This window comes from Mercurialis annua, linkage group LG3 (genome assembly GCF_937616625.2).
Source record: "Mercurialis annua linkage group LG3, ddMerAnnu1.2, whole genome shotgun sequence".
In the NCBI taxonomy this organism is placed as follows: domain Eukaryota; kingdom Viridiplantae; phylum Streptophyta; class Magnoliopsida; order Malpighiales; family Euphorbiaceae; genus Mercurialis; species Mercurialis annua.
The window spans coordinates 29,154,115-29,226,203 of record NC_065572.1 but is presented as its reverse complement, the minus strand read 5'-3'; the positions used below and the strand labels follow the sequence as shown (position 1 = coordinate 29,226,203).

Genomic DNA, 72,089 nt, shown 5'->3' with positions numbered 1-72,089 from the left:
CGATTTTGATAGCAAAAACTAAGAATAAGCAAGAAAGCTTACCGAAATCCAACAATGAAGAGAATGATTTGGACGTGAAATCAGTGAATCTTGGAGAAGAATGTGACGGCTAGGGTTTTTATGAGTGTAAGAATAATTTTAGGTTTATAAACGAGTATATATAAAAGGAATGAAAGGAAGACGTAGCAGTACGCAACACTGAAGGAATAAACAAATGTTGGTTCGTACAAGCTGAAATCACCTGGGCCATGACCAATCCCATGGGCCAATCCCATGGCGCATGGCCGAGCTCAACCCAAGTGAAAAGAATAACATTGAACCAACCCAAACAAAACACAACTCGAACCACGAAACCGCAAACGATCCCAGAAATTACCGGAACCTCGTCAGATTTTTTTTTTTAAAAAAACGGGGTATTACATTCTTCATAACTTATTAAAATTCGTCCTCGAATTTAAAACAAAATCAAATAAAATAAAATCAGAAACAGCGCGTACCAAAAAAATAAAAAACCACTCCTAACACATAAATCAAGAGTTAACGAATCGCAAGTAGATTTAAAAAGAAATAATTACGCACAGCTTGCTTACTTCAAGCAAAAACCACACATGATTACTCTAACGTCTGCTTAACATAAACGATAATGTCCCTCCTAAGTGAATTAAAATGAGGTAATATAAATTCTCCCACACAAAATTCAACTGAATCACTTAAGATAAACAAAAACGAACCTCGAACTTCATATCTGAAACTGATTCGTAATAAGCTATCATAAATCACATATATGCACAAATTTCTGATCCTAACAACTTGGTGCTCCAACTATTACTCAATCAACGCAATGTGAATAAACAATAAATTTTCAATTGAGAGTCACAATTACTTTGTACTAGAGCGGCTTCTAAAACTAGCTTAAATCTTATCGATTATAAAAACCTCAATATCACAATACAAGATTAAGCCCTAAGCTAAACTATATATCTTACAATTTCAGACTCTATCGTCTCAACAGGAAACCGAAAACACAAGCTGATAAAATCTTGTTTTACAATACCTAGTTCCTTCCACTTATAACAAGATCCACATAAAAATAATTTATAACAAAACTCATTCGAATTCAGATAATATTTCAGTTCTAAGACAAACACAACAAAGAATCATCCGATCCAAAACAAAAACTCATATTGTTATTCTCAAGAAATGTGAACTTAACTTATAGTAAAAGAATTTCTATATTAGTCATAAACAATCTCAATCAAAATGATTCCTTCAATCATTTAGAAACATAACGCTACAACTAAACTGCTTATCGACTACATCTCACTTATATTACACAACTTAAAAAAAAAATTCCCCCACACAAAGGTTTAAACTATTGACCCAAACATTACAGTAATATCATTAATCGAAAAAATCGATCAACTGATCCTGATTGTCGAAACCTATTAACCGCGATCCTATATTCTCAAATCAACTAACTCATATATCCAAATCAATCTCAACTCTCAAAATTATTCCATCAATTTACTATTGCCTCGTATCCAATGAGAGATTACTGTGACCAATTTATCCCAACCGGATTGTTAGTTATGCTCAAAACCCAACCCACGAGGGTATAAAATCTTTCAATACCCAAATCACACGAGGGTATAAAATCTTTCAATACCCAAAATATTTTATATTCAAAAAAAATCCGCTTCTCTTTAAAAGACTAAACGTCTTACACCTCCTTTTATATTCAAAATCGAAATGCCTTTACCATTGAAAAACCATCAGTTTCGTATACCCCTGAAATTTTCAAAATATTTGCATTTTGAATCTGCAAATTTCTCCTAACTTTTAAATACGTTTGAAAACTGTTCAACTGATAAAATTTATGGTATCTTTAAACCAAACTTGTTAAAACAAATTTATCCCTTTCTCGAAAATACACAAACTGTGGCAAAATCCTCCGTATTCATAATACACATTGATGTTTCAAAATATTAAAATTTTATTGTCACTTACAAATTTTAATTTGTAAATAAAATCACATTTTGAAAAAATCGTTGAGTTAGCAAATTTTTTTACTATTCCTTTTGTAATATCCCGTATTTTTAAATTATTTTTTTTAAGAATTAAATTTTAATTTTGTATATTCGTCAAGCTTTAGGCAATTTTTATTATTATTATTATATATTTTTATTAAATTTTTATTTTGGTCGTTCGTTGATTCGATTCATATTTGGCTTGTATTATTAAATCTAAAAAAAAGAAGATAATTGAATATTTTAAATCCATGCAAAAACAAAATTCCATGCATTCCTTTTCTTATCCACGTTAAAGTGGAGGTTGGTTCATTAAATGTAAAAGCCATGCATTTCTTTTTTATCACATGAAAATAGAAGCATGGCCCATTATCTTTTAAATGAATAGCCCACACTTTTGATGGTGCTTCAATATGAAGCAGACCCTTTGCATAGCAGTACACATTCCTACGTTTTCCTTTCATACTCTTGCGTTTCTTTTATTTTCCTAAACCTAATAATTTCCTTCAACTTAAAACACAAAACGATCACAGCCGCCATACCTCCTTAGCAAAAAAAAAATCTGAACTCATTCAATCATCTCAATCCGGTAAGCTTCAAACCTCTCCTTTTCGTTATTCGTTCCGTTATCGTTTTGTTACGTTTTTAATTCGCATCCCTCATGTTATAGCGGATTTCAGAGTTTCATTGCTACGTTACATCAGTAGTCAACATCCATCATAATCTCTACGTTTCATAACCGATTAAGGTACGTAGAAATCCTTTCGTTCATTGCCGTTCTGTTTCGCCGTATCAAATACATGTTGCTGCCGACTCTTTTTAAATTGCTTCTGCAATTTACTTGCAAATCAAGTATTGAATGTTGTAGTTAAACTTTGGCTTAAGTTTGTGATTTTTTCGTATCGCCGTTGTTGGATTTTTCTTGTCGTCGTGTCTTGAGTTTGTGGCTGCCGTAGTTGATTTCTTGCTTGACATGATTTCTGTAACTTGTTCTTGAGTAGTATATCTTGTTAGTTAAGTGATGATCCTAAATTGTTTGTGATTATAGAGGAATTAAGACTAAGTTTAATATTGGTTTTAGTTCATGAAAAGTTGCGGCAATAGTGATGGCGGGGGATGGCTTCTGTTTGAATTAGAGGAGATGACAAATAGGCTATATAAGTCCCTAAAGTGTTTGTTTAGTTTGAATTAATTCCTTAAGTTGTTGCAACTATAGTTGTGGTGCTTGATAATAACTTTTGTTCTTATTTCATATTATAACTTGTAACTTGAAAACATATATTATTTTATAATCCAAATTAATATAATTACTCGGGTAATTATAGTTAAATTTGTTTTATACGTCAATTTGGCTAATTTACAATTTAGCCTCTAAAAGTTTCTGAAAACTTATTTAAGTTAAGTTGTATCTTTTGGATCATTGTTTTGATTTATAACTTGTTAATTGAGATTAGATATTTAATTTCGATTGAAATGTCAATTTTGGCTAATTTGCAATTTAGTCTCTAAAAGTTTATAAACTTAAAAGGGTTAAGTTTAAATTGTAACTTGGGTTACTTGAATTATAAGATATTAAATCCTATTTTAATATAGATAATTATTTTATCAAGTATTTAAATTATAAACTCGGGTTTATAAATTTAATAAAATTTTAGTTTGGGTTAGACTATGGTCGCCCAACAAGTGGGAAGAAGCTTGGTAGTTTGAATAACTCGGCTGACTCACTGATATGGATTTTAACTTGGGTTAATTTAAATTATTTTACGAATCTATTTAAATATGTTTATATGATTTGTACCCTATAACTGGGGTTATATTTAGAATGCATTTAATATAAGTGTTTATTAAATGTGGCTTGATATTGTGTTGTACTAGTCCTATGTGGTGTCTAGTACTCTTTCGAGTTAGGTTCTGATTTTAATTATAATTTTAATATTTTATTTAGACTCGTCGACTGTTCGTACTTCAGAGGCGAACCAGAGTTAGGTGCTTGTCAGGATCACGTGGATTTAGCAAGCAGTGAGTTTATATCTCTATTTACCTCTTTATTAAGCAAATATTATATTTTGTATATGTATATGTAAACAGCTTTTGAACTGTTTTCGGCATTGTGGATTTGATTTGGAACGTGCTACTCGATGGGCATCATCGGGACTGCGTGCGCACCGGTAATGATTATGGTATTGAGGTAGGTTTGAGATACGTCTCACCTTAGTGAGGGCACCGGTGGAAGATACGTCTCATGGGCTCACTATTTATTAAGTTATAGTCGGGGATCGGTTATTGAGATACGTCTCACCGACACGACAATGGATTTAGAATTGTGGTTTAGGGTTTCATTGATAATCCATAATGAAAATGTTTTATTAAACGTTTTAAAGGTTTTTAACTTAATAAATGTAAATGGTTATATAAACTCTACTCAGTAAATCTGACCCCGTTGTTTTCCCAAATTTTCCAGGTTTATGATTTGAGCTTTGGTCGATCTCCGTTTCTTCATTTCCGGAGGTTTTTATTTTATTTTCAGAAATAAAGAGTCGAACTGTTTTAAACTCTTAGACCGCAGTAGTAGTATAGATTAATTATGATTAGTCTTTTATTATATTTTCAGACTATTGATTGTTAGTGATTACTTTATCGTTTTTGGCATGATTACAGTATTTATGGTATTTATATTATATTGCCATACTGTTGGAGTTATAATTTCAGATAAGTATGCTTTGAATATATATTTCTTATTGTACTGCTAGACTAGGCTGAAGTCTCGGTTGCCCCCGAGCATGTGGTTTTATGCAGGTACATTGTTGTGTATGATATTTATCTGTATTCCGCAAGGCTTGCTACGGGTTTTGGTACGACCATACCCATACCCTAGCGCCGGTCACGATTCATGAAAATGGGTCGTGACAAACTTGGTATCAGAGCTTTGGTTTCAAACCAAGGCCTTTAAATTGTTAAGTGTTTAATTGTTTGGCATGTTAAGTGACTAAACTGTCCTAGGAACTACTGCGGAATTAGGATTCGAGTCTTGTCTTTGAAACGTCATCTTTTGTTTTCAAAACTTTCTGCCTACTCCTATAGGAATGTCGTGAGTCAGTCGTGTGAATTTATTTGCTTTATTGTTTACTATATTGTTATTTTCACTTGGGTGAATAAATTTTTATCATTGTTGATTTCTCGGGAAATCTTAATTGGTGCTTGTTTTGTTTCATGCTTGGGTATGAAATTTGCTGTGTTATTTAAAATTTTCTTCTTCATTCTTAGGAATGAATACTCGTACTCGTGCTGCGGCTCAGCGAAATGCTGAGGCTGATGACGCGATCTCTATGGAGGTGGATCAGAATGAACCAGAGGTTCATGCTGGTAGAGGACTAGCAGGCAGAGGCCCAGCTGGTCGGGGTCGAGCTGGTCGAGGTCGTGGTGGCCGAGGCCAAGCTGGCAGAGGTAGAGGCAGAGGCATAGGACGCGGTGCTGCAGGGGGTGCTCAAGCACCAGGTGCGGCACAACCTGAGTTGGAGGACTTTGACTTCAACACATTTTTGGCTGGAGTTGCTGCTTTACAACTCAACCAAGTTCAGCTGCAGGCGGGACAAGTCGCCATGCAGAATCAGTATGCAGTGTTGGGCCAGATTGTTCAGCAGCAGCAACCACAGGCTGGTGGTGCAGCAGTTGGTGGTGTCGGAACCACTGACAGAGATTTGGTTTTGGCTTACATGAGGTTGAAACCAACAGAGTTTGACGGTTCTGGAGACGCACTGGACTTTCTCGAGGAGGTTGAGCAGAATGCTCGGCGACTACAGGCTACTGAGCGTCAGACCGTCGTTCTTGTCGAGATGTCAATGAAGGGTTCAGCTGGGGACTGGTTTCGTAGCTCTGTTCATGCTGACATGGCTACAATCTCTTGGGCTCAGTTTGTGGCGAGATTCAGAGCCTTCTTCTTGCCGTTTTCAGTGACAGAGGGTCACAGAGACAGGTTGCTTACGCTGACTAGGGATGATAGGTCGGTATCCGAGTATACGACAGAGTTCGTGAGGTTGGGTCGGTTCGCGCCAGACTTGCAGACAGATCAGGAAAGGGTGAACAATAGATACGTAAAAGGCTTAGGGCGCGATTTTGCGAGTTTGCTGACCGAGACACGCAGAGATTTTACAGACGTAGTAGACAGTGCTCGGCGTATGGAGAGCTCGTTACTGCAGTTTGGGGATATTTCTGGTCCTTTTCAGACCAAGAAGTCTTCTGGCCCTGGACAGCAGAGTGGTGGTGGTAGCTACCAATCGGCACCTTCTCAGTACAAGAACAGGAAGAGGGGTGTCAAGAAGAGTTATCAGCCGTACACCTACAGTTCAGGCAACAGCGGTAGCAGCCGCAGTTTTGGGCGCGGTAACAGCGGAGGTGCTAGTTTTCCTTTCTGTCAGAACTGCAGACGTCGACATCCAGGCGAGTGTCGTTTAGCACCAGGGGGTTGTTTTACTTGTGGCCAGCCGGGTCACTTCGCAAGAGAGTGTCAGGCATCTGGGCAGCAGATGTCTGCAGCTAGCGTTGCTCAGCCATCCTATCAGAGTCAGAGACCAGCGTTCTCTACACCAGCAGGGTTTTCTCAACCTGCTGCTTCTTTTGGTGGCCAGCGGGGCCGAGGTTCTGGAGGGCGTGGTTTTGGAGGCCGTGGCAACGGCGGTAGAGGTTTTAGCAGCTATGGTACCGGGCAGAGCTCTCAGCAGCAGAGTCAGGGTCAGGCCAGAGTTTTCGCCTTGACTCCTCAGGATGCTCATGCATCTAACGCAGTGGTGCAAGGTACTCTTCAGATCTCTTTCGTAGATGCACTTGTTTTATTTGATGCGGGTGCAACCCATTCTTTTGTGTCTACGTCTTTTGCTGCTAAGTTGGGTGTAACACCAACAAGTCTGAGTGAACCTTTATCTGTTTCTACTCCTTTGTCTGACTGTGTGGTTGTGGACGTTGTGTATCCATCGTGTTCCGTGGTGATCCATGGAAGAGATTTACGTGCTGACTTAGTTGTGTTGGATGTACTTTCATTTGACGTGATTTTGGGGATGGATTGGCTGGCGCGCCATTATGCTTCGATCGACTGTCGAGGGAAGTCGGTTGAGTTTCGGATTCCAGGTGATCTACCCTTTTCTTTTCAAGGGGAAAAGGCGGAGACACCGAAGAATCTGATTTCTGCGATCAAGGCAAAGCGGATGATGAGTAAGGGTTGTCAAGCTTTCTTAGCTGTGGTTAGAGACATGGATGCTGAGGTGGGCAGTATGAACACTGTCCCTATAGTGAATGAGTTCACTGATGTTTTTCCAGAGGAGTTGCCTGGATTACCACCTGATCGGGATATCGAGTTCTGCATTGACGTTGTTCCTGGAACTGGTCCTATTTCGATACCGCCGTATCGGATGGCTCCTGCTGAGCTGAAGGAGTTGAAGGAGCAGTTACAAGAATTGTTGGACAGTGGCTTCATCAGACCGAGTACTTCTCCGTGGGGTGCTCCAGTTCTGTTTGTTAAGAAGAAGGATGGTTCCTTTCGACTTTGTATCGACTACAGACAGTTGAATAAGGCTACCATCAAGAATAGATATCCTCTTACTCGCATCGACGACTTGTTTGATCAGTTGCAGGGTGCGAAGTGCTTTTCCAAGATTGACTTGAGATCCGGGTATCATCAACTTCGGATTCGGGACGTCGATGTGCCTAAGACTGCTTTCAGAACGCGTTATGGGCATTTTGAGTTTCTAGTCATGTCGTTTGGGTTGACTAACGCACCAGCAGCGTTTATGGACATGATGAATCGGGTCTTCAAGCCGTTTTTAGATCAATTTGTTATCGTCTTCATTGATGAAATCCTGATTTATTCTCGGAATGAGGAGGAGCATGCTTATCACTTGAGAACTATACTACAGACCTTGCGAGAGCATCAGTTGTATGCTAAGTTCTCAAAGTGCGAGTTTTGGCTGGAACAGGTTACCTTCTTAGGACACGTGGTGTCGAAGGATGGGATCAAGGTTGATCCGAAGAAGATTGAGGCGGTCATGGATTGGCAGAGGCCGAGGTCAGTTACCGAGATCAGGAGTTTTCTTGGGTTAGCCGGCTACTACCGTCGGTTCGTGCAGGATTTCTCTCGGATATCTGCACCTTTGACTAAGCTGACACAGAAGGGTGTTAAGTTTGAGTGGACCGATAAGTGTGAGGCAAGTTTCGAGAAGCTGAAGGAGATTCTGACTACAGCTCCTGTTTTGGCGTTACCTTCTGGCATTGAGGGTTTTACTGTGTACTGCGATGCTTCTCGGATTGGCTTGGGTTGCGTGTTGATGCAACATGGCCAGGTGATCGCCTATGCTTCTCGTCAGCTGAAGAAGCATGAGGTTAATTACCCTACACATGACTTGGAGTTAGCTGCTGTGGTTTTTGCTCTGAAGATCTGGAGGCACTACGTGTACGGTGCGACCTGTGAGATTTTCACTGATCACAAGAGTCTGAAGTACATATTTGATCAGCGTGAGTTGAATCTGAGACAGAGGAGGTGGCTAGAGTTGCTAAAAGACTACGACTGTACTATTCAGTACCATCCTGGAAAGGCTAATGTGGTAGCCGATGCGTTGAGTCGCAAGTCTTCGGGCAGTTTGGCTCATATTTCTGTGGTTGGACGTAGACCCATGGTTAGGGAGTGGCATGGTTTGATAGCTTCGGGCTACGGTTTTCAGGTTTCTCAGAATGGTGGTCTGTTAGCACAACTGCAGGTGCAGCCGGTTTTGATTGATAGGATTAAAGCTTTACAAGCTGAGGATCCACAATTGAAATGGATTATGAATGAGATCCATCTGGATGGGAATTCCGAGTTTGTTTTTGTTGACGGAGTTCTCAGGTTTGGTTCTAGACTGTGCGTTCCGGATTCAGATGGTTTGAGAGACCAGATTCTGGAGGAAGCGCATAGGTCAGCTTACAGTGTTCATCCGGGATCTACCAAGATGTACCATGACCTCAAGGGTACGTATTGGTGGAGCGGAATGAAGAAAGATGTTGCAGAGTACGTTTCCAAGTGTCTGACTTGCCAGCAGGTGAAGCTGGAACATCAGAGACCTTTTGGTTATCTGCAGCCACTACCTATTCCAGAGTGGAAGTGGGAGCGGATTGCCATGGACTTTGTTGTTGGTTTACCACGTACTCGAAAAGGTTACGATTCCATCTGGGTGATAGTTGACCGTATGACCAAGTCAGCTCATTTCCTTCCGATCAAGGTTTCGTATCCTGTTTTGAAGTTGGCTCAGTTGTACATCGACAGGATTGTCAGTTTGCATGGTGTACCGGTTTCGATTGTTTCTGACAGAGGTTCTGTCTTCACTTCGAGGTTCTGGAAAGCGTTACAGGAGTCCTTGGGTTCTCGATTGGACTTCAGTACATCTTTTCATCCTCAGACTGACGGTCAGTCTGAGAGGACTATTCAGACATTGGAGGATATGCTCAGGATGTGCATTCTTGATTTTCAGGGTAGCTGGGATAGTCATTTGCCGTTGATTGAGTTTTCCGACAACAACAGTTACCATGCGAGCATTGAGATGGCACCTTATGAGGCTCTGTACGGACGCAAGTGTCGATCTCCTATCTGCTGGGAAGAGGTCGGCGAGCAGAAGTTGTCTGGTGCTGAGATTATTCAGATTACCTCAGAGAAGGTACCGTTGATAAAACGGAGGTTGGAGACAGCTTTTAGTCGGCATAAGAGTTATGCTGATTCGAAGAGGAAGGACATCGAGTTTCAGGTGGGAGACTTTGTGTTTCTTCGGGTTTCGCCTATGAAAGGCGTGGTTCGTTTTGGTGTCAAGGGAAAGTTGGCACCGAGGTACATTGGTCCCTATGAGATTTCAGAGAGGATTGGAGCTGTGGCTTATCGTCTGGTTCTGCCGGCAGACATGTCGTTAGTGCATCCTGTATTTCATGTTTCTATGCTGAGGAAGTGCATCTCAGATCCTTCACATGTGATTGTGCCTCAGAGCGTTGAGATTGACCAAGAGTTGTCCTATGAGGAACAACCAGTTGAGGTTGTTGATACGCATGTGCGTAAGTTGCGGAACAAGGAGATTCCGATGGTCAAAGTTCTATGGCGGAATCATTCTGTTGAGGAGTGCACTTGGGAGACGGAGTCCGATATGCGGAAACGTTATCCTTTCCTCTTTCCTTGAGGTACGTGTATCTTTGATTATGCGCTATCGTTGTTAGATTTTGTATGCCTTACGTGTAGTTATGCTTTGAGTTTTACGTTCTAAATTCGAGGACGAATTTTTAATAAGTTGGGGAGAATGTAATATCCCGTATTTTTAAATTATTTTTTTTAAGAATTAAATTTTAATTTTGTATATTCGTCAAGCTTTAGGCAATTTTTATTATTATTATTATATATTTTTATTAAATTTTTATTTTAGTCGTTCGTTGATTCGATTCATATTTGGCTTGTATTATTAAATCTAAAAAAAAGAAGATAAATGAATATTTTAAATCCATGCAAAAACAAAATTCCATGCATTCCTTTTCTTATCCACGTTAAAGTGGAGGTTGGTTCATTAAATGTGAAAGCCATGCATTTCTTTTTTATCACTTGAAAATAGAAGCATGGCCCATTATCTTTTAAATGAATAGCCCACACTTTTGATGGTGCTTCAATATGAAGCAGACCCTTTGCATAGCAGTACACATTCCTACGTTTTCCTTTCATACTCTTGCGTTTCTTTTATTTTCCTAAACCTAATAATTTCCTTCAACTTAAAACACAAAACGATCACAGCCACCATACCTCCTTAGCAAAAAAAAAAATCTGAACTCATTCAATCATCATAATCCGGTAAGCTTCAAACCTCTCCTTTTCGTTATTCGTTCCGTTATCGTTTTGTTACGTTTTTAATTCGCATCCCTCATGTTATAGCGGATTTCAGAGTTTCATTGCTACGTTACATCAGTAGTCAACATCCATCATAATCTCTACGTTTCATAACCGATTAAGGTACGTAGAAATCCTTTCGTTCATTGCCGTTCTGTTTCGCCGTATCAAATACATGTTGCTGCCGACTCTTTTTAAATTGCTTCTGCCATTTACTTGCAAATCAAGTATTGAATGTTGTAGTTAAACTTTGGCTTAAGTTTGTGATTTTTTCGTATCGCCGTTGTTGGATTTTTCTTGTCGTCGTGTCTTGAGTTTGTGGCTGCCGTAGTTGATTTCTTGCTTGACATGATTTCTGTAACTTGTTCTTGAGTAGTATATCTTGTTAGTTAAGTGATGATCCTAAATTGTTTGTGATTATAGAGGAATTAAGACTAAGTTTAATATTGGTTTTAGTTCATGAAAAGTTGCAGCAATAGTGATGGCGGGGGATGGCTTCTGTTTGAATTAGAGGAGATGACAAATAGGCTATGTAAGTCCCTAAAGTGTTTGTTTAGTTTGAATTAATTCCTTAAGTTGTTGCAACTATAGTTGTGGTGCTTGATAATAACTTTTGTTCTTATTTCATATTATAACTTGTAACTTGAAAACATATATTATTTTATAATCCAAATTAATATAATTACTCGGGTAATTATAGTTAAATTTGTTTTATAGGTCAATTTGGCTAATTTACAATTTAGCCTCTAAAAGTTTCTGAAAACTTATTTAAGTTAAGTTGTATCTTTTGGATCATTGATTTGATTTATAATTTGTTAATTGAGATTAGATATTTAATTTCGATTGAAATGTCAATTTTGGCTAATTTGCAATTTAGTCTCTAAAAGTTTATAAACTTAAAAGGGTTAAGTTTAAATTGTAACTTGGTTTACTTGAATTATAAGATATTAAATCCTATTTTAATATAGATAATTATTTTATCAAGTATTTAAATTATAAACTCGGGTTTATAAATTTAATAAAGTTTTAGTTCGGGTTAGACTATGGTCGCCCAACAAGTGGGAAGAAGCTTGGTAGTTTTAATAACTCGGCTGACTCACTGATATGGATTTTAACTTGGGTTAATTTAAATTATTTTACGAATCTATTTAAATATGTTTATATAATTTTTACCCTATAACTGGGGTTATATTTAGAATGCATTTAATATAAGTGTTTATTAAATGTGGCTTGATATTGTGTTGTACTAGTCCTATGTGGTGTCTAGTACTCTTTAGAGTTAGGTTCTAATTTTAATTATAATTTTAATATTTTATTTAGACCCGTCGACTGTTCGTATTTCAGAGGCGAACCAGAGTTAGGTGCTTGTCAGGATCACGTGGATTTAGCAAGCAGTGAGTTTATATCTCTATTTACCTCTTTATTAAGCAAATATTATATTTTGTATATGTATATGTATAAACAGCTTTTGAACTGTTTTCGGCATTGTGGATTTGATTTGGAACGTGCTACTCGATGGGCATCATCGGGACTGCGTGCGCACCGGTAATGATTATGGTATTGAGGTAGGTTTGAGATACGTCTCACCTTAGTGAGGGCACCGGTGGAAGATACGTCTCCTGGGCTCACTATTTATTAAGTGATAGTCGGGGATCGGTTATTGAGATACGTCTCACCGACACGATAATGGATTTAGAATTGTGGTTTAGGGTTTCATTGATAATCCATAATGAAAATGTTTTATTAAACGTTTTAAAGGTTTTTAACTTAATAAATGTAAATGGTTATATAAACTCTACTCAGTAAATCTGACCCCGTTGTTTTCCCAAATTTTCCAGGTTTATGATTTGAGCTTTGGTCGATCTCCGTTTCTTCATTTCCGGAGGTTTTTATTTTATTTTCAGAAATAAAGAGTCGAACTGTTTTAAACTCTTAGACCGCAGTAGTAGCATAGATTATTTATGATTAGTCTTTTATTATATTTTCAGACTATTGATGTTAGTGATTACTTTATCGTTTTTGGCATGATTACAGTATTTATGGTATTTATATTATATTGCCATACTGTTGGAGTTATAATTTCAGATAAGTATGCTTTGAATATATATTGCTTATTGTACTGCTAGACTAGGCTGAAGTCTCGGTTGCCCCCGAGCATGTGGTTTTATGCAGGTACATTGTTGTGTATGATATTTATCTGTATTCCGCAAGGCTTGCTACGGGTTTTGGTACGACCATACCCATACCCTAGCGCCGGTCACGATTCATGAAAATGGGTCGTGACACCTTTTGAATCCAATTTGATAAAATTTCTTCCTTTCCTCAGAAGTGTAAAATTAGCAAAGCAAACCTCTTGTTTATGAAAATACGTTTATAACATTATACCAAAATACTCGGACAATTTCGAATACGAAAAGATAAAGTCTCTTATAAAAACAGAAATATAGTGTATACACACACATGGAGCATAACCAACATCCTTAATCAGCAAATCCGTAAATCACATATCTAAAATTATCACGAAAATTTTCTAATCTGAGCCTAACCATACACCGCACTTGACACAACTATATCTCGATTGCAACCTCAAATATATCCTTACTTTTATAAAACACAAGATTTCGACAAAACAGACTAATCCATTACAACTTAATCGTCCAAAATCCATCACCATCATCACAGAGTATTTGTCTAGCTACCTTTCGGTAACAGTTTCAAAATCATTTGAAATCCGACAACATTATAACTACGTTTATCACAACGTGACTCGCGAGCTCTTTTCAAAACATCTTTCTCAACACACTTTATCGATAAGATCCATTTTACATAATTGTGCGCCAGGGTGATGACATCTCTCATTCCCAAAGAGTTGTATCCAACCCTAATCATTTCTATGCACGTGATGTATGTACTATTATGCATGTATCAATTATTAATTGATCTTTTATTTAGTGAACACACTTTGTCCTCAATGCAATCCTATCCGTGATATTATAAATGCATGTTCATGATATGTCTGGGCACAATTACGTGTTGAATTTGTTTTAAATATTTTAACAAATCAACCTTTGAAATCCATTTCCTAACAAAACATTTGCTAGACTTTACACTATGTGAGATGTGCACTCGATAACCTCAAAATTTTCCTCAAATTACGTTTTTTCAATCTACCAACATTCAATGCTATATAACAAGTCATCCTAATGACTTCGTTACAACTCTACCATAGAAGAAATCCAACTAACCTCAACACAAACTGAAACTTATGCCCCATGCAAATAACTTATCATATACGTTCTTACGAAACTTACAGCAAGCTCCCGCATCGCATCATCATACTTGATGAAAGAATCAGTGTATTAATACACCGATCTATCTTTTCAGTTAGAATTTTCAATATCCTTTTCAGGATAATAAGAAACCATCAAACATTCCAATGAAACACTTCTTTCGTCTTCCTCGTTATCGAAACCCAAGGATTTCGACCCACGACCCATACATCAAGGTAAACCAACCTTGACCAGGTGAATAAATTATCTCACGTGCTACTCCACACGAAGAGACAAGATATACAATCAACTTAGTTTAACAGACGTGCAAATTATACGACGCAAATCAAAACCAAAAATATAATAATTTCTACAAATCATAAAGCACGTAAGTATGACAATAAACAAAATTTTAACCCAAACATACTTTAAAAAAACAAATAAAATCAGGACATGCTAAAACAAGCCTTAATTTTCGTATTAAATTCCGCTTGTAATAATATCATCTTTTAAGACTACGCTTCAAAATTTATTTTAAATCTTAAAGTCAAATACGAAAACTTCCAAAAAAAAAACAAAAAATAGTTGAGCCCCACGGTTAAACAAAATCACTATCTGTAAAAGTCTCTTCTTATTAATCAATTTCTTTAAAATGGATACCCAAGTATCTCAAACTATAAAATCATCGAGGTAGCCGACTCATTACAACTACCAAGCTCAACTCCTAAATTTGGGTGACCCAAGTCAAACACAAAACAATCATTCATAAAACGTATTCAAAATATTTGTAAATCCAGGAAAATATTTTAATAAAATCTCCATCCTTTCAAATTTGAGAGATCAATTTAACCCAACCGCTAAACGGTAATTTAAAACTCAAGTGAGAAATCTTTGATTCATACATCCATTCTATAAACCCCAAAATTAAAAATACAGGAAAATTCTTTTTACTAGCAACTTAAACAAAATCAAAATTTTAAAGAATTAAAAACCAAAATTCTCTTCCGATTCTGTGTCAAAACGCAAATCGAATAAAAACAATTTCCTCAAAGAATATCCTTAAAACAGCATGTGGTCAAACAATGTATAACACAAAACACGTTTTAAAGTTTAACCCAAATTTTTTTTACTAGAAAACAGGACTAACGCCCAACATCCGATCATATTTAAAATCAACCGTCGAGGCCCAAGTCAAGATGTACTTCATTAATAAGGTAAAACAATCCAACGCATCATGTAAAATAACCATAACCAACCATATACTCAAAATTATTTTAGGCATAACGCCAAAGTTAATCAAACAACATCATACCCAAAAATGAATTTAGAAAACATCATCAACAAAAGATTTTCCGAGAAATCAGAAGCAATTAAAATCACCCAAGTGAAATAACCTCAATATGATAAAACACAGCAAGTAACATCCAAGTGAAATTAATTGTCAGACATAAATACTAAATAGAGACTGACACACATCACCTATAGGATGTAGGCTGAAAGTTTAAAAATAAAAGATGACGTTTTAAAAGGCAAGACACGAATCCTAATTCTGCGGTAGTTCCTAAGACACGACATACTTATCATGCCAAAAAAACACAACAAATAACATGCATAAGGCCTTGGTTTGAAACCAAAGCTCTGATACCAAGTTTGTCATGACCCATTTTTATGAATCGCGACCGACGCTAGGGTATGGGTACGGTTGTACCAAAACCCGTAGCTAGCCTTGCGGATAATCGACAAATACTTAAACCTGTAAGAAATCCAATGCTCGGGAGAAACCGAGACTTTGCCTAGTTCTAGCAGTTCATAATATACAACATTTATTTTAAAGTGCTCAGCCAACTCCGAGTCTTAAACATGGCACAAATACGTATTAACCCAAGTTAATATAAGAATACCAAACAACAATTAAATCCATTGAATAAATCTAGCAACAAGTACTAAGACAATAAGACTTCTAGTTACTACTGCGGTCTAAGAATAAAATCAGTTTAATAACTCTATTAAAATATAAAGTAAAACCTCCGAAGAAATAAAGAATCGGAGAGCGGCTGATTTGCTCAAATCATAACCCTAAAAAAATTGGGAAAACAACGGGGTCAGATATACTGAGATGAGCTCATACCACTATGTACATTTATCAAGTGGAAAACCTTTAAAACCCTTTTAAAATATTTAATATAAACATTACGTATAATAGTTGGAGCCCACAATATTCTAACTTGTATACTTTATTCCTAAGGCTTGGTCCTGAGAGCTGAGCGACACCCAGTTACCACTGACCATACTTAATCCATAACTAGAGTCCCGAGAGCTAAGCTACACCGAGTTACTCTACTGGGTCCCGAGAGCTAGGCTACCACTGAGTTACGCCCACATATCACATACCTTATCTAGATCAATACCGGTGCACACGCAGTCCTAATAATTTCCATTAGATAGCATGTTCCAACTAAGAGCCATAATGGAAAAACAGTTCGAAATATACGTATAGTATATTTATATATCAAAATAACAATTTACTTAATAAAGCGGTAAATAGTAAGTACAAACTCACTGCTTGCTAGACTCGTTTCGCCTCAAAAGCACGAACAGTCGACGAGTCTAAACACAAATAGATAATAAATTAAAAATGGATCCTAACTCTAAAGAGTACTAGACACCACATAGGACTAGCACAAACAACACGTCAGGGTAATACAATCCAGAGCAACACAAAATACCCAAGAAGTAATAATGCCCAATTAATACAAGTATATTGAGTTCTCGCTTTAAAATTCATTTCATAAAATATTATTTAAATAAATATTAAATTATAATTAACTCAAATTCCAAAACAGTGGGTTAACCGAGTTATCGATAGCTACCAAGTTAACCTCACATGTCGGGCGACCCAAGTCACCCGACCCAAATATTTTATCAAACTATAAACTAGAGTTTATAATCCCAAAAATAACTTGATAAAATCCATATATAATATCCAATTATAAAACATAGTTTATAATTATTAAACAACCTTGATAAAAAATAGTTTAAAGTCAAAACGGAACTCAATAGCTTAAAGTTCAAGTAACCCAAGTTACAAATCAAAACTTAATTAAATAAGTTTAAATAAAGCGTTTAAGGGCTAAATTGTAACTTAGCCAATTTGGCACCACAAGCCAAGATTTAAAACAATTATATAATTATCAATTATTCCATAACTGTACGTGAGATTTTCATCTCATACGGCTCCTCCCTTAATGTGCATAATGAGAATAATACAATATAGATAATAAAATAATTATTGTTTTCGGATTATAATACTCAAACAATTTTAATTAGAATCGAAATTAATATTATCTTTAGATTTTTTTTTAAAAAATATTGTCGATTAGAAATTTAAAAATTAAAATGATAGACGAACGTTCAGTTTCAAATCAGTAATAATCGAATAACCTTTTTGATTAAATCATAATGATAAACAAAGCAATAACAATTGCACACCCAGGACAACCACAATCACTTTTTGCCATAAGCACATAATTTTTAATAGCCAAAACATAAATAATATAACCATTCACGTGAAATCAAACAACCAAAATAATAAATTTAAACCAACAGTGGCCAACATTATTTTCCACCAAGTGATCAATTTCAGAATAACTATCTCAACTCACACAGTAACAAAGAATGGTCACCAGGCTTTTGAAAATGAATTTAAGCCGCCAACAACAATTGAAGAAGAACAAACAGAGAATTGAAGCCAAGAAAATTTAAAATCACAATGACCGCCAACTATCAAACAAGAAACCAGCAAGAGCTGCAACTGACAGCAGCAACACTTAGTTAATCATTAAACAACACATGAACATCAATAAGAACAATGACAATGAACAAGATTAAGGAAAACAGAGCATGACATCTAACGATTGAACAAAACATTAACGATGATCATAGCCCAATGACAACATGAGATTAATGTAATACCCCAAAATATTTAAGTATTTTATTGGACCATGTGTCCAGTTCTGATTCGCCAGAGTGGCGATATCGGGAATAATTTCCAAGAAATCAAAGTAATTATGCGGAATTTAATATCATATTCCAATTCTAAAGTTGGAATTTGAATTGAAAGGAAAAATATCAAGAAAAGTCCCAAACTAGAGTTCAGGGACTAAAGTGGTAATTTAACCAATCAAGTCCCGAAAAAGGTAATTATTTCGCCAAGGTCCGCGAAATATTTTATAGTAATAGTGGTAAAAGTTTCGGGTCAATCGGAGACCTTTTAAAATTTGGACGCGGATGCATTTTGGGCTAAATGGCAACTTTTGAAAAGTTCAAGGACCAAAATGCAAATTAGCCAATTAAATATCGAGGATAGTAATTAAAAAATTAGTGACGGAAAATAATAATATTGAGTTAGTATTATTTATTTGGATATAAATAATACGTATAAGATGGATAATTAATCATTTGGTTAAAAGAGTAAGTTTAAAAGAGAAATGGTTTAAGTTAAAGAGTTAAAGGACTAAAATGGCCAATTAGCCAAATATATGTATATGATTTGAAGGAGCTGGAACCATCCAGAGAGGAGAATGAAAGAAATGTTACAGAGCGAGAGAAATTCGACGATCGATTACGATCCGTCGCCGTTTCGCCGTTTCTCGTCCAAATCGCGAGTTCTTTATATCGATTCGTTCGGAATTTGATTCTCTATCAACTAAGGGCATCAAACTAAGGTAAAATTGAAGTTTGATTTCGGAATTTGATAGATTTAGGGCTGTTTTGGTTTGAAACGAATAAAACGAACCGTAATCACGTCGGTTTTGACGTTTTTGATGATTATTGAGTTGAATATTGTATTATATTGATATAGAAACATGTTGGGATGAGTTAGGAATGTTGGGAGCATGACGAGATGAGGTTTGAGGCTGTTTGAAGGTGTCGCACGACGTGCAACAATGTCTCACGACGTGCGACATAACCTCGTGACGCGAGCGGACTTGCGATTGGCATAATTTCTTCGTTCGGACTCGGAATTGAGCGATTCTCACGGCCACGGAACGAGGAAAGGATCCTCTATTATTTTGCAGCATCAAATCCATGTAAGAGTTTTGTTTTGATGGTGAAATTTGCTGAGTTAGTGGCTGTTTCGTTTGAAAAGTTACGTTTGAATCGTTCGGATATAAATCGAGTTGCTCCTGATACGTTTGAGGTGTAAAATGATAAGTTAAGTGTTTATATGAGTTAGATGCAACTTGGTATGAGTTTTGGATGATTTGGGGCCTCAGAAATGGTCCAGAGCACGTCGGAAACATCGTACCCGAAGTGGGCACGACGTGCACCACCAGAAGTGCACGACGTGCACCACAAGGGTGCACGACGTGCACCACAAGGGTGCACGACGTGCACCACCAGGGGTGCACGACGTGCACAAGGAAGGGAACGAAGTGTCCTTCATGAAAAATGAGGGGCACGACGTGTCAAGCTAGCACGACGTGCCCTACCTCGATCGTGACCTCCGGGGGACTTCCGGGAGCGAAAATTGGCTTCCGATGACATGATACGGGTGTAGAACTCTGACTAATGTCTTAAAATGAATATTAATAAGACATTATAGCAATGAACATTAGCATGATGAGTAATCAAGATATGAATAGAGATCTATAGAGAAAGATACGTTTAGAGCACGACGTTCGTGCTTTTGTCGTGTTAGGTATCTAGTGCAGTTTTTAAGAATAGGATTCTCTAAGTATATGTTTTGATGATATAATCCTATGATAGATGTGACGGACTATTGAGCTACGAGTATGACGAACCAAGAAGCTCGACGAGGATTGACGGACCAGTCTCCTAGAGCTTACATTCGGATATAAGGAATAGCGGTCACTGTGAGTTGCATCTTACTTTCGCGTATTATTTATAAAAGCTAATTTCATATATGATAAGTATTTATGTGAAATACATCGCATTTATATGATTTGTTTGTATGAGATGTTGTCATGTTCGATTGCTTTGATGTATCAACTTTGTGGTAATGTCTCGAGTCTGTATGAGATATGAGAGAATAGTTCGTGCGATTCGAATTAAACACATCGGTTGGCTTCGCTATCGATGTCAGACGTATGAGATACATCGGTTGGCTTTGCTATCGATGTCAGGCGTATGAGATACATCGGTTGGCTTCGCTATCGATGTCAGGCATATAGGATACATCGGTTGGCTTTGCTATCGATGTCAGACATGTAGGATACATCGGTTGGCTTTGCTATCGATGTCAGGTGGATGAGGTTAAGTATGATAGTTATTAAATGAAAAATCATAAATTATATTTTGAGTATGCGATGTTATAATTTTAATAATACCATTAGTAACTTGCAAACTCACTCAGTATTTTCCCAAATACTGACCCCTCACTCTAATGTTTGCAGGTATTAGAAGTCGGATCAGACAAGCCACCTCCATTGTGTCAGAAGTCATTGGACTTGCACAAGTATGAGTTCCTAGAGATGCAGTAGTCAGTAGTTGTCAGTATTAGATAGACGCTTTAACTTCAAATGGTATTTTAAATGTAAACTCTGATATAATATTTTAATAACTATAATTATATTATTTAAAAGAGTTTTCCGAAAATATTTTATAAACAATATTATACTTTTAAATGCCAAAAATTTAAAACTGTTTTAGGCTTGCTACGGGTTTCGGAGCTACCACTCCCATTCCCTAGCGCCGGTCTCAGCTCAATAATTTGGGTCGTGACAATAAAAGCCTAAACATAACAAGAATCATGCTTTAAAACACAACCAAGAATTCGGCAGCAACAAACCAAACAAAACAGCCAAGAACAATCAAAAACGATAAAACGACGGCGCGGATAATAGAGAGATTAACGTACCAAATTACGATTTTGAAGTGTAGAATCGAAGAAGACGATGTCTACTACAACTGAGATAAAACGGATCTCTAAACGATGCTAAAATGAAGGAGAACGAATCAACGAACGAAAGTGTCGATTTTGATAGCAAAAACTGAGAATAAGCAAGAAAGCTTCCCGAAATCCAACAATGAAGAGAATGATTTGGACGTGAAAGCAGTGAATCTTGGAGAAGAATGTGACGGCTAGGGTTTTTATGAGTGTAAGAATAATATTAGGTTTATAAACGAGTATATATAAGCAAAGAAAGGAAGAAGTTGCAGTACGCAAAACAGAAGGAATAAACAAATGTTGGTTCGTAGAAGCTGAAATCGTCTGGGACATGACCAATCCCATGGGCCAATCCCATTGCTCATGGACCAGCTCAACCCAAGAGAAAAGAATAACATTGAACCAACCCAAACAAAACACAATCTAAACCACGAATCCGAAAACGATCCCAAAAATTACCGGAAACTCATCGGAATTTTTTTTTTAAAAAAACGGGTGCTAGAATAACGTTTTAAAGATTTGTCATAAATCGCTAAAAATGTTAAACATTTGGTTTTGTTTCGTAACATTTGTAAACGTTTGGTTTAAATCGCTAAAAAGGTGAAACGTTTGGATTTGTTTCGTAACGTTTGTAAACGTTTGGCTTAAATTGCTCAAAAGGTGAAACGCTTGGATTTGTTTTGTAACTTTTGTAAACCTTTGGTTTAAATTGCTAAAAAGGTGAAACGCTTGGATTCGTTTCGTAACGTTTGTAAACGTTTGGTTTAAATCGCTAAAAATGTGAAACGTTTGGTTCTGTTCCGTATCGTTTGGCTTAAATCTCTAAAAATATGAAACTTTTGGATTTGTTTCATAACGTTATAAACGGTTTTGTTTCGTAATGTTTTTAAACGTTTGGCTTAAATCTCTAAAAAGGGGAAACGCTTGGATTTGTTTGGTAACGTTTGTAAACGTTTGGTTTAAATCGCTTAAAAGGTGAAACGTTTGGATTTGTATTGTAATGTTTGTAAACAAACGTTTGGCTTAAATCGATAAAAAGGTGAAACATTTGGATTTGTTTTGTAATGTTTGTAAACGTTTGGCTTAAATCGCTAAAAAGGTGAAACGTTTGGATTTGTTTCGTAACGTTTGTAAATGTTTGGCTTAAATCGCTTAAAAATTGAAACGTTTGGATTTGTTTCGTAATGTTTGTAAACGTTTGGCTTACATTGCTAAAAAGGTGAAACGCTTGGATTTTTTTCGTAACGTTTGTAAACGTTTGGCTTAAATTGGTAAAAAGGTGAAACGCTTGGATTTGTTTCGTAACTTTTGTAAACGTTTGGCTTTGTTTCGTATTGTTTGTCAACGTTTGGCTTAAATTGCTAAAAATGTGAAACGTTTGGTTTTGTTTCATAATGTTTTAATGTCACGACCCAATTTCACAAATCGCGACCGGCGCTAGGGTATGGGTATGGTCGTACCAAAACCCATAGCAAGCCTCGTGGATAACCTTAAATACAATTAAACCTGCAAGAAAACCACTTCTCGGGGGCAACCGAGACTCCAACCTAAGTCTAGCAGTTTATATAATACTTAAATAATAACTTAAATATCTGAACTGCTCGGCTAGAATCCGAGACTCAAAGAATGCCTTATATAAATCAAATCCAATGTATAACATGCCAACCACGATAATAAATAGTCGGACCACTCCGATAAACGAAAGTATAAGATAATCATAAATGACCGACTAATCCTACTGCGGTTTAAGAGTATAAAATAGTTGACTGGCTTATTAAACAAAAGAACCTCCGAAGGAATCAAGAAAATCGGAGATCGACCAACTCTCTCAAATCATTAGCCTGGAAAAATTTGGAAAACAACGTGGTCAGATATACTGAGATGAGTTCTGTCACGACCCATTTTCATGAATCGTGACCGGCGCTAGGGTATGGGTATGGTTGTACCAAAACTCGTAGCTAGCCTTGCGGATAACCAACTTAAACAATTATAACAATGTACCTGCAGAAAACCACATGCTCTGGGGCAAGTCTAGGGGTGTAACTGAGTCAATCTCGCTCGCGAGCTACTCGAAACCCGACTCGATAAAGCTGACTCGTACTCGAATTTTTAAGGCTCGTTTAATAAACGAGTCAATCTCAATCTCAGTGATACTCGACTCGAAAGCTCGCGAGTAAGCTCGTTTATATATTTCTATGCTAATTTGATATGATATTATTTAATTTTGAACCTTAAATATCTAATTCATATATATTTCATTAAGAAATATGCATAAAATAGGTAATATAAATTTATTTATATATAAAAATAAATATAGTATTTAAATTTTTATTAAATTTTTATTTTTTATTAAAATTTATTAAATAATAATAAGACTCGATTAAACTCGTTAAGCTCGCGAGCTTTCGATAAACTCGATAAATACTCGATAAATTAACTCGAAACTCGACTCGAAATTAAACGAGTCAATCTCAATCTTCTCAGTACTCGACTAAGCTCGACTCGGTTACACCCCTAGGGTCAACCGAGACTTCAACATAGTCTAGAAGTACAATAAGCAACATATATTCAAAGTATGCTATCTCAACTTATAACTCCAACAATGTGGGAATATAATATAAATATCATAAACATTGTAATCATGCCAAAAGCGATAAAGTAATTACCAACAAACAACTGTCTAAAAATATAGTATAAGGCTAAAACATAAATAATCTGATACTACTACTGCGGTCTAAGAGTTTAAAACAGTTCGACTCTCTTATTCTGAAAATAAAATAAAAACCTCCGGGAATGAAGAAACGGAGATCGACCAAAGCTCAAATCATAAACCTGGAAAATTTAGGAAAACAACGTGGTCAGATTTACTGAGTAGAGCTTATATAACCATTTACATTTATTAAGTTGAAAACCGTTAAAAACGTTTAATAAAACATTTTCATTATGGATTATCAATGAAACCCTAAACCACAATTCTAAATCCATTGTCGTGTCGTAAGACGGATCTCAATAACCGATCCCCGACTATCACTTAATAAATAGTGAGCCCAGGAGACGTATCTTCCACCGGTGCCCTCACTAAGCTGAGACGTATCTCAAACCTACCTCAATACCATAATCATTACCGGTGCGCACGCAGTCCCCATGATGCCCATCGAGTAGCACGTTCCAAATCAAATCCACAATGCCGAAAACAGTTCAAAAGCTGCTTATACATATATATATATATATATATATATATATATATATATATATACATACAAAATAATACGTTTGCTTAATAAAGAGGTAAATAGAGATATAAACTCACTGCTTGCTAAATCCACGTGATCCTGACAAGCACCTAACTCTGGTTCGCCTCTGAAGTACGAACAGTCGACGGGTCTAAATAAAATATTAAAATCATAATTAAAATCAGACCCTAACTCTAAAGAGTACTAGACACCACATAGGACTAGCACAACGCAAAACCAAGTCACATTTAATAAACACTTATATTAAATGCATTCCAAATATAACCCAAGTTATAAAGTACAAATCATATAAACATATTTAAAATGGTACATAAAATAATTTAATAAATCCGAGTTAAAATCCATATTAGTGAGTCAGCCGAGTTATTAAAATCTAACAAGTTTCTTCCCACTTGTTGGGCGACCACAGTCTAACCCAAACCAAAACTTTATTAAATTTATAAACCCGAGTTTATAATTTAGATACTTGATAAATAATTATCTATATTAAAATAGAATTTAATATTTTATAATTCAAGTAACCCAAGTTACAACCAAAACTTAATTATTTTAAGTTATAAAAGTCTAGGGACTAAACTGTACTTTAGCCAACTAGGGACTAAACTGTACTTTAACCAAATTGATATCCGAAATCAAATTAATTGCTTTTGTTTATAATTAAAACCAACCATAAAGTTATTAATCAAAAATCCACTTAATTAAGTTATAAAATAAGTTCAGGGGCTAATTTGTAAATTAGCCAATTTTATGCCAATTTGATATTCTTATTTAAATAAAATTACCCGAGTAATTATATTAGCTAAATTTATCAATAGCTATCGTTTTTGACTTAAAAATTATAATCAAATCTGTATTCAAGTTGTTATCAAACAAAAGTAACTTGAGGGACTTATTAGCTTCAAACAAAAATCAATGGTGATCAAAGTTGCCTTTATACCATCTTCTCCAAATTTGAATCTGTAACTCACCCGCCCCCATTATACTTCCAAATCATGAAGTAGTTGTATCAAAACCATAACAAAACATAACAAACAAGCCAACCAATTACCAAGCTCATGATTCTTAACAACTTAACTAACAAATTCATATCATCGAATCAAGAACGGAACCAACGATTCAACACAACAAGCAACAACTGACATCTATTTAAGGATTAGAAACGGTGAGGTAAAACTCTAGACGGAAACTTAAACTATTATCGTTTAATCATTCCAAAGGATTTGTAACAATTAAAACAGTAACATCAAAGCCAAAAAGGAAGGAAACATTCGGCAGAATTGAATTTAATAAGAAACAGAACTTAGTTTGCGTACCAATGCGATGAAACGGCGGCGATTGAAACGAGATCGGCGGCACACCGTTTGGCGAAAACAAGGATGTGAGTTGTAGATACGAGAGTCTAGAATCTCTGAGATTAAACGGAATTGATTTCGATCTATAAACGAATGAGAACGATCAACAATTCGGAGATGCCGTTACTAAGCCTAAACTGAAATCAAGTATAATGAAAGAAACTAAGCACGAACACTTACCGGATTGGAATGGAGGGATGAACGATGATTGAAGATGAAGTTCAGATGTTAAGGTGAGGAATGGCGGCTAAGTTTGTGTAATAGAGAATGAAATTTAGGTTAGGAAAAGAAGAAACGTAGCAGGTTACGTTTTTAAAAGAGAAAGGAACTGTTGAGTTTCATAAGCTGCAATATAGCTTATTCATATAACATGGAAGTGTCGGCCTTTCATCAATACAAGAATGGGCCACGTTAAAGAAGAAAACAATGCATGGGTATTCATTTCATGCATGGCACATTTTTTTTTATTTTTTTTTAAATTTAATAATACACACTAAACACGAATCAGACCACAATCTAATCAACGAGCGACTAAAATAAAATAAAATAAAATATAATAATAATAATAAATTACTTAAGATTTGATGGAAATGAAAAAAATTAAAATTAAAATTCAAAACGAAAATAATTCAAAAATACGGGATATTACATTCTCCCCAACTTATTAGAAATTCGCCCTCGAATTTAAAATGCAAATATCAAAACTTAACGGCACAACACGCACAGAAACAATCAATTAGAACACATATGCAACGATACACGTACCTCAAGGAAAGAGGAAAGGATAACGTTTCCGCATGTCGGACTCCGTCTCCCAAGTGCACTCCTCAACAGAATGATTCCGCCACAGAACTTTGACCATCGGAATCTCCTTATTCCGTAACCTACGCACTTACGTATCAACAATCTCCACTGGCTGTTCCTCATAGGACAACTCCTGGTCAATCTCAACGCTCTGGGGCACAATCACATGTGAAGGATCTGAGATGCACTTCCTCAGCATAGAAACATGAAAAACAGGATGCACTAACGACATGTCTAGCGGCAGAACCAGACGATAAGCCACACCTCCAATCCTCTCTAAAATCTCATAGGGACCAATGAACCTCGGTGCCAACTTTCCCTTGACACCAAAACGAACCACGCCTTTCATAGGCGAAACCCAAATAAACACAAAGTCTCCCACCTGAAACTCGATGTCTTTCCTCTTCGGATCAGCATAACTATTATGCCGACTAAAAGCTGTCTCCAACCTCCGTTTTATCAACGGTACCTTCTCTGAGGTAATCTGAATAATCTCAGTACCGGACAACTTCCGCTCGCCGACCTCTTCCCAGCAGATAGGAGATCGACACTTGCGTCCGTACAGAGCCTCATAAGGTGCCATCTCAATGCTCGCATGGTAACTGTTGTTGTAGGAAAACTCAATCAACGGCAAATGAGTATCCCAGCTACCCTGAAAATCAAGAATGCACATCCTGAGCATATCCTCCAACGTCTGAATAGTCCTCTCACACTGACCGTCAGTCTGAGAATGAAAAGCTATACTGAAGTCCAATCGAGAACCCAAGGACTCCTGTAACGCTTTCCAGAACCTCGAAGTGAAGACCGACCCTCTGTCAGAAACAATCGAAACCGGTACACCATGCAAACTGACAATCCTGTCGATGTACAACTGAGCCAACTTCGAAGCAGGATACGAAACCTTGATCGGAAGTAAATGAGCTGACTTGGTCATACGGTCAACTATCACCTAGATGGAATCGTACCCTTGTCGAGTACGTGGTAAACCAACAACAAAGTCCATGGCAATCCGCTCCCACTTCCACTCTGGAATAGGTAGTGGCTGCAGATAGCCAAAAGGTCTCTGATGTTCCAGCTTCACCTGCTGGCAAGTCAGACACTTGGAAACGTACTCTGCAACATCTTTCTTCATTCCGCTCCACCAATACGTACCCTTGAGGTCATGGTACATCTTGGTAGATTCCGGATGAATACTGTAAGCTGACCTATGCGCTTCCACCAGAATCTGGTCTCTCAAACCATCTGAATCCGGAACGCACAGTCTAGCACCAAACCTGAGAACTCCGTCGAAAAAAACAAACTCGGAATTCCCATCCAGATGGATCTCATCCATAATCCGTTTCAATTGTGGATCCTCAGCTTGCAAAGCTTTAATCCTATCAATCAAAACCAGATGCACCTGCAGTTGTGCCAACAGACCACCATTCTAAGAAACCTGAAAACCGTAGCCCGAAGCTATCAAACCATGCCACTCCCTAACCATAGGTCTACGTCCAACCTCAGAAATATGAGCCAAACTGCCCGAAGACTTGCGACTCAACGCATCGGCTACCACATTAGCCTTTCCAAGATGGTACTGAATAGTATAGTCGTAGTCTTTCAGCAACTCTAGCCACCTCCTCTGTCTCAGATTCAACTCACGCTGATCAAAGATTTACTTCAGACTCTTGTGATCAGTGAAGATCTCGCAAGTCGCACCGTACAAGTAGTGCCTCCAGATCTTCAGAGCAAAAACCACAGCAGCTAATTCCAAGTCATGAGTAGGGTAATTCACCTCATGCTTCTTCAGCTGACGAGAAGCATAGGTGATCACCTGTCCATGTTGCATCAACACGCAACCTAAGCCAATCCGAGAAGCATCGCAGTACACAGTAAACCTCAATGCCAGAAGGCAACGCCAAAACAGGAGCTGTAGTTAGAATATCTTCAGCTTCTCGAAACTTGTCTCACACTTGTCGGTCCACTCAAACTTAACACCCTTCTGTGTCAGCTTAGTCAAAGGTGCAGACATTCGAGAGAAATCCTGCACGAACCGACGGTAGTAGCCAGCTAACCCAAGAAAACTCCTGATCTCGGTAACTGACCTCGGCCTCTGCCAATCCATGACCGCCTCAATCTTCTTCGGATCAACCTTGATCCCATCCTTCGACACCACGTGTCCTAAGAAGGTAACCTGTTCCAGCCAAAACTCGCACTTTGAGAACTTAGCATACAACTGATGCTCTCGCAAGGTCTGTAATATAGTCTTCAAGTGATAAGCATGCTCCTCCTCACTCTGAGAATAAATCAGAATATCATCAATGAAGACGATAACAAACTGATCTAAAAACGGCTTGAAAACCCGATTCATCATGTCCATAAACGCAGCTGGTGCGTTAGTCAACCCAAACGACATGACCAGAAACTCGAAATGCCCATAACGCGTTCTGAAAGCAGTCTTAGGCACATCGACATCCCGAATTCGAAGTTGATGATACCCGGATCTCAAGTCAATCTTGGAAAAGCACCTTGCACCCTGCAACTGATCAAACAAGTCGTCGATGCGAGGAAGAGGGTATTTGTTCTTGATGGTAGCCTTATTCAACTGCCTGTAGTCGATACAAAGCCGAAAGGAACCATCCTTCTTCTTAACAAACAGAACTGGAGCACCCCACGGAGAAGTACTCGGTCTGATGAAGCCACTGTCCAGAAGTTCTTGTAACTGCTCCTTTAACTCCTTCAGCTCAGCAGGAGCCATCCGATACGGCGGTATCGAAATAGGACCAGTTCCAGGAACAACGTCAATGCAGAACTTGATATCCCGATCAGGTGGTAATCCAGGAAACTCCTCTGGAAAAACGTCAGTGAACTCATTCACTATAGGGACAGTGTTTATACTGCCCACCTCAGCATCCATGTCTCGAACCACAGCTAAGAAAGCTTGACAACCCTTACTCATCATCCGCTTTGCCTTGATCGCAGAAATCAGATTCTTCGGTGTCTCCGCCTTTTCCCCTTGAAAAGAAAAGGGTAGATCGCCTGGAATCCGAAACTCAACCGACTTCCCTCGACAGTCGATCGAAGCATAATGGCGTGCCAGCCAATCCATCCCCAAAATCACGTCAAAAGAAAGTACATCCAAAACAACTAAATCAGCACGTAAGTCTCTTCCATGGATAACCACGGAACACGATGGATACACAACGTCCACCACCACACAGTCAGACAAGGGAGTAGAAACAGATAAAGGTTCACACAGATTTGTTGGTGTTACACCCAACTTAGCAGCAAAACACGTAGACACAAAAGAATGGGTTGCACCCGCATCAAATAAAACAAGAGCATCTATGAAAGAAATCTGAAGAGTACCTTGCACCACTGCGTTAGATGCATGAGCATCCTGAGGAGTCAAGGCGAAAACTCTGGCCTGACCCTGACTCTGCTGCTGTGAACTCTGTCCGGTACCATAGCTGCTAGAAACTCTACCGCCGTTGCCACGGCCTCCAAAACCACGCCCTCTAGAACCTCGGCCCCGCTGGCCACCAAAAGAAGCAGCAGGTTGAGAAAACCCTGCTGGTGTAGAGAACGCTGGTCTCTGACTCTGATAAGATGGCTGAGAGACACTAGCTGCCGACATCTGCTGCCCAGATTCCTGACACTCTCTAGCAAAGTGACCCGGCTGGCCACAAGTAAAACAGCCTCTTGGTGCTAAACGACACTCGCCCGGATATCGACGACTGCAGTTCTGGCAGAAAGGAAAACTAGCACCTCCGCTGTTACTGCGCCCAAAACTACGGCTGCTACCGCTGTTGCCTGAACTGTAGGTGTACGGCTGATAACTCTTCTTGACACCCCTCTTCTTGTTCTTGTACTGAGAAGGTGCCGATTGGTAGTTACTACCACCACTCTGCTGTCCAGGGCCAGAAGACTTCTTGGTCTGAGAAGGACTAGAAATATCCCCAAACTGCAATAACGAGCTCTCCATACGCCGAGCACTGTCTACTACGTCTGTAAAATCTCTGCGTGTCTCGGTCAGCAAACTCACAAAATCGCGCCCTAAACCTTTTACGTATCTGTTGTTCGCCCTTTCCTGATCTGTCTGCAAGTCCGGCGCGAACCGACCCAACCTCACGAACTCTGTCGTGTACTCGGATACTGACCTATCATCCCTAATGAGTGAAAGCAACCTGTCTCTATGACCCTCTGTCACTGAAAACGGCAAGAAGAAGGCTCTGAATCTCACCACAAACTGAGCCCAGGAGATGGTAGCCATGTCAGCATGAATAGAGCTACGAAACCAGTCCCCAGCTGAACCCTTCATTGACATCTCGACTAGAACGACGGTCTGATGCAAAGTAGCCTGTAGTCGCCGAGCATTCTGCTCAACCTGCTCGAGAAAGTCCAGTGCGTCTCCAGAACCGTCAAACTCTGTTGGCTTCAGCCTCATGTAAGCCAAAACCAAATCTCTGTCAGTGGTTCCGACACCACCAGCCTGTGGTTGCTGCTGCTGAACAATCTGACCCAACACTGCATGCTGATCTTGCATGGCGACTTGTCCCGCCTGCAGCTGAACTTGGTTGAGTTGTAAAGCAGCAACTCCAGCCAAAAATGTGTTGAAGTCAAAGTCCTCCAACTCAGGTTGTGCCCCACCTGGTGCTTGAGCACCTCCTGCAGCACCGCGTCCAATGCCTCTGCCTCTACCTCTGCCAGCTTGACCTCGGCCAGCTTGACCTCAGCCACCTCGACCTCGACCAGCTCGACCCCGACCAGCTGGACCTCTGCCTGCTAGTCCTCTACCAGCATGAACCTCTGGTTCATTCTGATCCACCTCTATAGAGATCGCGTCGTCAGCCTCAGCATTTTGCTGAGCCGCAGCACGAGTACGAGTATTCATTCCTAAGAATAAAACAAGAACAATTTAAATAACACATCAAATTTCATACCCAAGCATGAAATAGAACAAACACCAATTAAGATTTCCCGAGAAATCAACAGCAAAATAATTTATTCACCCAAGTGAAAACAACCATATAATAAGCAATAAGCAATTAAATTCACACGACTGAGTCACGACATTCCTATAGGAGTAGGCAGAAAGTTTTGAAAACAAAAGATGACGTTTCAAGGACAAGACTCGAATCCTAATTCCGCAGTAGTTCCTAGGGCAAATCAACCACTTAACATGCTAAACAAATAAACAATTAACATTTAAAACGCCTTGGTTTGAAACCAGGCTCTGATACCAACTTTGTCACGACCCATTTTCATGAATCGTGACCGGCGCTAGGGTATGGGTATGATTGCACCAAAACCCGTAGCTAGCCTTGCGGATAACCAACTTAAACAGTTATAACAATGTACCTGTAGAAAACCACATGCTCGGGGGCAACCGAGACTTCAACCTAGTCTAACAGTACAATAAGCAACATATATTCAAAGTATGCTATCTCAACTTACAACTCCAACAATGTGGGAATATAATATAAATATCATAAACATTGTAATCATGCCAAAAGCGATAAAGTAATTACCAACAAACAACTGTCTAAAAATATAGTATAAGGCTAAAACATAAATAATCTGATACTACTACTGCGGTCTAAGAGTTTAAAACAGTTCGACTCTCTTATTCTGAAAATAAAATAAAAACCTCCGGGAATGAAGAATCGGAGATCGACCAAAGCTCAATTCATAAACCTGGAAAATTTGGGAAAACAACGGGGTCAGATTTACTAAGTAGAGTTTATATAACCATTTACATTTATTAAGTTGAAAACCTTTAAAAACGTTTAATAAAACATTTTACAAACCTTACGAAACAAAGCCAAACATTTCGCCCTTTTAGTGATTTAAGCCAAACGTTTACAAACGTTACGGAACAAATCCAAGCGTTTCATATTTTTAGTGATTTAAGCCAAACATTTACAAACGTTACGAAACAAAACCAAACGTTTCACCTTTTTGTTTTGTAACGTTTGTCAACGTTTGGCTTAAATTGTTTGGATTTGTTTCATAACATTTTAAACGTTTGGCTTAAATCGCTAAAATGGGGAAATGTTTGGATTTGTTTATAACGTTTGTAAACGTTTGGCTTAAATTGCTAAAAAGGTAAAACATTTCGATTTGTTTCGTAGCGTTTGTAAACGTTTGGCTTCAATCACTAAAAAGGTGAAACGTTTGGATTTGTTTCGTAACGTTTACAAACGAATGGCTTCAATCACTAAAAAGGTGAAAAGTTTGGATTTGTTTCGTAACGTTTGTAAACCATTTGGCTTAAATTGCTAAAAAGGTGAAACATTTGGTTTTCTTTCGTAACGTTTGTAAACGTTCGGCTTCAATCACAAAAAAGGTGAAATATTTAGTTTTGTTTCGTAACGTTTGTAAACGTTTGGCTTGGATTTGTTTCGTAACTTTCGTAAACGTTTGGCTTCCATCGCTAAAAAGGTGAAATGTTTGGATTTGTTTCGTAACATTTGTAAACGTTTGACTTAAATCGATAAAAAGGGGAAATGTTTGGATTTGTTTCGTAACATTTGTAAACGTTGGCTTAAATCGCCTAAAATTTGAAACGTTTGGATTTGTTTCATAATATTTGTAAACGTTTGGCTTACATTGCTAAAAAGGTGAAACACTTGGATTTGTTTCGTAACGTTTGTAAACGTTTGACTTAAATTGCTAAAAAGGTGAAACGTTGGGATTTGTTTCGTAACGTTTGTAAATGTCTGGCTTAAATTGCTAAAAAGGGGAAACATTTGGATTTGTTTACTTACGTTTGTAAACGTTTGACTTAAATCGCTAAAAAGGTGAAATATTTGGTTATTTTCGTAACATTTGTAAACGTTCGGCTTAAATCGCTAAAAATGTGAAACTTTTGGTTTTGTTTCATAACCTTTGTAAATGTTTGGCTAAAATAGCTAAAAAGGTGAAACGTTTGGATTTGTTTCATAAAGTTTATAAATGTTTTGTTTAAATTGCTAAAAAGGTGAAACGCTTGGATTTATTTCGTAATGTTTGTAAATGTTTGGCTTTATTTTGTAACATTTGTAAACGTTTAGCTTAATCACTAAAAAAGTAAAACGTTTGGTTTTGTTTCATAACGTTTTAAACATTTGGATTTGTTTTTTAACGTTTGTAAACGTTTGGCTTAAATCGCTAAAAAGGTGAAACATTTGTTTTTGTTTCATAGCCTTTGTAAACGTTCGGCTTATATAACTAAAAAGGTGAAACGTTTGGATTTGTTTCGTAACGTTTTAAACGTTTGGCTTAAATCGCTAAAATGGGGAAACATTTGCATTTTTTTTCATAACGCTTGGATTTGTTTCGTAAAGTTTTAAACGTTTAGCTTAAATCGCTCGGTTTATAAACGTTTACGAAACAAATCCAAATGTTTCCCCATTTTAGCGATAGAAGCCAAACGTTTACAAACGTTACCAAAAAAATCCAAGCGTTTCACCTTTTTAGCGATTTAAGCCAAAACGTTTACAACCGTTACAAAACAAAACAAAACATTTCACATTTAAATAAACATTTAAACCAAACATTTAAAAAGGTGAAACGTTTGGATTTGCTTCGTAACGCTTGTGAACGTTTGGCTTTGATCGCTAAAATTGTGAAACGTTTGGTTTTGTTTCGTAACATTTGTAAAAGTTTGGCTTAAATCGCTAAAACGGTGAAACATTCGAATTGGTTTCGTAACGTTTGTAAACGTTTCACATTTTTAGCTATTTAAGCCAAACGTTAACAAATGTAACGAAACAAAACCAAACGTTTCACCTTTTTAGCGATTTAAGCCATGTTTACAAACCTTATGAAAAAAATCCAAACATTTGGCTTAAATTTCTAAATGGTGAAACGCTTGGATTTGTTTCGTAGTGTTTGTAGACGTCTGGCTTAAATTTCTAAAAAGGTGAAACGTTTGGTTTTGTTTCGTAAATTTGAAAACATTTGGCTTAATTCGGTAAAAAGGTGGCTTAAATCGCTAAAAAGGCAAAATGTTTGGATTTGTTTCGTAATGTTTGTAAAGGTTTGGCTTAAATCGCTAAAAATGGGAAACGTTTGGTTTTGTTCCGTAACGTTTGTAAAAGTTTGGCTTAAATTGTTAAAAAGGTGAAACGCTTGAATTTGTTTCGTAATATTTGTAAACGTTTGGCTTAAATTGCTAAAAAGGTTGATTAAATTGCTAAAAAGGTGAAACGTTTGGATTTGTTTCGTAATGTTTGTTTGTTTGGCTTAAATCTGTCAAAAGGGGAAACGTTTGGATTTGTTTCGTAAGGTTTGTAAACGTTTGGATTAAATCGCTAAAAATGTGAAACATTTGGATTTGATTTGTAACGTTTGTAAATGTTTTGCTGAAATAGCTAAAAAGGGGAAACGTTTGGATTTGTTTCGTAACGTTTGTAAATGTTTGGCATAAATAGCAATAAAGGTGAAACGTTTGGGTTTGTTTGTAACTTTGTAAAAGTTTGGCTTAAATTGCTAAAATGGGAAAACATTTGGATTTGTTTCGTAACATTTGTAAACATTTTGCTTAAATCGCTAAAATGGGGAAAGGCTTGAATTTGTTTAGTAACGTTTGTAAATGTTTGGCTTATATCGCTAAAATAGGGAAACGTTTGGATTTGTTTCGTATCGTTTGTAAACGTTTGGCTAAAATCGCTAAAATGTGAAACATTTGATTTTGTTCCGTAACATTTGTAAATGTTTGCCTTAAACCGCTAAAAAGGTGAAACGTTTGGATTTGTTTCATAACGTATGTAAACGTTTGGCTTAAATTGCTAAAAAGGTGAAACGCTTGGATTTGTTTCATAACATTTTTACACGTTTGGCTTAAATCGCAAAAATGGGGCAACGGTTGGATTTGTTTCTTGACGTTTGTAAACGTTTGGCTTAAATCGCTAAAAAGGTGAAACGTTTGGATTCATTTCGTAACGTTTGTAAAAGTTTTGGTCAAATCGCAAAACGTTTGGATTTGCTTCGTTACGTTTGAAAATGTTTGGCTTAAATTGCTAAAAAGGTGAAACGTTTGGATTTATTTCGTAAAATTTGTAAATGTTTGGCTTAAATCGCTAAAAAGGTGAAACGCTTTGATTTGTTTTGTAACTTTTGTAAACGTTTAGCTTAAATCGCTAAAAAGGGGAAACGTTTGGAATCGTTTCTTAGCGTTTATAAACGTTTGGCTTAAATCGCTAAAAAGGTGAAACGTTTGGTTTTGTTTCGTAATGTTTGTAAACGTTTGGCTTAATTTTCTAAAAAGGTGAAACGCGTGGATTTGTTTCGTAACGTTTTAAACATTTGGCTTAAATCGCTAAAATGGGGAAACATTTGGATTTATTTTGTAGCGTTTATAAACGTTTGGCTTAAATTGCTATAAAGGTGAAACGATTGGTTTTGTTTAGCAACGTTTGTAAACGTTTGGCTTAAATCGCTAAAAAGGTGAAACGTTTGGATTTGTTTCGTAACGTTTATAAACGTTTGGTTTAGTTTCGTAACGTTCGTAAACGTTTGGCTTAAATCGCTAAAAAGGTTCAACGTTTGGATTTGTTTCGTATGGTTTGTAAACGTTTGGCTTAAATTTCTAAAAAGGTGAAACGCTTGGATTTGTTTCGTAATGTTTGTAAAAGTTTGACTTCAATCGCTAAAAAGGTGAAACGTTTGGATTTGTTTCGTAACGTTTGTAAATATATGGCTTAAATCGCTAAAAATGGGAAACATTTGGATTTGTTTCGTAAAGTTTGTAAACATTTGGCATAAATTTCTAAAAAGGTGAAACGTTTGGATTTGATTCGCAACGTTTGGTTTAAATTGCAAAAAAGGTGAAACGTTTGGTTTTGTTTCATAACGTTTGTAAACGTTCAGCTTCAATCGATAGAAAGGTGAAACGTTTGGATTTATTTCGTAACGTTTGTAAACGTTTGCCTTAAATTGCTAATAAAGGAGAAACATTTGGATTTGTTTTGTAACGTTTTAAACGTTTGGTTTAAATCAGTAAAAAGGTGAAACATTTGGATTTGTTACGTAACGTTTTAAACGTTTGGATTAAATTGCTAATAAGGTAAAACGTTTGGATTTGTTTCGTAACGTTTGCAAACGTTTGGCTTAAATGGCTAAAAAGGTGAAACGCTTGTATTTGTTTCGTAACGTTTACAAATGTTTAGCTTAAATCTCTAAAAAGGGGAAACGTTTCACTTTTTTAGCAATTTAACCCAAACGTTTACAAACGTTCTGAAACAAATCCAAGCGTTTCACCTTTTTAGCAATTTAAGCCAAACGTTTACAAACGTTACGGAACAAAACCAAACGATTCACATTTTAAGCGATTTAAGCCAAACGTTTACAAACATTACGAAACAAATCAAAACGTTTCATGTTTTTCGCAATTTAGGCCAAACGTTTACAAATGTTACGAAAAAAATCCAAGCTTTTCACCTTTTTAGCAATTTAAGCAAAACGTTTACAAACATTACAGAACAGAACCAAACGTATCACATTTTTAGCGATTTAAGCCAACGTTTACAAACGTTATGAAACTAACCCAAACGTTTCACCTTTTTAGCAATTTAAGCCAAATGTTTACAAACGTTACGAAAGAAATCCAAGTATTTCACATTTTTAGTAATTTAAGCCAGACGTTTACAAACTTTACGGAACAAAACCAAATGTTTCACATTTTAGTGATTTAAGCCAAACGTTTGGATTTATTTCGTAACGTTTATAAACGTTTGGCTAAAATCGCTAAAAAAGTGAAACATTTAGATTTGTTTTGTAACATTTTAAACGTTTGGTTTTGTTTCATAACGTTTGTAAACGTTTGACTTTAATCGCCAAAAAGGTGAAACGTTTGGATTTGTTTCGTAACGTTTGTAAATGTATCACTTAAATCGCTAAAAATGGGAATCATTTGGATTTGTTTTGTAAAGTTTGTAAACGTTTGGCATATATTTCTAAAAAGGTGAAACGTTTGGATTTGTTTCGCAACGTTTGTAAACGTTGGCTTAAATCGCTAAAAATGTGATATATTTGGTTTTGTTCCGCAACGTTTGTAAACGTTTGGCTTAAATTGCTAAAAAGGTGAAACATTTGGTTTTGTTTCATAACGTTTGTAAACGTTTGGGTTCAATCGATAGAAAGGGGAAACATTTGGATTTGTTTCGTAACGTTTGTAAACGTTTGGCTTAAATCGCTAAAAAAGGTGAAACATTTGGAGTTGCTTAGTAACGTTTTAAACGTTTGGTTTAAATCGCAAAAAAGGTGAAACGTTTGGATTTGTTACGTAACGTTTTAAACGTTTGGATTAAATCGCAAATAAGGTAAAACGTTTAGATTTGATTCGTAACGTTTGTAAACGTTTGACTTAAATGGCTAAAAAGGTGAAACGCATGGATTTGTTTCGTAACGTTTACAAATGTTTGGCTTCAATCGTTTAAAAAGGGGAAACGTTTCACCTTTTTAGCAAATTAAGCCAAACGTTTACAAACGTTCTGAAACAAATCCAAGCGTTTCACCTTTTTAGCAATATAAGCCAAACGTTTACAAATCGTTATGGAACAAAACCAAACTTTTCACATTTTAGCGTTTTAAGCCAAACGTTTACAAACGTTACGAAATAAATCCACACGTTTCACCTTTTTAGCAATTTAAGCCAAACGTTTACAAACGCTACGAAAGAGATCCAAGCGTTTCATATTTTTAGCAATTTAAGCCAAATGTTTACAAACGTTACGGAACAAAACCAAACATATCACATTTTTGGCGATTTAAGCCAACGTTTACAAACGTTACGAAACAAATCCAAACGTTTCACCTTTTTAGCACTTAAAGCCAAACATTTACAAACGTTACAAAATAAATCCAAGCGTTTCACCTTTTTAGCAATTTAAGCCAAACGTTTACAAACGTTACGAAACAAAACCAAACATTTCACATTTTTATCGATTTAAGCCAATCGTTTACAAAGGTTACGAAACAAATCCAAACGTTTCACCTTTTTAGCAATTTAAGGCAAACATTTACAAACGTTACAAAACAAATCCAAACGTTTCACCTTTATACCAATTTAAGCCAAACGTTTACAAACGTTACGAAACAAACGTTTGGCTTAAATCGCTAAAATGTGAAACGTTTGGTTTTGTTTCGTAACGTTTGTAAACGTTTGGCTTAAATTGCTAAAAAGGTGAAACACTTGGATTTCTTTCGTAACGTTTTAAACGTTTAGTTTAAATAGCTAAAATGGGGAAACATTTGGATATGTTTTGTAATGTTTATAAACATTCGGCTAAATCTCTAAAAAGGTGAAACATTTGGTTTTGTTTCGTAACATTTGTAAACGTTTGGCTAAAATCGCTAAAAATGGAAAACGTTTGGTTTTGTTCCATAACGTTTGTAAACGTTTGGCTTAAATTTCGTAGCGTTCGTAAACGTTTGGCTTCAATCACTAAAAAGGTGAAACGTTTGGATTTGTCTCGTAATGTTTGTAAACGTGGGTTAAATCGCTAAAAAAAGTGAAATGTTTGGATTTGTTTTGTAACGTTTTAAACGTTTTGTTTTGTTTCGCAACGTTTGTAAACGTTTGACTTCAATAGATAAAAAGGTGAAACCTTTGGATTTTTTTCATAACGATTGTAAACGTTTGGCTTATATCGTTAAAAAGGTAAAACGTTTGGAATTGTTTCTTATCGTTTGTAAACGTTTGGGTTAAATTGCTAAAAAGGTGAAACGTTTTAATTTGTTTCGTAATGTTTGTAAACGTTTCACTTCAATCGAAAAAAAGGTGAAACGTTTTGTTTTGTTTCAAAACGTTTGTAAACGTTTGGCTTAAATCGCCAAAAATTGTGAAACATTTGGATTTGTTTTAAAACATTTGAGAACGTTCGGCTTAAATTTCTAATAAGGTGAAATGCTTGGATTTGTTTTGTAACGTTTGTACACGTTTGGCTTAAGTCGCTAAAATGGGGAAACGTTTGGATTTGTTTCGAAACGTTTGTAAACGTTTGGCATAAATCGTTCAAAAAGTGAAACATTTTGGATTTGTTTCGTAACATTTATAAGCGTTTTGCGTTTTCGCAAAAAAGGTTAAACGTTTGTATTTATTTCGTAAAGTTTGTAAACGTTTGGCTTAAATTGCTAAAAAGGTGAAACGTTTGGATTTGTTTCGTAACGTTTGTAAACGTTTGCTTTAAATTGCTAAAAAGGTGAAACGTTTGGATTTGTTTTGTAACGTTTTAAACGTTTGGTTTTATTTTGCAACGTTTTAAACGTTTGGTTTTGTTTCGTAACGTTTGTAAAGGTTTGTCTTAAATCGCGAAAAAGGTGAAACGTTTGGATTGATTTCGTAATCTTTTGTAACATGTTAAACGTTTGGTTTTTGTTTCGTCACGTTTGTTAACGTTGGCTTAAATTGCTGAAAATGTGAAACGTTCTGTTTTGTTTCGTAACATTTGTAAACGTTTCGTTTTGTTTTGTAACGTTTGTAAACGTTTGGCTTAAATCGCTAAAAAGGTGAAACGTTTGGATTTGTTTTGTAACGTTTGTAAACATTTGGCTTAAATTGCTAAAAAGGTAAAACGTTTGGATTTGTTTCGTAACGTTTATAAATGTTTGGCTTAAATTGCTAAAAAGGTGAAACGTTTGGTTTTGTTTCGACACGTTTGTAAACGTTTGGCTTAAATTGCTAAAAGGTGAAACGTTTGGTTTTGTTTTGTAACGTTCGTAAATGTTTGGCTTACATTATTAGCGTTTTAAGCCAAACGTTTAAAACGTTTCACCTTTTTAGCGATTTAAACCAAACGTTTACCTACGTTATAAAACAAATCCAAATGTTTCACATTTTTAGCGATTTCAACCAAACGTTTACAAACGTTACGGAACAAAACCAAACGTGTAAAGCGATACGAAACAAATCCAAGCGTTTTACATTTTTAGTGATTTAAGCTAAACATTTACAAACGTTATGAAACAAAACAAAATGTTTCCCCTTTTTAGCGATTGAAGCCATACACTTGTATTTAAAACGATTGAAACTCTTGAATTTGTTTCGTAACGTTTGTTAACGTTTGGTTTTAATCGCTTAAAAGGTTATACGTTTAGATTTGTTTCATAGCGTTTGTAAAGGTTCGGCTAAAATTGCTAAAAAGGTGAAAACGCTTGGATTTGTTTCGTAATATTTGTAAACGTTTGGCATAAATCGCTAAAAAAGTGAAACGTTTGTATTTGTTTCGTAACGTTTGTAAACATTTGGCTTACATCGCAAAAAAGGTGAAACGTTTAGATTTGTTTCGTAACGTGTATAAACGTTTGGCTTCAATCCTTAAAAAGTTTAAATGTTTGGATTGTTTCGTAACGTTTGTAAACGTTCGGCTTAAATTGCTAAAAAGGTGGAACGCTTGGATTTGTTTCGTAACATTTGTAAGAGTTTGGCTTAAATCGCTAAAAAGGGGGGAACATTTGGATTTGTTTCGTAAAGTTTGTAAATGGTTGGCTTAAATCGCTAAAAAGGTTAAACATTTGCATTTGTTACATAACGTTTTTAAACATTTGGCTGCAATCACTAAAAAGGTGAAACGTTTAGATTTGTTTCATAGCGTTTGTAAACGGTCGGCTTAAATTGCTAAAAAGGTGAAACGCTTGGATTTGTTTCGTAACTGTGATGACCGCATGCGTTTTTAAGGTCGCATTTTCATTTTTAATGCAGGCTCACACGATTTTGACGAATTCCGTATAATACAAATGAATTGTGAAAAATAAATATGGAGTCGCCACCCGGGGTTAACCGGGAAGGAAAAGACGGTTAAAGCATTATAACCATCTTCACCTCTTCAGAGATTCGGGTTCGGAAATACTATTTTATTCAATCCATCGTTTGTTTACTGATATTTACGAGTTAACTTTTTGATTTCTAATTCTAAGATAAAAGGGTCTCAAAACCAATAAACCCTCACTGCTAATCGTATCCGAATTTAACAGGAGTTAGTTTTGAGTGAAAACTTTCGCGCAGAGCTCCGGGCTTCCCTCGAAGATGACGGTACTCATTTTCGTCTATCCTAAAACAGGGTGAATGGATCATCCGTGCCATTTTGTGAGTGTGTGTAACTAGTGAAGTTAAAAATAAATAAATAAACTAAATTAAACTAAATCCATAAATAAAAGTACACATATTGTATTACGAATCTAATTGCAAAAATAAAATAAATTATAACTTTACTGCTAAAACAAAATTAAATAAAAAAAGGATTATATTTGAGCATATATAAATAAACACAAAAATATATTAAACATATATAAATAAACACAAAAATATATTAAACATGGAACTAAAACTATCGTCAATTATAATACGAATCCGTATAATAAATGACAGATAAAAAAAATATGATAAAAAAATCTAGATTTAAATCTGTATAAAAATAGATTTAAAAATAAATTTAATACAGACAAAATCAAAATCAATTACAATATGAATCCGTATTATAAGTGAGATAAAATAAAGATATAAAAAGTCAGAATGGAACCCATATATAAATTAATGCAAAAATATATTGAACACTGAAATAAAATTACCCTCAATTATAATACGAATCCATATTATATAAATGAGATGAAATAAATTATAATTTTTATTGAAAAAAAATAAAGTTTAAAAAGGCGAGACTTGGATCTGAGTCCCCAGATGCCTACGTATTCGGTGTGCCGGAATCAAAGTCGACGTAGTTCGAATGAGAATTTTTATATATAAAAAAAGACAAGTGTTTGAAAATTCGATTTGAGTCCCGGTTTGTGTGCCGAGATGCCTACGTACCCAGCGTACCGGGATCAAAACCCACGTAGTTCGTGTGAACTGTATTTTAGAAAAATGGAAATATTTTTAGAAAAGTGGGTTTGAATCTCGGTTTGTGTTCCGAGACGTCTACGTATCTGGTGTATCGGAATCAAAACCCACGTAGTTCGTTTGAACTGTAAAACATAAATTTTTAGAAAAATGGATTTGAGTCGGTGTTTGTGTTCCGAGATGCCTAGGTATCCAGTGTGTCGGAATCAAAACCCACGTAATTCGTTTGAACTGTAAATGGATTAAACAGTTTGGTTTTTATTTATTCATTTTTTTAAAAAATAAAATTTAAAAGTTTATTAATTTTGATATCTTATCCAAGATACCGTTAAAATTATTTATTTATATTAAACGGAAAATGAAATCCGGAATTCTAGATTTCGTTTTAATAATAATAATAATAATAATAATAATAAAAAAAGCAAATGAAATGATAGATAAAAATCAATCATCTTGCAAAGGAGGTTGGCCATTAATGGTGTTATGTGCTGAACGCATTTTTATTTACTGAGTCCACTTAATTAACTAATATATAAGCCAATTTATTAAAGCAAACGAAAATCGTTTTTTTATTTAATTAGCAAAACACCTGTATATGATAATAAAGCCAACAATTATAAAACAAACTCAAATGTGGTAATAAGCCAAACTAAGCCATTTTTCAAATTCACTTTCTCCTTCATCTCCTTCTCAATTCAATACCTTCACTCTGTTCTTATTATTATTTTTTTTGTCTTACCACCCACCACTTATTTAAATCACTAATCTCTCTCCAATTTCAAGTTCAGGATTTTCTTTTAGCCAAATAAAGAGATCAAAAGAAAAAGATGGTAAGCCATGAACAACGAAGCATAAGAAATCTATAATCTTTTGTTTTTATTTATTATTTTCTTCTATGCTTAATCTTTGATTCCTGATATCTTTTATTAATTTAACTTTCAAGTTTGGACCGATCCAATCAAATCGAGGTGATCAAATTTGATGGCAGCGATTGTGCCGTGGCTCAGTGATGAACAAAAGTCTGAATTTAAAATGAGTAAGCATGTTAGCATAGATTTTTATAGCAATTATAAAATTAAGAAAAGTAAAGAACAAAAGTCTGAATTTAAAATGGGTTTCTAAAGGTTTATGCAACATTTACCCTTTAAAGCTGTAAGTTAGCAAAATTTGAACTACTGAATAGCCAATGTTCAGGCTACGCGATACTCAAAGGTTAGTAAATACCTGATGTGCCAGCCACGAGCAAAAAAAAAATGTTAGTGATAACTGATGTGCTAGCTACGGGAAAGTGAAAAATTAGTTAATAGCTGATGTGCGAGCCATGCAGTGGTGAAGAGTCTGTAAATAGCTGATGTGCCAGCTACATGCATGTTAAGGGAAAGTAAAGAGTTAGTGATGATTTAGTAAATAGCCGGTGCACAGGCTATAAGTTAGTGAAGATTTAAGATAGCCATTGTGTAAGCTACCTAATTCGTAACCGTTGCGTAGGTTTTGAATAATGTGGACCGTTGTGTGGGTCAACGAACAAGACCATTGTGTAGGACGAAAAGATTATCATGGCCGTTGTGTAGGCTATCCAATTCATAACTGTTGCGTAAGTTACGAGCTTCATAGACCCTTGTGTAGGTCAATGAATATGATCGTTGTGTTGGTCAAAAAGATTTTCATAGCCGTTACGTAAGCTATCCAATTTCATAACCGTTGTGTAAGTTATAAGCTTCGTAGACCGTTGCATAGGTCAACGAATATGATCATTATGTTAGTCAAAGAGATTTTTTAGCCGTTGCGTAGGCCATCCAATTTCATAACCGTTGTGTAAGTTATGAGTACCATTGACTTTTGTATGAGCCGATGAATACGACCATTAAGTAGGTCATAATATTTCCATATACAGATTTTCCATATTATTTTGTATGATTCGGAATGTTCCAAAAGTAAATCAAAAGATGTCGTGTATATGAATGCCCCTAATTATTTAGAGACGACATGTATGCATGGATATGTGTGAGTGTAAGAACATTGCCCCCAATAGGTTGTCGTTGATGATTCAAATGATCTTTCATTCAGTCTTTTTTTTTCTTACTTCAAAAGTCTTGACAAATTATCTTCACGCCACATATATCATTTACTTGCCATGAAATCTTTATTGGTAGCTCAAAGTAAGAAACGATATAATTCTTTAAAGTAAAACTGCGCGATAATAGATCTTTCAATGTTGTTTCACCTCATTGTCTTGGGCAAATTTTTTGTATTGATCTTTATCTAAGCCGCCCTTTTACGGGTTTTCAGCTTAGTCAATTTGTGTGCTCTAATTTTTGCCCGAGTTGCCCTTTGCGGGTTTTCAACTTGACAAGCTGCTCTAATTTTTGCTCGAGCCGCCCTTTGCTGGTTTTCGACTCGACAAGCTTTTGTTTCATTTTATTTTTGTTCACTCTTTTTTTTGCTTGAGCTGCCTACAGAGGTTTTCGACTCAACGGGATTTGCTCTAATTTTCGTTTGAGCCGCCCTCTTTGGGTTTTCAACTCAACGAGCTGCTCTAATTTTTGCTCGAGTCGCCCTTTGCGGATTTTCAACTCGACGAGCGTTTATTTTATTAATTTTTTTTCTTTTTATTAATGAGAGAAAATATGCTCAATGATGAAATTTATGATGTAACGGATGACAAAGGAAAAAAAATCAGGTTTGGCAAGATTTTGAATGAAGTAAGTTTAAATTAGAAATTTGGAGGGTGTGGATATTTCATGAGGTAAATTTGTTAGGATAGATGAATGTATGAAAATTATTATTTTTTAATTAACTAGACTTGAACTCAATGATTTGAGTGCCTACGTACCTGCTGTGGCAGGATCAAAGTTAGCGTAGTTTGGCAATAGACTTCCAAAATTTATTTTCAATGGTAGGTTGCGAAAGAAATGGACATATTCTTTTTGTGATTGGACTTGAACTCAATAGTTTGAGTGCCTACGTACCTGCTTTTGCAGGATCAAAGTCCACGTAGTTCGACCACTTTGTGGATAGGGTGGGTGACTTATTTGTTCTAAGTCTTCCCTGATTAATGCATAATACAATACTAAATTAAATGCACTCATATTTAAATATCAATTTGATATGTTTATTTCATTTAATAAGGGTACAATGTTTTAGCAATTTGCACAACCTGTTATTAGTTTGCCCATAAGGGTTTTCAAACTAAATATTTTCTCTCAATCCCTAACTTTTGCCTAAGTTGTTGTTGGATGTAGCAGCCTAGCGGGATAAAGCACACTCTCACTTAAACATAGTATTTCTTCAACCTATCCAGGTTGATTGGTTCAGTGAATTCATTGCCTTCCACATACATAGCTTGATAGCTCCTTTTGAGAGGATCTTTTTGACTAAGTATGGACCTTCCCAGTTAGGTCGAAATTTTCCTCTTGGGTCAAATGGAATTGGTCTCGATTGCTTCAACACCAAATCGCCTGTTTTTATTTTGCTTATTTTGACCTTCTTGTTGAAAGTTCTGGCAATTCGCCTTTGGTTCATGTGGTTATTGAACATTGCTCGCGTTCTTTTCTCGTCCAATGCAGCCAATTGTTCATATCTTGCTCTAGCCCATTCGTATTCTGGGACTTGAGCCTCCAACACCACCCTAAGTGATTGTAATTCAACCTCAACAGGCAAGACAGCCTCCATTCCATATACTAAGGAGTATGGGGTTGCACCAGTTGACGTTCTTGCTGTTCTTCTGTACCCGTGTAAGGCGTATGGTAATTTCTTTGACCAATCTCTGTATGTCTCCACCATTTTAGCGAGAATCTTTTTAACATTTTTATTCGCCGCTTCCACTGCTCCATTAGCCTGAGGCCTATACGGTGAAGACTTATGGTGCTCGATCCCATTTTCACGCAATAGTTGTTTCACTTCTGCTTGGAATTGTACACCATTGTCGCTCACAATATGGTGTGGAATCCCATATCTACATATTAAGTGAGATTCAATGAATTCAGCCATTTGTTTTGCGCCCAATGTCTTGTAGGATTCAGCTTCCACCCATCTTGTAAAGTAATCTATGGCAACCACGATGAATTCGTGACCATTTGATGCGGTCGGGTGAATTTTTCCAATAATATCGATTCCCCAAGCAGAGAAGGGCCATGGCGAAGTAAGACTATGCAATTCTGATGGCGAAATATGGCTTAGATTCCCATGAATTTGACAGTTATGGCACCTCCGAACGAAATGGATGCAATCGGCTTCCATCGTCAACCAAAAATATCCTTATCGCATGATTTTACGAGATAATTCCTTACCATTCAAATGAGGTCCACAAACACCCGAATGAACTTCCTCCATAAGTTGTTTGGCTTTTTCTTCATCTATGCACAACAGGTGTAAGTCATGATGACGTTTATATAGTTTTCCATGTAATAAGAAAAATTGTTGAGCCAATTTCTGAATCAAATTTCTATCCTTTGTGGTAGCATCTACTGGATAATGTTTATCTTGCATGAACCTCAAAATATCATGAAACCAAGGCTTTTCATCTTGCGTGATGTCTAATATTCGTGCAGCTTGAAAGCATGGAACCTTACTCCTTACCATTACTAGTGGCTTGACAAACAATCTTCCAGGATCGTCCCATACTGAAGCTAATCCAGCTAAAGCATCAGCTATCTGGTTTTCTTCCCTAGGGATATATTTGAATTCAGCTACATCAAAATGTGTCTTGAGAACTTCAGTATATTGGAGATAGGGTTTTAATTTTTCTTCTTTTATTTCCCACTCCTTTCTCACTTGTTTTATTACTAGACTGGAATCTCCAAAAATTTCTGCATGTTTGATTCCTATTGATATCAATGATTCCAATCCAAAAATACAAGCTTCGTATTCAGACATGTTGTTGGTGGCCCAAAATAGCCTTTTGGATAATGGCATCCATTCACCTTCTGGGGAAACCAAAATGACGCCAATACCAGCTCCACTTTTATTTGCAGCACCATCGAAGTACATTTTCCACTTTCCAATATCTATTAGTCTAATGTCTTCATCTCGGAAGGAAAAGTCAATTACTTCACTATCATCTACTGGATTTTGCGCTAGGAAGTCAGCCACAGCTCTCCCCTTAATTACCTTCTTGGGTATGTATTGTATATCAAATTCCGACAGTAGAAGTAACCACCTCCCAAGCTTTCCTATCAGGGATGGAGTTCAGTATAAATATCGCATTGGATCAATTTTTAACACCACATCAATTTGGTAATTCATAAAATAGTGTCTTAATTTTTTAGTGAGCCACACCATTGCCAGACACATTTTCTCCATCATTGTATATCTCTATTCATTTTCACTTAGTTTTTTACTGAGATAGTATACGGCATGCTCCACATATCCCACGTCTTCTTGTGCTAGCATAGCTCCCATTGCTTGATCCTCTATAGAAAGATACAACGTCAAAGGTTTTCGTGATTTGGGAGGCTTTAGGATCGGAGGATTAGACAAATAGTCTTTGATCTTGTCGAATGCTTCTTGACACTGTTTTGTCCATATCATTGGCTGATTCTTTCTTAGCAATTTGAAAATTGGACCACACACGGTTGTTAATTTGGCTATAAATCTGCTGATATATTGCAATCTTCCTAGAAATCCTCTAACCTCAGTTTCCGTCTTTGGGGCCGGCATTTCTTTTATAGCTTTTTCTTTATCGGGATCAATCTTTATTCCTCATTGGCTCACCACATATCCCAATAATTTACAAGATCCCACACCAAAAATACACTTTTTAGGATTTAGTCTAAGGTTGTATTTGATAACCCTATCTAAAAACTTTTCAAGGGCTTCAAAGTATTCCTCTTCAGACTTTTCTTTTACTACCATATCATCGACATAAATCTCCACTTCTTTATGCATCATATCATGAAATAGAGTCGTCACAACCCGTTGGTCAGTGGCTCTTGTATTCTTTAATCCAAACGGCATAACTTTGTAGCAAAATGTTCCCCATTCAGTAATGAATGATGTCTTGGCTTTATGGATTTGGGCAGTTAGTATTTGATTGTAACATGAAAAACCATCACAGCAAGCGTACCACAACATTTCTGCAGCTGAGTCAACCAGAACATCAATGTGAGGCAATGGAAAATCATCCTTTGGAGAGGCTTTATTGAGGTCCCTATAATCCACACACATCCTAACTTTTCCATTCTTTTTAGGTGCCAGAACAATATTGGCTAGCCACTCTGGATAATCGATCACTTCAAGAAAACCTTCTTTTATTTGTTTTTCTACTTCATTTTTAACTTTTTGTGCCCACTCTGGTTTCATACGCCTAAGCTTTTGTTTGACTGGTTTAACATGGTCATGTGTTGGAATGTAATGTTGAGCAATATCTCGATCTATTCCTGGCATATCTTCATAAGTCCATGCAAAAGCTATTTCTTTTTCTTTTAAAATTCTCTCATGTCTCTCTCTAAATTCAGGAGTGCAATTGCCACCTAAGAGTATTTCCCTAGGATTTTCAATTGTACCCAAATTAAATGAAATGTGTTCCATAGAATTGATATGAAATATGCTATGAAAATAATCTAATGCGCAAATGCTTCCATCAGGAAAAACATCAAACAAATAAACGAAGTTTGCGTTTATTGCATTAAACTTGGAAAGGAATACATCATTGTCATCCATTACATCAGAAAGAAAAACATCATCCTCTAAATCAAGAGGCTTGAACTTATTCATAATGCAGTCCTCCATGGAGATGGTCCCAACTTCATCTTGGATCTCGAGAGCATGGTCTAAACCAATTAACATCTTGTTAATATTCCACTTTTTCTTGGTGCAAACATCCTTGACCGCATCGTTGAAGATTTCCCATCCGGGACACTCCTTTCGCGGTATCATGTTTGCATAATTTTTTCCAGTTCCTTCTTTCACGAATATGCCTTTCTCAGTTTGCATCGCACTTTTGTGAGCATTTCTTTGGTCATAACCGAGTTCATCCTTAGTGTTTTGTCCTCAAAAATGAGGAATTGTGGGAATGCCTTGCTGATTCTTGCCTAATCCAAGGCCATGGAAGAATTTCATATTCTTCATCATCATGGCAACTTGTGGGTCCATATAGTCTTCATATATCCCACCAACCAAATTAAAACCAGTGATTGGAGGGATTTCTGCTCCTAAATCCACTTTCGAGCATACTGTATCTTCCTCGGCCGAGATGGTAATAACTTCATCATTAAATGGAAATTTAATTTTCTGATGAAGGGTGGAAGGAATCCCTCCCAGAGCATGAAACCATGGTCGTCCAAGCAATAATGCGTAGCTGATTGGTATATCCACCACCATAAACTCCACTACAGATTCAATGGGTCTTACTTTAATGACTATCTTGAAGGTTCCTTCTACTTGTCTCCTAGACTCATCATATCCCCTTATGATTAACTCCGTTTTCTGTAAGTCATCTTTGGTCATTCCCAACTTTGGTAGTACTTTCAATGGACATACATTTAATGCTGAACCATCATCCACCATGACTCTAGGAACGATTCTCCCTTTTGTTTCCACTTGAATGTGCAAAGCTCGAGTGTGATTTCTACCTTCAGACGTAAGGTCTTTATCAGAAAAGGTTACATCTTTGCTTTCTTTTACTAAGTGGACCATGTCTTGCAGAGTAGAGTTGACATCTATCTTCATACATGCAAGTGCTTCGAACATTGCATCTCTTTGAGTCTTAGACGCGACCAACAAATTCCATACAGTAGCATTTGCTTTAGTGTGTCTTAGTTGTCTCAACACTGAATGTTCCTCAGACTCTTTTGTTGTATCTCCCGCAAGCTCTTTTTCTTTGCCTTTTTCTTCGTTATAGAAGCGGCCACTATGAGTGATTGGTTTCACAGTTTCAGTCCATAAATCTTCAATTTGTTCCAAACATTCAAATTATGGTGATATATTTTCACACTCATTTTCTAACGTTTCCCAAAAATCAGAAGGTACAAGATATCAAGAATCAGGTGTTCCTCTAACCATGTTAACAACTAGATTTTGATCATCTTTCATAATTTGAAAAGATGGCTTCTTTCCATGTTGGTCCTTGTTTGGAGAGCACCACCTCCTTTTAAAAGCCTCATATGCTTCATCCCGACCAATTACGGACATCGGAAGGGGTTTATATGGTGTGACTCTAATGGATCTTAAGATGGTCTTCTCGTTTGTGACATCAGTTGAGAGCATATAAATGCCCGGCACAGCCTAATGATTTTCATTATTGTTATTTTGGTGGTTGGGCAAAGGATTGTGTCTAGTTGAAGGTCTGTTTGGGTCATCGGGGTTAGGAATCTTGCCAGAATCGATGAGATCTTGTAAGGCGTCTCGAAGCTTGTAACAGGTGTTTGTGTCATGTCCGATTTGTTGGTGGTACAAACATTTCAAGTTTGGATTGAAACTTGGTGACACTTTGGGTGGTAAAGGTTTCAGGTCTAAGGGTTTAATGAGATTTCTCTTTTTAAGATCCTCAAAGAATTTTGACATGGGAAGCTTAAAGTTAGAGTACCTTCGAGATGGATTGTTTAGTGCTTTTACATCGGAAAATTTTGGATGAGGTGTTTGGATTTGAGGTAATATTGGTACCCTTTCTATTATTATTATTGAAGCCCCCGTATACCTTATTTCTTTCATTTATTACCTTTTCAGCCTGAAGTGCAGAATCACAAAGGTCCCTAAAATTTTTAAAGGGAAAACATGCTATCTCTTTCTTGATAGCAGGTAACGATCCGTTTATCATAAGGTGGATTTGATCTTTTTCACCAATTTGATTTTTGAGCTGGGAGGCTTTTTGTAACCATCTTCTGAAATGATCCATGAATGATTCATCAGCCTTTTGGGTTGTTGCTTGCAAATCCATTAAAGTAACCTCGATGTAGGAGGTATAATCATACCTCTTCACAAATTGAGCTATCATTTCTCTCCAATCGCTTCTCACAGCCCGACTCAGTCCGTAATACCATTCCAAAACTGGTCCTTCTATAGACAGAGAAAATAAACTCCATATGGTATCTACATCAGCACTTGTAGTATCCATATGAGTTTTGAAATATTGGAGATGGCTAATGCAGCAACCGACCCCATTATATTTTTTTTATGTCGGGAAACTTGAATTTTGCCGGTAATGAACTCAGAGGGACTAAGCTTAGATCATCAAGGTCAAAAGCTTCTTTCTTTTTGTCTGCCATATGAGTCTTCAATTTTTCAAGCTCCTTCGTGATCTTTTCTATCTCAGGATTGGCTTGGACTGGATTAACGACTACTTCAACAGGTCGTTTTTCTCCAAATATTTGTTCCCAAACTTCTCCTTTGTCAGCCATGACATCTTGGTTCATTGTTTTAGAAGGATTTGAATTAGCTGCCGGAGATGATTCAACAGTTACAGTGGAAGGTTCGACATGAGCTTTTCCCTTTATTAGCCTTAAAGCCTCTAAAATTGGAGCTAACTTAGCATCAAGAGTATTCTCAATTATCTTTTCCAGATCTTCCCTTAACATAGGTTCAGTTTCATGGCTAAGATATGATTGTACTCCTTGCGATTGTGGATTTTGAGCCATTTGAGCTTGTTTGACTGGCGTTTCAAAATTGATTTCAATGGGTTCAGATAATCTGTCTAGACGCTTTCCGTGTCTAGACCAAGCAACTCATTTTGGTGACTGTTTGCTTCTTTTATATTGAGTAGTGCGAGGCAACTTTGGGGGCGCAATGATGGTTCCTAAATAAATATGATGCATGATTAGAACATTGCAATGACGTGCTCATTATACTAGATGCATGAATAGGATACTGAACATAAATGGGTGATATGCCAAATATGATATGCCAATGCATGAGGTGCATGATGTATCGACTTTGGCATTCCGAAACAATTATACAAAAGAATGTCTATACTCGGTTCGGTTAGCACTTATGTTCCCCTTTTATCCTTACCATAAAAGGACATAAGGATAAGACTCTAAAGGAAAGTGTCTAGTTATTCCTATGTGAATTTAGGGCATAAAAAGGTTAACTCGTATATATTCAAATAGCAAACGATGGATATTTTTAAAATTATTTCCGATTTCCCCAGTGGAGTCGCCACTGTGATGACCGCATGCGTTTTTAAGGTCGCATTTTCATTTTTAATGCAAGCTCACACGATTTTGGCAAATTTCGTATAATACAAATGAATTGTGAAAAATAAATATGGAGTCGCCACCCGGGGTTAACCGGGAAGGAAAAGACGGTTAAAGCATTATAACCATCTTCACTTCTTCAGAGATTCGGGTTCGGAAATACTATTTTATTCAATCCATCGTTTGCTTACTGATATTTACGAGTTAACTTTTTGATTTCTAATTCTAAGACAAAGGGGTCTCAAAAACAATATACCCTCACTTCTAATCGTATCCGAATTTAACAGGGTTAGTTTTGAGTGAAAACTTTCGCGCAGAGGTCCGGGCTTCCCTCGAAGATGACGGTACTAATTTTCGTCTATCCTAAAACAGGGTGAATAGATCATCCGTTCCATTTTGTGAGTGTGTGTAACTAGTGATGTTAAAAATTAATAAATAAACTAAATTAAACTAAATCCATAAATAAAAGTACACATATTGTATTACGAATCTAATTGCAAAAATAAAATAAATTATAAGTTTACTGCTAAAACAAAATTAAATAAAAAAAGGACTATATTTGAGCATATATAAATAAACACAAAAATATATTAAACATGGAACTAAAAGTAACGTCAATTATAATACGAATCCGTATTATAAATGACAGATAAAAAAAATATGATAAAAAAATCTAGATTTAAATCTGTATAAAAATAGATTTAAAAATAAATTAAATACAGACAAAATCAAAATAAATTATAATATGAATTCGTATTATAAGTGTGAGATAAAATAAAGTTATAAGAAGTCAGAATGGAACTCATATATAAATTAATGCAAAAATATACTGAACACTGAAATAAAATTACCCTCAATTATAATACAAATCCATATTATAAATGAGATGAAATAAATTATAATTTATCCGGTGTGCCGGAATCAAAGTCGACGTACTTCGAATGAGAATTTTAATATAAAAAAAGCGAGTGTTTGAAAATTGGATTTGAGTCCCGGTTTGTGTGCCGAGATGCCTACGTACCCAGTGTACCGGGATCAAAACCCACGTAGTTCGTTTAAACTGTATTTTAGAAAAATTGAAATATTTTTAGAAAAGTGGGTTTGAATCTCGGTTTGTGTTCCGAGACGCCTACGTATCCGGTGTGTCGGAATCAAAACCCACGTAGTTCGTTTGAACTGTAAAACATAAATTTTTAGAAAAATGGATTTGAGTCTCGATTTGTGTTCCGAGATGCCTACGTATCCAGTGTGTCTGAATCCAAACCCACGTAGTTCGTTTGAACTGTAAATGGATTAAACAGTTTGGTTTTTTTTTTTTAAAATAAAATTTAAAATTTTATTAATTTTGATATCTTATTGAAGATACCGTTAAAATTATTTATTTATATTAAACGAAAAATGAAATCCGGAATCCTATATTTCGTTTTAATAATAATAATAATAATAATAATAATAATAATAATAATAATAATAATAATAATAATAAAAAAAAAAGCAAATGAAATTAAAGATAAAAATCAATCATCTTGCAAAGGAGGTTGGCCATTGATGGTGTTATGTGTTGAACGTATTTTTATTTACTGAGTCCACTTAATTAACTAATATATAAGCCAATTTATTAAAGTAAAAGAAAATCATGTTTTTTATTTAATTAGCAAGACACCGTATATGATAATAAAGCCAACAATTATAAAACAAACTCAAATGTGGTAATAAGCCCAACTAAGCCCTTTTTCAAATTCACTTTCTCCTTCATCTCTTGACCTAGCCGACTCTGATATTTCCATTTTTGCCATCTCCTTCTCAATTCAATACCTTCACTCTGTTCTTATTATTATTATTTTTGTCTTAGCACCCACCACTTATTTAAATCACTAATCTCTCTCCAATTTCAAGTTCAGGATTTTCTTTTAGCCAAATAAAAAGATTAAAAGAAAAAGATGGTAAGCCATGAACAAAGAAGCATAAGAAATCTGTAATCTTTTGTTTTTATTTATTATTTTCTTCTATGCTTAATCTTTGATTCCTGGTTTCTTTTATTAATTTAACTTTCAAGTTTGGACCGATTTAATCAAATCGAGGTGAGCAAATTTGATGGCAGCGATTGTGCCGTGGCTCAGTGATATCGATTAGATATGAGCAAGACCGTATGGACGAGCGACTAAAACCTACAAGACGGGTTCGAGGCACTACAAGTAGAATTGGGAAGATGGAGGTACAGAGAGGATGAGGTAAGTAGTTATGTCTTTTTTTTTATCTTTACTCTGGACTGTGTTGTGATGCAATTATATTGAGTTTTAGTATCTTTTGAACTCTAATTCATTTTGCAACTCATTCATTTTTAATAGGGTATCCACCCAGTTTGCTTGTTTAGAATAACTAAACGAAAACGGGTATCCACCCATTTGAAGTCACAACAACAAATATTCGATGAAAATGATATGAATTTATTCTAATAACCATTCACAGAGAAGAAAATAAGAGCATAATGTTATCTTGATGCATTAAAGAAAATGATAAGACATTGATTTTTAGAAGAACAATATACCTCTTTTCTTTTTTTTTATGTCTGTTTTTGGCGTTGAAATGGAAATTCCAAGTGAGTGTGTGGTGTGGTTGGTTTCGATTCTATTCTGTGATGGATGCCCTATCACCTTTGTGTCTTGATAAGCTGTTTCTTCTAGTTGCTGCTTCAACTATTATTGAATAACTATGCCTATTTTTAACTCTTTTTTTCCTATCTGTGTTTCAGCAGCTTTCTGCTCTCTCTTTTTTTTATGTATTTTTCTTGCTATTTCTGCAGTGTTCCTCCCTCTTTTTAGCGTATTTTCTTGGTGTCTTTTTTTGCAATTGGCTGTGCTCCTTATATATAGGAATAGGAGATTTCCGATTGGTTATAGGAACGGTTATTAACGTCTGATTGGATGCTGAGTGAGGTTCATTTACTTGCAGATTAAGGAGCTAAAGGGAGAGAGGATTAGGTGTTGGCTGGTTGTCACGACCCATTTTCATGAATCGCGACCGGCGCTAGGGTATGGGTAATGTTGTACCAAAACCCGTAGCTAGCCTTTCAATTAACAAATAAACACATAAACCTGCAGAAAACCAATGCTCGTGGGCAACCGAGACTTCAGCCTAAATCTAGCAGTTATAATATTCAACAGTTAATATAACATGCTTATCCAATTCCGAGTCTAAAATAGATTTATCATAAACCAATGTAAATAATATAACATGCCAAAGCAATATAACCAGTCAAACCAATCCGACAAAATAAATAATAATAATAAAGACGTCTAGTTACTACTGCGATATAAGAATAAAACAGTTTTACAGTTTATCAAAAATAAATGGAACCTCTGAGGAAAAGTAAATGCGGAGATCACCAGACTCTCTCAAATCATAACCCTGGGAAAAATTGGAAAAAACAACGGGGTCAAATATACTGAGATGAGTTTATACCACTATCTACATTTATTAAGTGGAAAATCTTTAAAACCGTTTAAAACATTTAATAACGATATTATGAATAATAGTTGGAACCCTAATCCACAATTCTAAATAAATAACATAATCTAATAGGTCTGGTCCCGAGAGCTGAGCTACACCGAGTTACCACTGACAACACTTATACCAGAGTCCCGATAGCTGAGCTACACCGAGTTACTCTACTTGGTACCGAAAGCTATGCTCACACCGAGTTACCACATTACCATAATTACCTTTCCCAGATCATTATTGGTGCGCACGCAGTCCTAATGTCACGACCCGATTTCTCGAGCCGCAACCGGCGCTAGGGAATGGGAGTGGTAGCTCCGAAACCCGTAGCAAGCCTAAAACCTGTGTAAATTTTTCGCAAATCAAATCATTTTTTTCATATATCAAAATACATGTGACCCCATTTTACAAAAATATCAGAGTTAAAATGCGCTAGTCAAATACATAGACAAAAACATCTAGACTACTGCGGACTGCTAGAATGAAAACCTTCTTTCACTGCTTGTGCAAATGACTTCCGAGAATTAAAACTTCGGAAGCTTGACTTTCCAAATAATATCATTCTATCCCTGAAAAATGGGAGGAGCAACGGGGTCAGTATAAAACTGAGTGAGTTCACCAAATTACACGCAATATCACATAAAGGGTTAAAACTGTTGAAAACCCATTTTATATATAGAAAATACTCTTTTAAAATCATATTGCATACCCTCTTTACTTTCCTTCATAGCTCTTTGTTTATTTCATAAACTTATAGTTTATACGTATTTGACATCTTCGATTTCTTATTATGGTTTTGATATTTTTCTTCTCTCGTTTTGTTTCATTAGTTTTCGACCGAATCTTAAATCTTAGTTTATATCATCATTATTCTAAGTCGAACTAAATCATTGGCAAGTCTCTTGTGACTTGATCCTTATGGTTGGGTCCCGAGATAGTTCAACCGAGTTACCCATAACCATATGGTACAGTCCCAAGATAATTCAACCGAGTTACTTGTACCATTTCTCAATCCCAAACGATCGATAGGAGTCCCGAGATAATTCAACCGAGTTACTCCTTAGACACGGGTCCCGAGATAGTTCAACCGAGTTACCTTCGTGCCTGCATTCGGACTCTGCATCCTGCAGGTCTTTTGAACTTAACTGTCGATTCATATGATTCCTATTGACATTTAATAGGAGTATTTGTTCACATTGTGTCTCGATCTTGTTTCGTATTGATTCTCGATGTATCACACTTACTTTTTATTTCGTATGAGTTCCGAGGATTATCATCGAGAATGGATGAGATACAGGTCCCGGGATAATTCTACCGAGTTCAACCTTGTATCTCAGTTCTTATTATTTTGTGCACCATAGTACAATTCTCATTTTACGTTTTTGTATTTTTCGTTTGGTTGTATTGATCCTTTATGGACCATGGCATGCACATTACAATCTACAAGCATACATCTATAACACACGCACGTATGGGTATTTATTATATTTGATAGTACATATCGGAATGTACTATATTTCCTTATTCATATTTGATCTGATACTTGTATATTATTCGATATTCGATTTATTAGTACATATAGGAATGTACTGTACTTTTCTTATTTATATTTGGTTCAATTCACATTTTATTACTTTACCCATCCCCGGTGTTTAAATATATATACTGTTTTCATTTACTTGTATTATTATCAAAATAGCACAATACGATAAAACATCATTTTCAAAACATACATATATATGCATTTTAAGAACATACATTTAAACATAAAAATATTCATATAGCTTTCGTATTAAAATACGTAGTTTTACGAATATTAGCGAGTAATTTAAAGTGTACTCACCACTTGCTATCCAAATTCTTCAAATAAGCTTGACAATATCTCGATCCGTTTTCCTCGAGCCTTATCGATAGTCGCTCCTTCGAGTCTACGCAAATTCGATAACGCTACGAATTAATAACAAATCTAATTACGATTACGCATCTAAAACTAGTTCGATCAACCTACTTCGGTCATTAAAAACGCTTATCTAAAATCGTTTGACCCCTGAACAAAATCGATATTCTTAAAGTTTAGAACGCCGCCTACAACTTTCGTTTAGGTCTCAGACCATGAATTGCACCCGAAGGTGTCGAAAACAAGCTCAGAAGTGTTTTACATAAGGCTGTCCTAAAACTGCAGACCTGCTTGAGCAATAAAATGTTCCGCTCAATTTGACCATCTTATAGGCAGAATTAGAGAAAGATTAAAACTAGACAATTGTAGAGGACACATTCAAGTTTCTGTACAATCAAACAGAACCTGATGTGGAGTTATAGAACTCCAGATATGGTCCTCGTAACATGACTGTTATGCAGAACAGTTTTCTGCAATTCGTCAATCTAGTTCGTACATTTGATTCGTAACTATAACCCGTCAAGACTCACACCTATCGACATCATGTTCCTATATAAACACAATTCGGACCTTATACATCAATACCAATCTCAAATCCAAGATATAACATTGTTCAAGTTCACTTGAACAAGAACTTCACATCAAGGTCAAAACACTAATCCATTTTTCATTCAAATTTTATAATCTTCTTTACTAACCAAACACAACTTGACTTCAGCTCTAATTGACTCATAATCAATGCCTATATTCATACTTGAATCTCATATAATCATCATAGCTTAGGGGCCGAAACCCTTAGCCCTTTCTCCTTTCAAAGTTTCAATCAATCTTACTCAACACTACACAATTTCTTACAATCAATTCATCAACCACCTAGAGCTCATGTTTATTGCCAACTCTATATGCCATTTCCATCATTCAATACATCAATCAACAATTCACAAATTTCAGAATTCAAAAATCTCACCTTGATGATTGTCTCTTGGCCGAAGGTTCCATGCCCAAATTCATCATCAAAAACCTTCCATGGAAGCTTGTAAACACATCACAAAACAAATTAATAAAAATCCTTAAATTAGCTCATGAACCCTAACTAAGAACAACTCTCACACTCATCATAATCAAATCAATTTTCATCCATAATCACTACAACTAATCAACTACATAGCATAAACATCAAGTCTTACTTAATCAAGCATCATCACCATCAAACTTGTAAAATCCGAAATATAACTCTGAAACCTTAACTCAAATTCGATTTCCTTACCTCAAATTCAACCCACAGAGCTAGATAATCGTTTCCTCGTTCCGTGGCCGCAAGAGTCGCTAAATTTCGTTGAGAAACGAAGAAGTTGTGATCATTTGAATTTTGGAGAAGAATTGAGAAGAAGGGTTACGGATTTGATCCTTTGTTGCTGCAAATTTTGGCTTGAAATGAATGAATATTCATTTGTGAATGATGATATTAAGTGGGCAAAGTACCTCTTTTAGTCCTTGAAGTTTCCACCTCCTTTCGCTTAACTTTCTAACTTTTCTTTCGTCCAATTTCGTCCACTAATCTTTTAATCATTCGATTCTCGATGAATTCCCTATTATTTATTTTCCAAATAAATAATATTAGTATCATATCTTATAATATCACCTTCCAATAATTTATTTTGGCAATTTTGGCCAAAAACGCTCAAATTTCCATTTTGAGCTAACTTGCACTTTTTCTCACTTTTTCGTCCAATTTTCATTTTAATGACTATCAATAAAAACTTTATCAATATTATTTTCTTATCTTGAGAAAATAGAGTAAAACACAACTTCCTCCGGAAGTTTGTGGTTAAAAGTCCACTTTAGTCCTTAAAGTGGCTAATTTGCACTTTAACCCTTATTCTTAACTAACCGTCAAACTTTCTTCTAAAACGATTTCGTACACTTACGAAACTTGACGATCATTTATTAATAATATTTCACGGACCTTGACGTGAATATTATTAACTCTGGCTTTCCAACTTATTTTATCTTATTCCATTTTTGTCCCGATTAAATCCAATTCATCGCATAATAATTTTCCATTTAAATTATTATCCTACGATAATTCCAATAGACCCTCTTCGGTCTAAGTCCTTATTATCCAATCCTAATATGATTTTCTCGTTCTTAATCTTTACGATTATGCCTCGTGGCACTACACGTAATACCTCAAAAATTTAGGTTATTACACCTAATGATGCCCATTAGGTAGCATGTTCCAACTAAGAGCCATAATATAAAAACAGTTCGAAATATACGTACAGTATATATATTTAATATTAAAAAAACAATCTACTTAATAAAGCGGTAAATAGTAAGTACAAACTCACTGCTTGCTAATCCACGTGAATACCGGCAAGCAACTAATCCTGGTTCGCCTCTGGAGCACGAACAATAGACGGGTCTAGACAAATAAAATAATTATTAAAAACAGACCCTAACTCTAGAGAGTACTAGACACCACATAGGACTAGCACAGATAACACGTTGGAATAAAACAAACCAAATTAACACAAAAATACCCATTAGGTAATAAAGCCCAATTAATACAAGTATATTGAGTTCTCGCTTAAAATCCAATTTATAAGTATTATTTAAAAATCTTTAAATAATAATTAATTTTCCAAATAGTGGGTTAGCCGAGTTATCATTAACTACCAAGTTAACCTCACTTGCCGAGTGACCCAAGTCTAACCCGACTCAAAACGTTTATCAATATAAACCCGAGTTTATATTTATAAAATAATTCAATAAAATAATAATCCATTTTAAAAGCGGAACTCAATAACTTCAATTTTAAGTAACCCGAGTTACATTCCAAAAATCTAACCATTTTAAGTTTATAAAAGTTTATGGACTAAATTACACTTTAGCCAATTAGGGACTAAACTGTACTTTAGCCAATTAGGGACTAAATTGTACTTTAGCCAATTTAATATCCAAAATCCATTTAATAGCTTTTGTTTATAATTAAAACAAAATATAAAGTTACTAACCAAAAATTTAATTAAATAAGTTTTTTAAAAACATTTAGGGGATAAATTGTAAATTAGCCAATTTATACCAATTCGAAATTCGAAGTTAATTATAATTACCCGAATAATTATATTAGCTTAATTACAAATACCCATCGTTTTAAATATATTACTTATAACCATATCTAAATTCAAAAGTTATTATTAAACAAATTATATGGTAAAACTCAAGGAATTCATTTGTTTTAGTTAAAATAAATTGATAACCTTTATGGCTATTTAGCCATCACCATCATTTTAAAACCCAAAATCCCCGCCTAGCTCAACCTCCATTTGCAGAAACTTAAATCTCTAGAATAACTCAACCTAGGCTTCCAAACAAAACTCTCATCACGGTTTAGACAATTTCAAAATCCTCACTTAGGCAACAACCACAAACGTTCAGAAATCAAATAAAGAACATCTCAATAGCCATCACCATATTGATTTGTTTCAAAAAGACGAAGAACAATATTTCCGGAAACGATGAAATGACTTCAAACTGAGTTTATTCAACTAGCATCTAACATACCAAGTGTTTTATAACCATTAATATGAATGAATCAAAGCCAAACATCAAGAAAAGAATCGGCAGTAATATCAAAATGTCAAGAACAGTTAACTCATTTCTAAAACGGAAACCGCACGGCAAATGGAACGAGATCGATAGCCTACCGTTTGGCGTAAACGAGATAGGGACACGTAGAGAATTGAGTCCACAACGTCTGAGATCGAACAGAATCAATTTTGATCTAGAAACGAGCAAGAACGATCTAAATTACGTAATGCTGTTCAAATGTTAAAACTGAAATCAAAAGAATTAAGGAAGCTTACCAAGGCAGCGACTTTGAAGGACGATTACAGCTTCGATACTCAGCGAATGGACAAGAGGAAAACGGCTAGGGTTAAAGGGAAATGTGATGTAGGTTTTCTGTTTAGAAATCGATCTTAAATATCGAGAGGAACTAGGTCGAAAATGAGTTGGAAGGGGGCTGGACGCAAGGCTCGTAAGGCCTGCTATGTTCTCGAACGAGAACAGCCCATTTGGGCTTGGTTCTCGTTCGAGAACCACCTGGTCTCGTACGAGACCAGGCCTTGAATCATGATTCTCGTTCGAGAATCTCAGTATATCTGACCCGCTGTTTTCCCAAATTTTACAAGTTTCTGATTTGAAAGATGGTCCACTCCGATCCTTTTGATTCCTCGGAGGTTTTAGGTTATTTAAATTAGTCACTGTTTTGGAATTCTTAGACCGCGGTAGAACTAGATTATATAGTACTTTGGTTATTGCATTTTGAGATTGTCGGTTTGTCCGATTGATTATTTCTAAAAAGGTGAAACGTTTGGTTTTGTTTCGTAAATTTGTAAACATTTGGCTTAATTCGGTAAAAAGGTGGCTTAAATTGCTAAAAAGGCAAAATGTTTGGATTTGTTTCGTAATGTTTGTAAACGTTTGGCTTAAATCGCTAAAAATGGGAAACGTTTGGTTTTGTTCCGTAACGTTTGTAAACGTTTGGCTAAAATTGTTAAAAAGGTGAAACGCTTGAATTTGTTTCGTAATATTTGTAAACGTTTGGCTTAAATTGCTAAAAAGGTTGATTAAATTGCTAAAAAGGTGAAACGTTTGGATTTGTTTCGTAATGTTTGTTTGTTTGGCTTAAATCTGTTAAAAGGGGAAACGTTTGGATTTGTTTCGTAAGGTTTGTAAACGTTTGGATTAAATCGCTAAAAATGTGAAACATTTGGATTTGATTTGTAACGTTTGTAAATGTTTTGTTTAAATCGCTAAAAAGGGAAAACGTTTGGATTTGTTTCGTAACGTTTGTAAACGTTTGGCATAAATAGCAAAAAAGGTGAAACATTTGGGTTTGTTTCTAACGTTTGTAAACGTTTGGCTTAAATTGCTAAAATGGGAAAACATTTGGATTTGCTTCGTAACATTTGTAAATATTTTGCTTAAATCGCTAAAATGGGGAAACGCTTGAATTTGTTTAGTAACGTTTGTAAACGTTTGGCTTATATCGCTAAAATAGGGAAACGTTTGGATTTGTTTCGTATCGTTTATAAACGTTTAGGTAAAATCGCTAAAATGTGAAATATTTGATTTCGTTCCTTAACATTTGTAAATGTTTGCCTTAAACCGCTAAAAAGGTGAAACGTTTGGATTTGTTTCATAACGTATGTACACGTTTGGCTTAAATTGCTAAAATGGTGAAACGCTTGGATTTGTTTCATAACGTTTTTACACGTTTGGCTTAAATCGCAAAAATGGGGAAACGTTTTGATTTGTTTCTTGACGTTTGTAAACGTTTGGCTTAAATCGCTAAAAAGGGAAAACGTTTGGATTCGTTTCGTAACGTTTGTAAAAGTTTTGGTGAAATCGCTAAAAAGGAAAAACGTTTGGATTTGCTTCATTACGTTTGATAATGTTTGACTTAAATTGCTAAAAAGGTGAAACGTTTGGATTTATTTCGTAAAATTTGTAAATGTTTGGCTTAAATCGCTAAAAAGGTGAAACGCTTTGATTTGTTTCGTAACTTTTGTAAACGTTTAGCTTAAATCGCTAAAAAGGGGAAACGTTTGGAATCGTTTCTTAGCGTTTATAAATGTTTGGCTTAAATCGCTAAAAAGGTGAAACGTTTGGTTTTGTTTCGTAATGTTTGTAAACGTTTGGCTTATATTTCTAAAAAGGTGAAACGCTTGGATTTGTTTCGTAACGTTTTAAACATTTGGCATAAATCGCTAAAATGGGGAAACATTTGGATTTATTTTGTAGCGTTTATAAACGTTTGGCTTAAATTGCTATAAAGGTGAAACGATTGGTTTTGTTTAGCAACGTTTGTAAACGATTGGCTTAAATCGCTCAAAAGGTGAAACGTTTGGATTTGTTTCGTAACATTTATAAATGTTTCGTTTAGTTTCGTAACGTTCGTAAACGTTTGGCTTAAATCACTAAAAAGGTTTAACGTTTGGATTTGTTTCGTATGGTTTGTAAACGTTTGGCTTAAATTTCTAAAAAGGTGAAACGCTTGGATTTGTTTCGTAACGTTTGTAAAAGTTTGACTTCAATCGCTAAAAAGGTGAAACGTTTGGATTTGTTTCGTAACGTTTGTAAATGTATGGCTTAAATCGCTAAAAATGGGAAACGTTTGGATTTGTTTCGTAAAGTTTGTAAACATTTGGCATAAATTCCTAAAAAGGTGAAACGTTTGGATTTGATTCGCAACGTTTGGTTTAAATTGCTAAAAAGGTGAAACGTTTGGTTTTGTTTCATAACGTTTGTAAACGTTCGGCTTCAATCGATAGAAAGGTGAAACGTTTGGATATATTTCGTAACATTTGTAAACGTTTGCCTTAAATCGCTACTAGAGGTGAAACATTTGGATTTGTTTCGTATTGTTTTAAACGTTTGGTTTAAATCGGTAAAAAGGTGAAACGTTTGGATTTGTTACGTAACGTTTTAAACGTTTGGATTAAATTGCTAATAAGGTAAAACGTTTGGATTTGTTTCGTAACATTTGCAAACGTCTGGCTTAAATGGCTAAAAAGGTGAAACACTTGTATTTGTTTCGTAACGTTTACAAATGTTTAGCTTAAATCGTTAAAAAAGGGAAACGTTTCACTTTTTTAGCAATTTAATCCAAACGTTTACAAACGTTCTGAAACAAATCCAAGCGTTTCACCTTTTTAGCAATTTAAGCCAAACGTTTACAAACGTTACGGAACAAAACCAAACGATTCACATTTTTAGCGATTTAAGCCAAACGTTTACAAACGTTACGAAACAAATCCAAACGTTTCACGTTTTTAGCAATTTAAGCCAAACGTTTACAAACGTTACGAAAGAAATCCAAGCGTTTAACCTTTTTAGCAATTTAAGCCAAACGTTTACAAATGTTACAGAACAGAACCAAACGTATCACATTTTTAGCGATTTAAGCCAACGTTTACAAACGTTATGAAACTAACCCAAACGTTTCACCTTTTTAGCAATTTAAGCTAAACGTTTACAAACGTTACGAAAGAAATCCAAGTATTTCACATTTTTAGTAATTTAAGCCAGACGTTTACAAACTTTACGGAACAAAACCACATGTTTCACATTTTAGTGATTTAAGCCAAACGTTTGGATTTGTTTCGTAACGTTTATAAACGTTTGGCTAAAATCGCTAAAAAAGTGAAACATTTAGATTTGTTTTGTAACATTTTAAACGTTTGGTTTTGTTTCGTAACGTTTGTAAACGTTTGACTTCAATCGCTAAAAAGGTGAAACGTTTGGATTTGTTTCATAACGTTTGTAAATGTATCACTTAAATCGCTAAAAATGGGAATCATTTGGATTTGTTTTGTAAAGTTTGTAAACGTTTGGCATATATTTCTAAAAATGTGAAACGTTTGGATTTGTTTCGCAACGTTTGTAAACGTTGGCTTAAATCGCTAAAAATGTGATATATTTGGTTTTGTTCCGCAACGTTTGTAAACGTTTGGCTTAAATTGCTAAAAAGGTGAAACGTTTGGTTTTGTTTCATAACGTTTGTAAACGTTTGGGTTCAATCGATAGAAAGGGGAAACGTTTGGATTTCTTTCGTAACGTTTGTAAACGTTTGGCTTAAATCGCTAAAAAAGGTGAAACATTTGGATTTGTTTAGTAACATTTTAAACGTTTGGTTTAAATCGCAAAAAAGGTGAAACGTTTGGATTTGTTACGTAACGTTTTAAACGTTTGGATTAAATCGCAAATAAGGTAAAACGTTTAGATTTGATTCGTAACGTTTGTAAACGTTTGACTTAAATGGCTAAAAAGGTGAAACGCATGGATTTGTTTCGTAACGTTTACAAATGTTTGGCTTCAATCGTTAAAAAGGGGAAACGTTTCACCTTTTTAGCAATTTAAGCCAAACGTTTACAAACGTTCTGAAACAAATCCAAGCGTTTCACCTTTTTAGCAATTTAAGCCAAACGTTTACAAACCGTTATGGAATAAAACCAAACGTTTCACATTTTAGCGTTTTAAGCCAAACGTTTACAAACGTTACGAAATAAATCCACACGTTTCACCTTTTTAGCAATTTAAGCCAAACGTTTACAAACGTTACGAAAGATATCCAAGCGTTTCATATTTTTAGCAATTTAAGCCAAACGTTTACAAACGTTACGGAACAAAACCAAACATATCACATTTTTGGCGATTTAAGCCAACGTTTAAAAACGTTACGAAACAAATCCAAACGTTTCACCTTTTTAGCAATTTAAGCCAAACGTTTACAAACGTTACGGAACAAAACCAAACATTTCACATTTTTATCGATTTAAGCCAAACGTTTACAAATGTTACGAAACAAATCCAAACGTTTCACCTTTTTAGCAATTTAAGGCAAACGTTTACAAACGTTACAAAACAAATCCAAATATTTCCCCTTTATACCAATTTAAGCCAAACGTTTACAAACGTTACGAAAAAAAAGTTTGGCTTAAATCGCTAAAATGTGAAACGTTTGGTTTTGTTTCGTAACGTTTGTAAACGTTTGGCTTAAATTGCTAAAAAGGTGAAACGCTTGGATTTCTTTCGTAACGTTTTAAACGTTTAGTTTAAATCGCTAAAATGGGGAAACATTTGGATATGTTTTGTAACGTTTATAAACATTCGGCTAAATCTCTAAAAAGGTGAAACATTTGGTTTTGTTTCGTAACATTTGTAAACGTTTGGCTAAAATCGCTAAAAATGGAAAACGTTTGGTTTTGTTCCATAACGTTTGTAAACGTTTGGCTTAAATTTCGTAGCGTTCGTAAACGTTTGGCTTCAATCACTAAAAAGGTGAAACGTTTGGATTTGTCTCGTAATGTTTGTAAACGTGGGTTAAATCCCTAAAAAAGTGATATGTTTGGATTTGTTTTGTAACGTTTTAAACGTTTTGTTTTGTTTCGTAACGTTTGTAAATGTTTGACTTCAATAGATAAAAAGGTGAAATCTTTGGATTTTTTTCATAACGATTGTAAACGTTTGGCTTAAATCGTTAAAAAGGTAAAACGTTTGGATTTGTTTCTTATCGTTTGTAAACGTTTGGGTTAAATTGCTAAAAAGATGAAACGTTTTAATTTGTTTCGTAATGTTTGTAAACGTTTCACTTCAATCGATAAAAAGGTGAAACGTTTTGTTTTATTTCAAAACGTTTGTAAATGTTTGGCTTAAATCGCTAAAAATTGTGAAACGTTTGGATTTGTTTTAAAACATTTGAGAACGTTTGGCTTAAATTTCTAATAAGGTGAAATGCTTGGATTTGTTTTGTAACGTTTGTACACGTTTGGCTTAAGTCACTAAAATGGGGAAACGTTTGGATTTGTTTCGAAATGTTTGTAAACGTTTGGCATAAATCGTTTAAAAAGTGAAACGTTTGGATTCGTTTCGTAATATTTATAAGCATTTGGCTTTTTCGCAAAAAAGGTTAAACGTTTGTATTTGTTTCGTAAAGTTTGTAAACATTTGGCTTAAATTGCTAGAAAGGTGAAACGTTTGGATTTGTTTCGTAACGTTTGTAAACGTTTGGCTTAAATTGCTAAAAAGGTGAAACGTTCGGATTTGTTTTGTAACGTTTTAAACGTTTGATTTTATTTTGCAACGTTTTAAACGTTTGGTTTTGTTTCGTAACGTTTGTAAACGTTTGTCTTAAATCGCGAAAAAGGTGAAACGTTTGGATTGATTTTGTAACCTTTTATAACATTTTAAACGTTTGGTTTTTGTTTCGTCACGTTTGTTAACGTTGGCTTAAATTGCTGAAAATGCGAAACGTTTTGTTTTGTTTCGTAACGTTTGTAAACGTTTCGTTTTGTTTTGTAACGTTTGGAAACGTTTGGCTTAAATCGCTAAAAAGGTGAAACGTTTGGATTTGTTTTGTAACGTTTGTAAACATTTGGCTTAAATTGCTAAAAAGGTAAAACGTTTGGATTTGTTTCGTAACGTTTATAAACGTTTGGCTTAAATTACTAAAAAGGTGAAACGTTTGGTTTTGTTTCGTAACGTTTGTAAACGTTTGGCTTAAATTGCTGAAAGGTGAAACGTTTGTAAATGTTTGGCTTACATTATTAGCGATTTAAGCCAAACGTTTAAAACATTTCACCTTTTTAGCGATTTAAACCAAACGTTTACCAACGTTATGAAACAAATCCAAATGTTTCACATTTTTAGCGATTTAAACCAAACGTTTACAAACGTTACGGAACAAAACCAAACGTTTAAAGCGATACGAAAAAAATCCAAACGTTTTATATTTTTAGTGATTTAAGCCAAACATTTACAAACGTTATGAAACAAAACAAAACATTTCCCCTTTTTAGCGATTGAAGTCATACGCTTGTATTTAAAACGATTGAAACTCTTGGATTTGTTTCGTAACGTTTGTTAACATTTGGTTTTAATCGCTTAAAAGGTTATACGTTTAGATTTGTTTCATAACGTTTGTAAAGGTTCGGCTAAAATTGCTAAAAAGGTGAAAACGCTTGGATTTGTTTCGTAATATTTGTAAACGTTTGGCATAAATCGCTAAAAAGGTGAAACGTTTGCATTTGTTTCGTAACATTTGTAAACATTTGGCTTACATCGCTAAAAAGGTGAAACGTTTAGATTTGTTTCGTAACGTTTGTAAACGTTTGGCTTCAATCCTTAAAAAGTTTAAACGTTTGGCTTCAATCCTTAAAAACTTTAAACGTTTGGATTGTTTCGTAACGTTTGTAAACGTTCGGCTTAAATTGCTAAAAAGGTGGAACGCTTGGATTTGTTTCGTAACATTTGTAAAAGTTTGGCTTAAATCGCTAAAAAGGGGGAAACATTTGGATTTGTTTCGTAAAGTTTGTAAATGGTTGGCTTAAATCGCTAAAAAGGTTAAACATTTGCATTTGTTACATAACGTTTTTAAACATTTGGCTGCAATCACTAAAAAGGTGAAACGTTTAGATTTGTTTCATAACGTTTGTAAACGGTCGGCTTAAATTGCTAAAAAGGTGAAACGCTTGGATTTGTTTCATAACTGTGATAACCGCATGCGTTTTTAAGGTCGCATTTTCATTTTTAATGCAGGCTCACACGATTTTGACGAATTCCGTATAATACAAATGAATTGTGAAAAATAAATATGGAGTCGCAACCCGGGGTTAACCGGGAAGGAAAAAACGGTTAAAGCATTATAACCATCTTGACCTCTTCAGAGATTCGGGTTCGGAAATACTATTTTATTCAATCCATCGTTTGCTTACTGATATTTACGAGTTAACTTTTTGATTTCTAATTCTAAGACAAAGGGGTCTCAAAACCAATATACCCTCACTGCTAATCGTATCCGAATTTAACAGGAGTTAGTTTTGAGTGAAAACTTTCGTGCAGAGCTCCGGGCTTCCCTCGAAGATGACGGTACTCATTTTCGTCTATCCTAAAACAGGGTGAATGGATCATCCGTTCCATTTTGTGAGTGTGTGTAACTAGTGAAGTTAAAAATAAATAAATAAACTAAATTAAACTAAATCCATAAATAAAAGTACACATATTGTATTACGAATCTAATTGCAAAAATAAAATAAATTATAACTTTACTGCTAAAACAAAATTAAATAAAAAAAGGACTATATTTGAGCATATACAAATAAACACAAAAATATATTAAACATGGAACTAAAACTAACGTCAATTATAATAAGAATCCGTATAATAAATGACAGATAAAAAAAATATGATAAAAAAAATATGATAAAAAAATCTAGATTTAAATCTGTATAAAAATAGATTTAAAAATAAATTAAATACAGAAAAAATCAAAATAAATTATAATATGAATCCGTATTATAAGTGAGATAAAATAAAGATATATAAAGTCAGAATAGAACCCATATATAAATTAATGCAAAAATATATTGAACACTGAAATAAAATTACCCTCAATTATAATACGAATCCATATTATATTGTCACGACCCAATTTCATGAATCGTGACCGGCGCTAGGGTATGGGTATGGTTGTACCAAAACCCGTAGCAAGCCTTGCGGAAATCAAATGAACATTTAAACCTGCAGAAAAACTGCTCGGGGGCAACCGAGACTCCAACTTAAGTCTAGAAATTTATAATACAGTTCTATTATAAATAACTTAAATATCTGAAATGCTCAACAGCATGCCTTAAATATAATAATAAAATATTCCAGTGTAAACATGCTAAAAATAAACAATCGGTCTAATCGATAATCCCAATGCAATAACAAATGTAATATATAAACTAGCTCTACTGCGGTCTAAGAGTTCGAAAATAGAAACTAGTTTAATAACATAAAAACCTCCGAGGAATCAAAAGAATCGGAGTGGACCGGCTTTCAAATCATAAACCTGGAAAATTTGGGAAAACAACGGGGTCAGATATACTGAGATGAGTTCGCAATACTATTTATATTTATTAAGTTTAAAACACTTAAATCAAAACATTTTTATACTATGATTATGGAAAAACAGTATTGAAATGATCCCATCGTAAGTATGACATAGCATACTGATAAACCCAGAGTGGACGGGAACAAATCCTCGTCATAAATATATACCAGCGTAAGCAAGACTTTAATCTGCCGTTTCCCAGAGTACTTACCGGTGCACACAGTCTCGATACAAGCCTATCGAGTAGCTCGTTTCAATCCATTCCATAATCCGTAAAAACAGTTCACAAACATTTATAATATTAAAATACTATGCGGTACTTAATAAAGCGGTAAATAGCACTACAAACTCACTGCTTGCTTATCCACGTAAGTCTTGGCAACAGCTAACCCTGCGTAGACTCCGTAGCACGAGCAGTCGACGGGTCTAAAACATAATATAAGTTAAATTCCGAACAACCCCTATCTCTAAGAATACTAGACTCCACATAGGACTAGCATTGCAACCAACAATCAAATAAGGTAATCAAAGTACAACTAAACATCCATACAACTAATTATCCAAATAAGGCAAGTTCAGTTTAGGTGAGTTCATATCTTTAAAAAAACAAAACCAAAGTCTTACATACTTAAATAATCTTCAAAACAATAACAGTTCCCAAAGTAGTGTGTTGGCCTTACTGCAGTATAGCCTAACACAACATGTCGGAAGACCACGTCTAACCCGACCCAACCATAAACCAAATTTAAAGCCAAAGTCTTTAATCAAACCTTAAATGAAACCAAATTCAGTTTTTAAATAAGAACTAACACCGAAACTTAATAATGCCATAAACAATTAAGCTTGCTAACACTTAGGAAGTAGCACCCCAAGTACATTGAAATATAACACCTTAAATAGAATCAATAAGATTCAACATCTTTTAAGTATCAACTTGAAAATAGAATAAATCAATCAAAACCTTACATGACAACTAACACTCTTATATGCCTTATATAGTTTAATCAAAATCAAACCACAACCTAAGATAGAACTAACATCCTGAAATAAGTTAAAACCAATTAGTAAATAATTTCCAGCCCTTAGTAACTTGATTAAAATCACCCTAAGTATGTCTCAAATCTAGGGCAACACCACAACACTTAGCAAATTAAGCCAACAACCAAAAGAGACCCAAAGTATTCGATTTTACTTTATAAAATAAATTCTTAAACATACAAATTTCCAGCCACATATCTATGTTCTTAAAACAGCGTTTTAAACCATCAAAACCATATTTAACATATGTTTTAGCCATTAGACAATTACCTCAAATCACTCAATGAAACAATTGTTAACAAACACCCTTTTAACCTTTTTAAAAGAAATTTCCAGATTTAGTTTTTAAATCAAAACAGAGTTTAGTCCAAAATTTTTAATCAAATGCAACACTCATCTACTTAAACGATTTCTCCAAGCCACCCAAAGTATTGTTAAGTATCTAACACCCTATGATTCATTCGCTTGAAATTTCCAGATTTGAATAGAGTTTCAAAACAGAATTTACAACACAAAAATGTTAGCAATTTGATAAACCTTTCAATTGTAACATCTAAACCAAACCACCCAAGTTACAAGTAATATGAACAAGCCAATAACACCTTAAATCAACCATTTACAGATTTAAAATCAATACAAACAGAAAATATACTCAAACCACCCAATGTATCGAATCCAATCGAAAAGCTAACAATCTTAACAACACAAAATAAGGGATTAGATCTACTAACCTTTTGAGATAACACACAACAAGAAAACCCAGCAATAAGAACAATCCAAATCAGCCTAAGAACGAA

At 35.5% G+C, this 72,089-nt stretch overlaps 2 protein-coding genes and 2 long non-coding RNA genes across 4 annotated transcripts; 1 reads left to right on the top strand and 3 right to left on the bottom strand.

Moving 5' to 3' along the window:
- The first annotated feature begins 4,130 nt into the window (after positions 1–4,130).
- Positions 4,131–4,740, top strand: LOC126671375 (uncharacterized). The gene is made up of 2 exons (XR_007638987.2): positions 4,131–4,215; positions 4,489–4,740. It is a non-coding gene; the product is annotated as an uncharacterized LOC126671375 (long non-coding RNA).
- A 36,662-nt stretch (positions 4,741–41,402) lies between these two features.
- LOC126672473 (uncharacterized) lies at positions 41,403–46,526 on the bottom strand. The gene is made up of 3 exons (XM_050366422.1): positions 45,615–46,526; positions 45,257–45,335; positions 41,403–41,551 (listed from the first exon to the last, which is right to left on the bottom strand). Exons 1-3 carry the CDS (start codon positions 46,524–46,526, stop codon positions 41,403–41,405), a joined length of 1,140 nt encoding a protein of 379 aa, XP_050222379.1.
- Positions 46,527–46,544: 18 nt separating this feature from the next.
- Positions 46,545–47,945, bottom strand: LOC126672472 (uncharacterized). Its single transcript, XM_050366421.1, has 2 exons — positions 47,627–47,945; positions 46,545–47,458 (listed from the first exon to the last, which is right to left on the bottom strand). Exons 1-2 carry the CDS (start codon positions 47,943–47,945, stop codon positions 46,545–46,547), a joined length of 1,233 nt encoding a protein of 410 aa, XP_050222378.1.
- An 8,321-nt stretch (positions 47,946–56,266) lies between these two features.
- LOC130015338 (uncharacterized) lies at positions 56,267–59,055 on the bottom strand. Its single transcript, XR_008790431.1, has 3 exons — positions 58,780–59,055; positions 57,759–57,843; positions 56,267–56,484 (listed from the first exon to the last, which is right to left on the bottom strand). It is a non-coding gene; the product is annotated as an uncharacterized LOC130015338 (long non-coding RNA).
- Between the last annotated feature and the right edge of the window lie 13,034 nt (positions 59,056–72,089).

What these genes read in the sequence shown, in the direction of transcription:
- LOC126672473 (XM_050366422.1), bottom strand. Translation starts at nt 46,526, where the DNA reads ATGGAAGCCGATTGCATCCATTTCGTTCGGAGGTGCCATAACTGTCAA. An exon ending in TCAAGCTATGTATGTGGAAG is followed by an intron (nt 45,336 to 45,614) that starts GCAATGAATTCA and finishes TGCATTAATCAG; the next exon opens with GGAAGACTTAGAACAAATAA. An exon ending in CTTTGATCCTGCAAAAGCAG is followed by an intron (nt 41,552 to 45,256) that starts GTACGTAGGCAC and finishes TAACTTCACTAG; the next exon opens with TTACACACACTCACAAAATG.
- LOC126672472 (XM_050366421.1), bottom strand. Translation starts at nt 47,945, where the DNA reads ATGCCGGCCCCAAAGACGGAAACTGAGGTTAGAGGATTTCTAGGAAGA. An exon ending in GCATGCCGTATACTATCTCA is followed by an intron (nt 47,459 to 47,626) that starts GTAAAAAACTAA and finishes CATCCCTGATAG; the next exon opens with GAAAGCTTGGGAGGTGGTTA.